Source organism: Amphiura filiformis, chromosome 20 (assembly GCF_039555335.1).
Source record: "Amphiura filiformis chromosome 20, Afil_fr2py, whole genome shotgun sequence".
In the NCBI taxonomy this organism is placed as follows: domain Eukaryota; kingdom Metazoa; phylum Echinodermata; class Ophiuroidea; order Amphilepidida; family Amphiuridae; genus Amphiura; species Amphiura filiformis.
This window is the reverse complement of record NC_092647.1, coordinates 13,960,117-14,023,977: the sequence shown is the minus strand read 5'-3', so window position 1 is coordinate 14,023,977 and position 63,861 is coordinate 13,960,117. Positions and strand designations below refer to the sequence as shown.

The 63,861-nt window shown below is 37.1% G+C and overlaps 3 protein-coding genes across 3 annotated transcripts; all 3 read left to right on the top strand.

Annotated features, from left to right (window-relative positions):
• The first annotated feature begins 3,780 nt into the window (after positions 1-3,780).
• LOC140142132 (uncharacterized) lies at positions 3,781-5,251 on the top strand. The gene is made up of 2 exons (XM_072164098.1): positions 3,781-4,643; positions 5,209-5,251. The coding sequence occupies exons 1-2, from the start codon at positions 3,781-3,783 to the stop codon at positions 5,249-5,251; spliced, it is 906 nt and encodes a 301-aa protein (XP_072020199.1).
• A 7,521-nt stretch (positions 5,252-12,772) lies between these two features.
• On the top strand, positions 12,773-14,416 carry LOC140142131 (uncharacterized). The gene has a single exon (XM_072164096.1). It carries the CDS (start codon positions 12,773-12,775, stop codon positions 14,027-14,029), a length of 1,257 nt encoding a protein of 418 aa, XP_072020197.1. The 3' UTR covers positions 14,030-14,416.
• Positions 14,417-17,038: 2,622 nt separating this feature from the next.
• LOC140142130 (uncharacterized) lies at positions 17,039-60,737 on the top strand. Its single transcript, XM_072164095.1, has 10 exons — positions 17,039-17,165; positions 26,336-27,607; positions 31,859-31,994; positions 41,991-43,162; positions 44,805-45,613; positions 49,668-49,683; positions 49,954-50,538; positions 55,938-56,192; positions 56,577-57,185; positions 60,127-60,737. Exons 1-10 carry the CDS (start codon positions 17,039-17,041, stop codon positions 60,735-60,737), a joined length of 5,592 nt encoding a protein of 1,863 aa, XP_072020196.1.
• The last annotated feature ends 3,124 nt before the right edge of the window (positions 60,738-63,861 follow it).

The following is a 63,861-nucleotide window of genomic DNA, read 5'->3' as shown; positions in this document are numbered from 1 at the left end:
GCAACCACGCAACCGCAACCACGCAACCGCAACCAAGCAAGCCGACCACAACGATGAAATCTCAACCACATATCTGTGATGACGCAAACCGGAATGACACGAATAAAATCACAAAACAGCACTGAACAACAACCACAACGACAGACGCAAACGTGACACAACCATAACAACACAACCACAGCGACCTAACCATGACAATTACCTTGACATAGTCACACCAACACAACCACAGAGACCTAACCATGACAATTACCTTGAAATGGCCACAACAACGCAACCACAGCGATCTAACCATTAAAATTACCTTGACATAGCCACAACAGCACAACCACAGCGATCTAACCATGACAATTACCTTGACATAGCCACAACAACACAACCACAGGGACCTAACCATTACAATTACCTTGACATAGTCACAACAACACAACCACAGCGACCTAACCATGACAATTTCCTTGACATAGTCACAACAACACACCACAGCGACCTAACCATGACGAAGTCCATGGGCCGCGAGGGTTCAGGCGAAAATTAAATAAGGGCTGATAATGGAGAGCAGGGCCGGATTTTTATACCATTGGGCCAGATGGGCCCGGGTCCAGGGCAATTTTGGCCCAAAATTGCCCTATGCATCTTTCTTGTAACCCCAATAACAGCATGTCTTTTGGTCAAAATAGGGCAACATTGTAAATTTGTCCGCGCTTCGCGCGCATTCAAATACAAAAAATTTATGTTGATCTGGGGCCAAAATAGTCTGAAATTGAATTGAACAAAATATGTTAGTCCCCCATTAGTTAAACCAAAACTTGGCCACTGACTTGAGTGTATATACCTTCCTTGGCACGTGAGTTCGGGCCTCCAAATTTTGGCCTGGCCCAGGGGCCCAATAAGGTATAGGCTAAATCCCACCCTGGTTAAAAGGGCCCGTACTGCTCCTTGTCCATAGGCCCCTGATGCTCTTGCTACGCCCCTGGTGAAGATGAGTAGTAAATAGTGAAAGGAGAACGACGAAAACGACGACAACAACCATGACAACAAAGCAACGGGAACGTTAGCATAAGCTACAAGAACGACGTCTGTACCAACACCATCTACTACAAGCAAAACAACAGTAAACAACAACAACAACGACCACACAGCAGCAACAATAACGACAATTATCATTCTTAGTAAGTTCTATGATTCTTGACTCAACAAGACTTTCAGTTCCTCAATGAACAAGAACGTAATTCTGATTGCGTTTTTCAAGGATAATTTGGTGGCAACTGCAACCTTAGTTACTTTGAATGCTTACTACTCCTACAAAGTATTAAAAACAGGTATTGAGTCAAGCATATTTAATGAATCACCATTTCAATACCAGGCATATCAGTTACCATCACTTTCACGACGTATTTAACTTCCAAACTTGTTCAAATGGGAATTTCAAAAGTAGAGTTTCACTTCAGTTGATGCGTAAATTCGGCCACTCCAGCGTGAAGAGAGAGTAAGCAGTAAAGTTTTCAACCACATTTCACGTGGAATATTCCGTGCTACGGTTCACAGGCAATGTCGTTCACAACTATGCGACAAATTTTGTTTTTGTATGTATTGTGTTGTACGTAAACAACATATATTCATGGGAAAGGTAAAGTCGATGAATTACGGCAGATAATGTGTTAAATCATTAGTCGCAACTTAGTTACATGTATCTTAATCACGGTAGATTTGTCAGCAAATCAACCGCGGATAATAATGTTAAAGAGATGTAACAATTCTAAACAAAGGAGTAATATCTAAATATAAATAAGGCCTGCCTATACATGTAGTATCTAAAGATGTAAAACGAGTGATGATGTTACTAATTTAGGAGCGAATTGCTCTACTTGATCACATTTTTCATATAGGGGGGGGGGGTACTTGGTCCAAACGTGGTACATGTGTGCCGACAGCAGTGGCGTAGCCAGCATCTTTTCAGAGGGTGGGCAAAGGGGAGAGAAAATGGTCAAAATGTACAAAGGCCTTATATATCGGGGGCCACCATCCCACAGAGGGGGACAAGGGGGAAGACTTTTTACAGGGGGCAGCTGCCCTCTTTGCCCTCTGGCTACGCCACTTGCCGACAGTGGGTTAAAAATCGACCCAAATTTAACAAATTTAACCCATTCTTAACATCCAAAAATATGACCCATTCATCTAGCCTCTAAAAATGCCAATTTGGGCTCTTGCAAGGGGACACCCCGTCAGTCCGAAACACCGTGAAATAGAACCCCCGTCAGTCAGAAAACCCGTCAGGGTTAACCCTATCCCTTACCCTAACCTACACCCTAACTCTAACGGGTTTTCGGACTGGCATGCAATTCGCTGTCGTAGTCCGACGTCACTTCCTGCCGAGGTCACAACTACTTCCGTAGTGATGGATCAAGCGGTTGCATACAACGCTATCTACGCTGTATACGTCGATATTCTGCTGTTTGAAAATCAAGTTTTAGCCATTTCTTATGGGTTTCACTGTCTAGTAAGCTTTTGCTAGATGTTTTCCTTATGAAATCATGAGGTTTCAGGTCTTAAATATGACTGGCAGATTTAAACATTTGATAAATAAATTCCATACATTGATATTGCCATTGCGGTTCTCATGAAAGCGTGATCCGGTCGCTATGGTAACGCCCCAGGGTCACCAATATGACGTCATGTCTACGATAGCGAATAGTGCTAGTAATAATCTAAACAAGCAAAAAACAAACACAAAAACAAAACAAAAACGACCCATAGTATAGGTTAAAAAGATGAGCAAATGCGATCCAAAAATAAGCCCTTTGGAACAGAGATTGTCTTCTGTTTGTAAGAAGTGAGTCAAGGAACTTAGGGCTTTTTACTTTAAATTGTTGGTGCATTTATTTTGTGATTGTGATAAAATCAAATGCTTGTGGAACAGTCTGACCCAATTTATTGAAAGCAAAACTGGTGATAATATTACAATTTCTAACTACCAAAAAATGTTTGGGATTAATGTTTATGACTCGGAGCACAGAACTGTAATCAACTTTCTTGTATTATGTTTGAAGTTTTATATTCATAGATGTAAATTTCAAAAGACCTCTCCCCGTTTCCAAGCTTTTATGAACTTTGTGAGAATGAAACTTAATACTGAGTATAGGATCGCAGAAAGTAAATGTAAATTGGGCAAACATTTTAAGAAATTTTCGTTTGACCTCAATGAGGATTGAGGTTAATTTGCCTGCCAACCTATTTTTATTTGTTCACGTCCGTCCCGGTTGACAAGGCACTTCGGATTGTACGTTCCCGTCTAGAACAGGATAGTGCCCTCGGCGATAGAACTGAATAAGCCCAATCGCCACTGTGACTTCCGGTTTTTGAGAGCACATTTAGGACACTTTGACCTCTGACATTTCGGGAAAATTACTCTAATTATTTTTTTTTTTTTATTATTCTAATAATGTTACAATTAAAAATATTTAGATAATTAATTTATATAATATATATATTTTTTATATTTGTTTTTATTCAAGTAAAACTTTTTTTGATTATATTTTGTATGTACAAAAAACAATTTTCATGAAAGGTCAAAGGACAAAGTGTCCTAAAAATGCAAAAACTGTCCCACAATGCATTGCAAACTTCTAATGCCGATTTGGCTTATTGTCACCTGACCAGATAGTTAGACTCTGTGAAGCTTGTCTTAAACAGTATTTTGTCTACAATGGAGAGTATTACGAACAGTTACATGGTGCGGCCATGGGCCTTCCACTTTCTCCGATACTGTGTGACATTTACATGGAAGATCTTGAACAGAGAGCTATTGAGACAGCGCCCCACCCTCCTCTGTGGTGGTTTCGCTATGTAGATGACACCTATTGTAAACTTAAGAAGTGTCACTCTCAAGAATTCACTGACCATCTCAATTCGCTGGATAAGGACATTCAATTTACCACTGAAGGAGAAGAGAATAACTCGCTTGCCTTTCTAGATACGCTCACCGTTATTCAACCAGACAGATCCACCAAAGTAACCATCTATCGCAAGAGTACACACACGGATCAATATCTGAACTTCGCCTCGAATCACCCCATTGATCACAAACTTGGAGTCATCCGAACTTTGTACCATAGGGCTGATACTGTAGTCACTAACCACCAGGATCGCGAGGACGAGAAATCTCATGTCAACAATGCTCTAGCGAAATGTGGATATCCCAAATGGGCACTGGATAAAGCGAATCAACCAAAATCTCACAAAACGCGTGACGTGGGCGATAAACGCCCTAATAAAGGCCACGTAGTGCTACCCTACACCAAAGGCACCTCTGAAGCTATTAGAAGGACATTTAGCAATTACGGTGTCAGCGTGTTCTTCAAACCAACTCGCACACTAAGACAAATCCTAGTGTCACCAAAGGACAAGACAGAAAAGAAAGACATTACAGGTCCGGTATATTACATCCCATGCCAGGGCAAGACTGTAACCGGACAGTGCAAAGAATCTTATATTGGTGAAACTGAACGCTCCTTAAAAACACGGTTTCAGGAACATAGGAGGCCCAGCAGTACAGCATCAGAGGTCTCAAACCACATCCATATCGAGTCTCCTGGACATTTTGTGGACTTGGATAAAGTTCACATACTCGATAGGGACAGCAGGTGGTTCAAACGTGGAGTCAAGGAAGCAGTTTACATCAAAGCCAACCAACCATCTCTCAACAAAGACGGGGGCCGGTTCAAACTCTCAGGAGTCTACGAGTCTGTTATCAGGTCAAAGGTCAAAAAGATCACGACCTGATACAGTCACTCACTCGCTGATGAAAGATGGAGTACCATCTGAAAATTCCGAGGTAGGAATTAATTCCTTGTGTTTGGATCAAAAGTTTAAATCAAAATCACTATTTTTATTTGCATTTCCTCGCCTTTAAACCTCTTTTTTTTTTCACATTCTGTGCACGTCTAATGAAAATAACATGGGAAACTTGTCCTTTTGTCTGTTTCATTGTTGTCTATGTTCGTTTTGTTCTGTCTTTTCTGATGTTAAAAAAAATGTAGGCTATATCATAAAATCAGCCATAGTTTATATTTTGTAATATGTTAATAAATCATAGACAGTAACACTATGGCTGTCCAAAGATAAAAAAAAGAAGAAAGAAGTGAGTCAAGGAAGGGAAGACAGCTCCCTCAGTTGGTTGTTGCTGCTGCTCACCTCACCTCACCTCAGGTACCATCCTCATCATGGGGGTGGGTTGCAGCCAGTCTTGTGATGAGCCTCCATTTGCATCTGTCTTGTATGGCTTGGGTCGCAGTGTATGTGGTCATTCCCGTCCAGGATTTTTGATGATGTTTGATTCCCATAATGTACGTGGACGTCCTCTGCCTCGGTTACCTTGTGTTTTTCCTTGCAACGTGACCAAAGTACTGTAGCTTGTGTTTTCTCACTGTTGTCAGGAGTCTTACTTTTGGATCGATCTGGGCAAGTACCCATTCATTGGTGTGTTTGTCTTGCCAAGTGACACGCAAGATACGACGGTAGCACCACAGTTCAAAGGCTGAGATCTTTTTGGTGTCTGCCTTCTTCAGGGTCCAGGCTTCACATCCATAGGTTGCAATAGGGAATATGAGTGCCTGAAGCAGTCTGGTTTTGACTTTGATTGAGAGTGACCGGTCTTTGAGTAGGTTTTGGATTTGACTGAATTTGTTTCTTGCTATTGCAAGGCGTCTTCGGATCTCCTTTGAGGTGTCATTGTTGTTGGAGCAGGTAGCACCTAAATATGTGAAATCGTTAACTTGTTCCACTGGTTCACCATTTAGCTGCATGTCCATATTTATTTGCTGCTTGGAACACACCAGGAGTTTGGTTTTCTTGACATTCATTTGTAGGTGGTATGTTTGACTTTCCTTGCAGACGTCTTGCAGCAGCATCTGTAGGTCATCTTCATTTTCAGCAAGGAGAGCCACATCATCTGCATACCTCAAGTCTGTAATTTTCATTCCACCAATGCTGATGCCATTGTGTTGTTCAGTGATTGCCTTCCTCATGATGATCTCTGAGTACACATTAAACAGGGCCGGTGAGATGATACAACCTTGTCGTACTCCTCTTTTGATTTTAAACCATTCAGTGATTTCTCCATCAACTCGCACTGCAGCTCTCTGTGTGCTGTATAGTGACTGAATAAGTGCTACTATGTGTCTGGGAAATCCCATATCAAGCAAGGACTGCAGCATCATCTGATGGCTGACTGAGTCGAAGGCCTTTTTGTAGTCAATAAAGGCTATGTAGACTGGTATGTTTGTTTCCAATTTCTTCTGTAATATCATCTGTAGGTTGAAGATTTGGTCTCGCGTTCCCCTTCCTTTGCGGAACCCTGCTTGTTCCTCTGCAATTTCACAGTTCAGGATGTTCTGTATGCGGTTCAGCACGATGTTCAGCAAAATTTTGCTGGCATGTGAGATGAGGGCAATTGTTCTATAATTGTCACAGTTGGTTAAATCACCCTTTTTAGGGATTGTGATGAAAACGGATGAAACCCAGTCTTCTGGCCACACTCTGGCTATATCGCGTATTTTATTGTTAACCAAGATTACCTATGTGTGTTTGTGTCTTTCCTTTATTAACGTCGTTATTGTTTGCTTATAATGGAAAATGACAAAACAAGCAATAAACAAAATTTTAACAAAACAAAATAAAAAAAATATCCTAAGGCAATAGTCAGGGCATTATCTAGTATGAAACATCATTTACATGGTAGGTAGTCAGACTATACCATTTGTCATGCAGTAACGCGCACGATAGATTGAATTGTTAATTTTTGATTTTTACAATATGCGATTGGTCACATCGCGCTTGACACGCAAAACAACAAGGAATTTAGATATAGGAGTCGAATTTGGCGTCAGATGTTGCACCTTACAAATTAATTTTACGCACAGATGACTCTTTATTAGTTAGACGTTTCACTCTGATTCACTCCGTAAAAATAACTAAATTTACTTTTTTTGCCCCAAACTTGAAATGTCATTTTAAGAGCCACTGTGCCAATGTTAGCTATGTTATTATTTGTTATACTAATTTAATATTGCTAATGCAATGGAAATCTTTCTGAAAAACTGAAGGTATAATTTTGGACTTGATACTTCCACCTTGTCGATAAAACATTTTGATACTTTCACTAGGATCCACAACATGCTCATCTATAAGGGGCACAATTCTTTAACCCCAATACATTTGTACATTCATTGAATGACCTTTGGGTACAAAAACTCGTACTCTGCAACTTGAGGTCAAATTTTGCACTATGATTATTTAATTGAGGTTATTGGAGTATGCCATTGGGATGAGGTTATTGAGGTGGTAATTGGTAAAATGTACCACTGTAAAGTGGTACTGCAACGTACTTATTCATGTAGCTATACCAGGAATAAAAGTCACTCGGGACTGGGGGAAAAAATCCGAATTTCTTGGATACGTTAAAGCTGAAAAGAAGTTTTTAACAGTTTAGTGACATTTGTAGAACAAGGTGACAAATGTGTGAATATTAAAATCCAACACGTGTTCGTTTGGGACTTTTGCAAGAGTTTTCATTTTGTCGGTTTCGTTTGACAAATTACTTAATTAAAAATACGCACATTATCAATAACAGCTAAACCAGTTATCTCTGTTTTTTATTTTGTTTCAAAAGTTCCATTCATAATTTATTTTTTTATCCTTTATGATATCTAAGAAAATAACTGGTACGAACATAAAATTGATTTCTTTTAATTTTATTTCTAAAAGTCACAATTATTAATGCTAAATATCACTTCAGGAATACAATTAACTAACTTGAAAACTTGATCGAACGGATATCTAAAGGAAAACAATGGAATGGCTACTTTGAGTCGGTTGTTTTGTCAAGATGTTTACACAAAACGTTTTGGACATCATTCGCAAAAGGTTATAAAAGATTGTCTGAAAACATTTAAATGTCGGGTTATAAAAAGGGTATTATATAAAACGTTTTCATTACATTAAAAAGCATTTTTGATAACATATATTGCAAATATTTTAACATAATATTTGCAAACACGTTTTCATGACCTTTATAAACCCGACATTTAATATTATTAAAACGTTTTTACCAATATAAAGCAAAACCCAAAATATAACTTAGGCCCCCGGGGGGGGGGGCACTCAACTGAAATTTTGGTAGGGGTGTTTGGCGCGGAGCGCCGAACTTTGGGAACTAAGAACTGATTTGGGGGAAAATAGGGGCTTGATGAACTGAAATTTCAACATTTTTGGTGGGTCTTGTTAACTAAAATTGGGCCAAATTATAGGCTTTGGAGCTACAAAATTCCAAAATTTTCCAAATTTTGGCTGAAGAGCTACAATTGGGCAATTGCCAGAATTTGAGGCTCAAAGAACTGGAGCATGATCCAAATGTGGGTCTTAAGGAACTGCCGGGGAGCCTGAAAAAGGGACCCTTGACCGCCGCACATACCCATACCCCATTTACATGTGAGTACCCCCTCCGGGCTTAGGCCCTATTTGTGTTTCTGAGGTCATCATTCTCATCTCATTAACTTACGTTGAGTCCCATATCGTAGCATTAACAAGTAAAACAAACAATTACGTAACTGATTCAATGGTAATTTTGTATGCGTGAATGGTTAATTTATTTGCGTAGCATTCGACCTTTGAACCCGACCTTTGGTCATAACCTGATATCGAAGAAGATTTAAGGAAGAAGATAAAGGAAGCAGTAGGAAGCAGCAATAACCACATAACAACAATCATTAGTACTACAGTATAGTATTATAGAGTATTATCGACTATTCACCGAACAGTACTGTCTTTTCAACCAAATACTGTTTAGCAGCAGTAGTAAGAGTGCACTGGTATAATTCTTTACTTCATTACCGTCTTACAGAACTGAGGTGGAATTTATCCCGTAACCTGAAACAAATAATTGTACGGTATAACAACGATTTGGGCATAGAATAAAGAAGCGTAGATTGCATTGTAAGCTGTAGCCAAGTGAGTAATATCTTCTTCTTTTAAGGGATGGGGTATGAGAGTTTAGACAGTATTTATTGTGGGACATAAGAACACATCAGACATATCGAATTGCATTCTGAATACGGAGAATGTCCTTCTGATATCAAATAATTTAGATTTTTTGAAATTTGCAATGTAATACAAGTTTTATGGCAAATGATTAAAAATTGATATTTTTGATATTTAACAGTAGACTAACAGTACTCGAAGTAAACTTTATAAATCGGATGATTTATACTTAAGGTGTATACATAGGTGGGATGAAAAGCCGACAATCAATTGAAAATGTTGACCTTTTATATTGAAGATATGGATTTTTTCTTTTGGGGGAAAATCCATATCTTCAATATTAATGGTCATAATTTTCAATTGATCGTCGGCTTTCCCCCCAGCTACATACACTTTAAGAATATATCATTAGATTTATAAAATTTACTTCGAAGACTGTTATCAAAAATGTGAAAAATATCAATGTATTATATCGTGAATTTCAAAAATTTAAATTAAAAACATTATTTGATATCAAAAGACATTCTTCGTATTCAGAATGCAATTCGATATGTCTGATGTGCTCTCATGTCCCACAAAAATACTGTCGAAACGCTCAAAACGCTCATTCCAGATCCCTTAACTCACTAGTTTCAAACATAATAAAATTATTAATTATGTTACTTAACTACAGCAGGGACAGAAATATGATATGACAGAAATTTATGAAGTTCGTTCCTTGACATTCAAACTTTCCGATTCATGAGATCGTAGACTTCTCCGTAGTCCACAAGCCCTTTTTGCATACTCTGGCTATTACATTTTAGCATAAAACGCTGATTTGTATTAATTTGTGTGCAATTGATAGATTTTCACATCTGATATTTTTAGTCACCGTCGTACTCCTTCTGTTTGTTAGCTTCCTGGATTTTTTTTACTCAGGCTTTCGCGATCAATGAACTGGTAGATTCCAAAATCAGAATTGTTCAGTGTAGTGAGCCATTGCAAGATATATGATGCATTCAATATAACTTTTATTGTCATTAATCATCTAATTATATAAACTCTTTATGACCATTTTACTATTGAACACTATAATTTTAATAAACATCAGTATAATTTTGAGTTCAAGGAATGCTTTTCTTCTTCTTCTTCCTTATAAGTGCCTCCCTCATATGTATGAGTCGGGGTATGAGTATTATCGCACTGCGTACAGACAAGCTGTACTTATTTTTTACTCTGGAACCTAGAGTAGATGAGTGTATTTTGAAGTACAGTCAACATGACCGGGATGATCCCCTGCTCTTTTCGAATAGCCTGTGACGTTCTTTAACGTGCACACTACATTAACGTGAGAAAATATGCATGTACACGGGACCGACAGCTTAAAGTGCCCTCCGAAGCACTATAAAGCAAGTAGAGTGACGTGTCTTGCTCAAGGACACAAAGAGCCGGACCTGGGATTCGAACCCATGACCCTTGGGTTCACAGTCCTATACCTTATCAAAATTCGACTATGGCATAGTCTAATGAGATCGATCTCTCATCTCATGTTATTACAACGGAATAAATCATATTTTGAATATAAATTGAATAAAAACGTATATAGGCCTACACTCTTATTTGATATGTGTTAAATATTCTGTGTCATTTATATTTCACAAATAGTTGTGTCATAGGGATCATTTTCTTGGTCATTTCATGTCCGGAATGAGCCTGAAATATGTGACTATACTTTTAAGCACGGATATTTGACACAGAATTGAATCATTATGACCCAAAACAACGACCCCTTTAATTGTCATATCAATTTGACTATTATTCGAATCATTTTTAACATAGAAATTGATAAGTTTAACACAGAATTTTTGTTATTTTTTAAAACAATTTTCCATGTTATTCCATTTGACACATTTAACTGTGTCATTTTGACCAATAACTTGTGGTTTCCCCGCGGGTTTATTGTCTGTGTTAAATTTGACCAATTCCGTGTTAAATTTGACCAATCTGAAATAGGAGTGTATGTGTAAGGAAACACACTGTCCAAATCAGTGGCGTAGCCAGCTTTCTTGGTCGGGGTGGGGGGCAAACGAAAATATATCCCGGTTGCATCATTTTGACGGTTGCATCATTATTATCGGAAAATACCGGAATTTTTAGAGAAAATGTACTTGTATTTGTAAAGTCTTTGAGCTTCCAAAAAAGGCCTTATTGGGATTTAATATTTTACACTTTGGTCCATGATCTAGGTGAAAAGGGCCTTATTTGGACTGACAATGTATGTGGGTCACGACATGCTTATTGGGACAGTCCGGTGTTAACACCCTACTTTTTTGAATCTGTCTGTGAGACACATTTCCTATTGGGTCTCTGTCCACTGAAATGGCAACATATTCCATTGGGTCAGGACATACGGATCTGAAGACAAATCAGACTTTTTTTTAAGGCCGGGAAATGAACTCGAGACCTGGTGCACTAAACATGCCAAAGGCGAATACCCTAACCATTTGGCCGCGCCTCCTGAGAGCGTGGTGTAATGGACAGGAATTGAACCATCAACCTGGTGTATCAAACATGCCAACGGCGAGTATACGCTAACCATTTGACCGCACTCTCCCTGAGAGCCTAATGGCTTAAAGGACTTCCGAAATAAAGGGACCGATCGTTATTTGCGGCAGGGGGGTGGGCGTTTTGGAAAAATATCGACAAAAATTCTCGTTCCCCCTCGCGTCCGCTCTAAATTTTCGGAATCCCCTTAGTTTCCCAAATTTCTCAATTCAAAACTTAACAATCCCCCCTCCTGGTTCAACAAAATATTTCGCGTTCCCCCCCTCAAGATCCCCCATAAAATTTCCGGTTCCCCTCAAAATGACCATTCCCCCTGTTGTAAATAACGATCGCTCCCTAACTTTGTAGTAAAAAAAAACCCCAACAATAACAACAACAATAAAAAAAAAGACAACAACAACAACAACTATTTCTATTAATTGTATTTGTCCATAGGAAGAGACACTTTGGATTGCGGAAAGTATAGTGAAATATATGAAAAGGTCTATTAAGGGGTACTACACCCTGGCCAATTGTGTGCCTATTTTGCATTTTCTCAAAATTATAGCACATTGGTGACAAGTAAGATATGTATATAGCAAGGACTACAACTACTGTACTGAAAATTCAGCAACTCAAAGCAAGTAGTTATTGATTTATTGACCAAATATTAGTGTTCCCTCATTTTTGAATGTAACTCCACAACTGTTGTCTGTGCTGAAATAAAATTTCCAGTGCAGTAGTTGTATCCTTGCCCTATAATATACATACATGTATCTTACTTGTCGCCAATGCGCTATAATTTTTGAGAAAAATGCAAAAATAGGCACAAAAATTGGCCAAGGGTGTAGTACCCCCTTAAGTTGAATTAATCAAAGTAACCCAATAAAGATTAGCCAATGTTTGTCTCAATTATAGATGGATTGATGTTTATTATTCGTTTCAGGAATGTTTCCGAGAAGGCCACGAGTATGGGGGTATCTGATACCGCATGAGTGTAAATATTGCAGAAGGTTTTTTAATAATACACATCGATATCTGCGTCATCTACGTCATCATGAGCTGCGGATTCGTGTATACTGGTATGACTATAAGAAGAAGATGATACCGATATCAAGAAGAAAAAAACACCTCCAATAATAGCCAAGATAGTAGAAGACATGGTTTTCTGACGTCACCATCTCTTGACCAATGGACATCAAGCAAGCAAATGAATGAGAACGATTCGCAATTGACATCTTACCAAGGTCAGCATTATGAGACAACGTTTTCAGTCAGGAGTCAGGTACAAGAACGGAATAATACCAAAGAGAAGCCTTACATATGCCAATACTGCAACAAAGGCTTCACATCGTCTGGTAACTTGAAAACACATGAACGAATCCATACCAAAGAGAAGACTTACATATGTCAATACTGCGACAAAGGCTTCACACAGTCTGGTCACTTGAAAACACATGAACGAACTCATACCAAAGAGAAGCCTTTCATATGCCAATACTGCAACAGAGGCTTCGCACAGTCAAGTCACCAGAAAAGACACGAACTACTCCATACCAAAGTGACGCCTTACATATGCCAATACTGCAATAAAGGCTTCACACAGTCTTGTGAATTGAAAATACATGAACGAATTCATACGAAAGAGAAAACTTACATATGTCAATACTGTAATCAAGGATTCACACATTCTAGTCACTTGAAAACACATGAACGAACCCATACCAAAGAGAAGCCTTACAAATGTCAGTATTGTAATAAAGGATTCACCACGTCTGGCAGCTTGAAAAGACATGAAGCAATCCATACCAATGAGAAGCCTTTCACATGTCAGTACTGTAATAAAGGCTTCAGAACGTCTAGTCACTTGAAAACACACGAACTAATACATACCAAAGAGAAGCCTTACATTTGTCAATACTGTGATAAAGGCTTTAGAACGTCTGGTAACTTGAAAACGCATGAAGCAACCCATACCAACATGACAAAAGAGCATGAAGAGAAGCCTTACATATGCCAATACTGCAGCAAAGGCTTCACAATGTCATGTAACTTGAAAAAACATGAACGAATTCATACGAAAGAGAAGCCTTACATATGTCAATACTGTAACAAAGGCTTCATACAGTTCAATAACATGAAAAGACATGAACGAATCCATATCAAAAAGACGCCTTACAAATGTCAGTATTGCAACAAAGTTTACAAACACTTAGGTCGCTTGAAAGCGCATGAACTAATCCATACCAAAGAGAAGTCTTACATATGCCAATACTGTAATAAAGGCTTCGCACAGTCAAGTAACTTGAAAAGACATGAACGAAACAAAAGAGACGCTTTACATATGTATGGCTTTGCACAGTCAGGTAGTTATAAAAATCTTCACAGTGTCAGTTCAGTTCAGTTCAGTTCAGTTCATTATTATCATGTAATTCAAGGCCACAGGCCCACAATACAATATATTTAGTACATAATACAAACAAAACATCAATAACATAATCTAATTAAATCGAATCTCTAATTTTCATTGCATAAAAAACATATTTAGATAAACATTGTAAATCATGAGCATTTTCGGTGCTCAGTGTCAGGTAACTTGAAAGCACGTGAACGAATTCATACCAAAGAGAAGCCTTAAAAATGTTAGTATTGTAATAAAGGCTTCACACTGTCATTGTTAGGAGTCGTTAATAATACCTCAAGGCCAAAAACACCCTTTTCCCAAATTCGCTTCCGAATGCAAAATAAAACACACTGATTAATTAAGTAAACAATATCTGAGTCTTTTAATCAAAAGAAAAGTATGTTTTAACAATAATTGTGTGAGTCAACATAAACACATAAAATAAATCATACATATACTAGTACACTCTTTAGCCAAGTTACTTATCCAGCAGTCTTCTTGTTGTTGTTGATTGTAAAAGTCTTGTAAAGTTCTCAATGTTCTTGATGTATATCCTGATTCACCATGTTCACTTGTCCTGCGAAGATCAACGTTCAGCGAAGTCCACCGAAGATTTTTATACCCTCTGCATAAAGTCCTCTCACAGTTGACCATCTCCAAAAATGGTGCTATTTTCACCTTTCACACAATTTCTAATGGAAAACAGGCCTGCATTACAGTTGTCCCCCTGTTTCCACTTACATTGACAGAATATGTTGTTTTATAAATCAGACTTCAGTAAGTAGACAGAAGCATATATATATATAGTCCTTTCCTGGAAGAGGTACGCACTTTGACGTATTCTAGATCTTCTCCGATATAACTGAATAGTAGTATATTGACTACAATATTCATGATATAAGGCATATGAACTGTTAGCACATTAGCTGGCCCACAACAACACAATAACACTGTGAAGAGTTATGTATACATTATTTTGTTTATTGACCAAACATAAAGGAATATATATATGGGAATTCCCAAGAATAATTATAAACATTAAGCTTTCAAAGTACACCATTTCCTTTGGGGAATTCCAATATGATGTCATATCCACTTTGCAATCTCAGGGGAATCCCCAATCCGTAACAAATCCTGACTTTGTTTCCCGCCCTATGTTTACAGTGACTTGGGGAAATCCCAAAATGTCTTTACAAGCTCTTCTCAGGGGGATTTCCCATCTCTCAAAATATATGACCTTTGAATTTTATACCTTTTCCGAATCCTTATGACCTGAGGAGTAGTTTGACGTCGGTTGTCCTTACTCCAAAATGTTGGTAAGCATACCAACATGATCACTACATCTGTGCCAAATCATGTGCTTTTCTGGTCAAGTGCACAATAGTGTCACCATTCTGCTGCACTATTACCTAAAATTAGGGCCTATAAGAAATACAGTGAATGCAGACCTGTTTCAAAATAATTTCAGTTGTATTGTATGCCTATTTTGTCATCCAGACTTGTGGCAAGACTATGATTATTAATGCAAGAAAATAAACTTGTTTCCTCCTTTTTCAAAGAGTTGCCCCATATTGAAATTAAAGGTGCTGGATTGCCTATTTTTTCTCCAAATAGTAGCTAAATATTTAAATTCAACTGTTGTTTATACATTAAGACTTTCGTAAATTTTTGGAAGAAAACATAAAGAAGGAACAACAAGTCAAATTAAACAGAGACGGGGGACGAGATCTTCCAAAAATTTACGAAGATCTTCTAGAAATACCAAAACCATGCAGGTGTGAAGAAGACAAGCAGCCAGTCACTACTGCCTGAGGATGGTAACAGATCGTGAACTCTCTTCACGCGGGTGTCGACTGCAGACGACATGTTTCATTTCATGTAAATTTTTATGACCATATTTGGAATCAGCATGAAAAATGCATTAAAATGAGTACAAACAAGCCTAGTATTGGTTCAGTAGTTCTTAAGATAGCTCTTGATATTTTGAGAAAATATTTCAAAACTTCCACTTTTTCCGATAAAGCGCATGGCTAGCACGCAGAGCGTTAACAGATAAAATATTTGCATGGTGAATGAAAATTTTTCCTCCATTAGTTTCTGTTGAAAGTTTCAAAACTACTTTTGTTTTAAGTATTTTTTTACTTGTGAAACTAAAATATTTTGAAAATTACCAAAATTAAAGCTAATCACTTCTTTGATACGATATTTGTATTTTTAATTATTGTTATTTTTTTCAAACTCGCACTTGAAGATCAAGTCAGGAATAGGCAAACCCTGCCCAGGCATCAAAAAACGAGTTTACTGTTCTGCGTGCTGGCCATAGCTTCAATATAATAAAAATTCCTTTAAAAAAGGAATGGGGCGCCCAATGTGAGCTTGGACGTGATGGTAAATTCCATGGTGTGTAGATTTGGTATTTTAATGATTTTTCTAGGGAAGAGTAGAAGATGATCAAATGCAAGAGAAATGTGTTTGATTGGGGAAGGTGTATGACAGGACCGTTTTGGATGAAATAAATGGGAATGAAGCTTTCGTGTCAATTTGCGATTATGTGGGGTGGGGGATTTCTGTTTTTGGGACATATTGTAGTGAGGATATTGCAGTCCAAGTTTTAAGATATCAAGAGCTATCTCAAAAACCACTGAACCAATGCACGTCTCATGCTGATTCCAAATAATGGTCATTGAAATGCACAATTCTGACATTTTTATGGAAAATTTAGAACTTGTTGTCTGTCAACGACAGCCATGTGGAGAGAGTTTTTAATGATCTTATTACAAAACCTTTCTTTCATTCAATATTTATCATAATTTTATCCTAGCGAATGTGATCACTCATCCATAACTTATTCATAATTACAATTCATCGCTACCGTCATTAAAACAACAATTATGATTAAAAAATAATTAACATACATCAAACGATGGATAAATTGATTTTGTTACATGCAGTGCTTATATTAAAATAATTTGAACTTTGCATGATACAGTTTTATATTTACGATATACAAAAGAGAACGACAAAGCTTTTATCACTTTGATGCTTGTAAAATAGTAATTCGTGGTTTTAATGATGGCGCTGTCACCAAAGAAGGCATTGAACAAATGGGTAATCGTTAGAGCCTTGGTGTACAACTATAATACACTACGAGATTCCTATTATGACCGCCTGCACAAGTACACACTGAGTACCTGTACAGGTACAATTTCTACTGTAGATAGCATAATTTAATGATTCCACTTTGCTATTGGCTGTAGAAAGTATTGATGAATTCAATTTGCTATCTAGGGCCTACTGTAAATAGCATTGATGAGTTCAATTTGCTATCTACTGTAGATAACATTTATGAGTTTAATTTGATATCTACTGTAGATAACAATCATAACATTGATGATTTTAATTTGATATCTACTGAAGATAGCATTGATGAGTTTCATTTGATATCTACTGTAGATAGCATTGATGAGTTTCATTTGATATCTACTGTAGATAGCATTGATGAGTTTCATTTGATATCTACTGTAGATAGCATTGATGAGTTTCATTTGATATATACTGTAGATAGCATTGATGAGTTTCATTTGATATCTACTGTAGATAGCATTGATGAGTTTCATTTGATATCTACTGTAGATAGCATTGATTATTCCAATTTGCTATCCTCTGTAGGGTATAGAGGCCATGAAGCAAAAAGCGCTCTATTTAATGGTTTCATAGGACAGATGTTTCAACATAAAATGGACAAATCATATATCAAATTGTTCAGAAGAGTCTGCAGAATCTTTTCTGACATGATGGCAAATTTATAACCGCGCGTTCTATTCCTTTCCATGGCAACGGTTACGAAAGCATTAAGAATTTTTGTAATTTTTTACCCCAAAATTTCACTTTTTAACTGGTTATATCTTTAAAACTAAGGGGCCGTCCATAATTTTCGCTATTTTTACTTACGTACAAAGCGTACGTAAGAGGGAGGGAGGGGGTAAAAATCCTGGGCATGTGTACGTAAGAAAAATGGCGATTTGTTTGAGCAATAAAAAAATGAATGTGAAAATTATTATGGTATTTTCCAATATTTTACATAACCAATTGACCTAAAATTTTTCAATTCGTTTTAACAATTTCTTTAACATGCATGCAAAAAATGATTTTCGCTTTAATGTTGAGTCTGTGCAGAAGCAATGGTCCTATTTTACATTATGCTCAATTTATTTCATACCAAAATACTTTAAAAAAAGTATTTTCTATCTTGGAACCCATAGTTTAATTGCAAGAACATACACCAAACATGTCAAAGGGATGTCCCCTTGGTTCCACCTATGATTTGATCCCGGGAGTTCTAAGTGGAAAAGAGAGTATAGGATGTTCAGCAGATTTTAAAGTGCATTAGTCATTTAGTTTAGATTCAGGCTGCATTTTAAGCTATGTTTTAATTTATTGATGGCTTTCGTTTTCATGAATATATGGTTTAAAAAGGAAGTTTTTTTAAGCATTTCTCAACTTATCTGTAAAAATATTAATCATGTTAATCCAGAACTAACTGTCCTCCTGGAACACCGTAATATAACCCTAACCTAAACTCTAACCACAACCCCAAGCCAACCTCTCAATTTTGCTATTAGTAGTCATGGAAATCCTTCGCCATTTTATTTGTACGTAACTCGAGGGAGGGAGGGGGTAAAAAGTTACGTACGCTTTGTACGTAAGTGAAAATGGCGAAAATTATGGACGGCCCCTAAATGGAGTGTGTAGAACACATGCCACATAGATATTATTTTAATATCGTTGAACAAATTCATCACTTAATTCAATGTATTTGACGGGGTGTAAATGCCATTTCGTGGTGACTTTGTGCAGTTTTGACCAAAAAACAACTCACAGGGGAATTTGTTTGAAAAATGACTTATGCTTTATTCATTAAAAGTGTATTAATCTATTAAGGTGGATGTTTGGATCAAAAAGGGTCAATCACAATATTTTTCTGTGAGCCATGGTTTTTGACTTATGACCTCCTGAAATCCATAAGTAGGCAAAAAATGCACGTTTTTAGTGATTTTGGCCAAAAATTGATACTTTTTCACCATTTTAAGCAATTTCTTAGATTTCAAAAGTTTGAATTACACTTAGGTCTTCTTTAATTTCAACGGCCAATTCAATTTTTAATAAAATTGAATTGAATTGAATTGAATTGAATTAATGTTATTTTTGTTATCTATTTCGTTTTATTTTACCAGCAAGATTTTATTTTTATATGTTGAAAACATACACCATGCTTATATCAGAAAATAATTTTTCAAATGTATTATTATAATGCCTAACTTAAAAAATTGATCGAAACGACATTTTATTTTCGCGAGATTTACTTTCACATTTTCAAGTTTAGTAAACATTGGAATAGACAATTAAAAGGGCATTTGTGATCCACAGCATCATCCCCCACTTTTCTCAAAAAAGTTTAGATTTTTATATCACTGGAAACCTCTGGCTACATAATGTTTATGTGCAAAAAAAATTCTTGCAGATTAATTCGTTTAGCAAAGATATCGTGAAATTTGAATTTCGTTCTGGTATACGTGCTGGTATACCAGAACGAAATATCTACATTGTCTATGGAGCAGTGTAATACACAAAATCATGCTTAAGGCATGGGTTCATTAAAGTAGCGTTCTCCGAAAAGTTTTTCGATAAATTCATTAATTTCTCAAAAAGTAAAAATCTCAGTTTAATAAATAACGGTTAAAATGAAAGCCATTATTGGGGCCTAATTATCGTATCATTATAATAGGTCTGGCACCAATGCAAGCATTTGTTTCGGTGTCCCAAATTCATAGTAAAATATGCTGACGCTATTTTTTACAAATCGCCTGGAATTGCATATTTAGGTTTCAGCGATTGCTGAAAAAAGTGGGGTATGCTTATGAAAAGCGTTTCCGCTTGGAATGTAGATAGTTATTGTTGCTATTACTGTTCGCGATTTTAATTTATGCACTCTTTAGCCGACAATTTTCAATGCATTTTACACACTCAAAATGTCGCTCGCGTAAATACTGATATTTTAAACAGTATCCGTTTTTTAAACAAAACAACTGTCCACATTAGTTCCCAAGACTTTGATGATAACATATATACCAAATCAGACTGCATGTGACGAACAGATTTTAAACTAGAATTGACAGAACCAGCGTAGGCCCTATGAAAATGCTGTTTCGTAATAAATCGCGTTGTGATTAAAAGAGGGAATTTTGGACATCCTTTTGGCTGTTTTTTATACCAAGGAAATGCGTGACCTACACCAAACTTCTCATGTAGCCTTGACTTAATGTCCGTGGCTGTTTGATATTATTGAATTTAGACGATTTTAACTATTTACTTACATTTAACCCGATGTTTGGCCAGAGAATGTTGTATTATATTCCAAAAATGGCGACAGCTACAGACTCACTTTAAACCAGTAAAAAGAACACGTTTCTGCTCAGATGTTTCAGAGTTTGAGACCCTATATTCACGGTTTTCCTACTAGCATTCAAACCTATGACAAATTTGGCTGGTTTGCGATATGCGATTTTTCATCCTGATGTGGTAGTGATGTCAGTACAGTGAGCATTTAATTGGGCACAGCCAAATAATTACTAGCGTTCGGTCAAAGCACTGCAGCGCGCTGGTGTACACATGCACACGCTTACGACGCCACATAGATGCGCGAGCGAAACAGCTGCTTCAACGCGCTGACGTTGACTGCCATAAGGGTGAAAAATTGTAGGCCTACATGTATGACTATAAAACCTCAAATTCGCCCCTCGATAAAGGTTGGCAAATGAAGGAGGCGGCAGTTTAGTGAATATGCGAGTGCAAGCGCCGCCCTAACCGTGGAAGGTTTCCGCATACCGAATATAGGTTTATATCATGGCCTCTAGGCCTCATGGTTTATTTTTCGATTCGAAAAGAAAGCATAATCAATTGAGAAGGGAATGGATATTGCCATAATAATATCAAAGTTAATACTTGTCGTCCATAACAAGAAGGAATGCATCACGATTGTATAATATCCAGCTTTGGTATTTCATTTTCACTAAACATGAAGCTTTATCTTTACTAGATTTATGAAATGAACGTTTGCAGACCAGGCCTTCTACATGTAGTGAGCATCACATTAGATTGTGTTTAAAAGAAATATTTATAAAATAAATAAATAACATTAATCCATATAAGATTTATATAGCGCACCAGAGGATACAAAGCGCTGTAATTTTGCTGCTACTAGTGAATTATCAGAATCAGATATCATCAACTATGCCGATTGTAGCCGATTAGATTGTAACATCCACTTATTATCTCAGCAGTTCTCCAAAGTCCATTGGATGAAGAAAGATGTGAGCGTTATGAATTAATAAGTGTCGCCTCCTAGAAATATCCTAGATAACCAGCTTGGATGAATAAAATATTATCTAGAACCACACATCTGTTTTTCAAGGTCTCCCTTTCATCTTTCTGACGTCAAAGAAAGGATTAAAATTATTGAATAGAGTCCATGACCTGATGCAACGCATTATTAATGAGTAGCTATTAGGGACAGTCATGCTGTTATGGTTGAGCGAGCAACGTATGTCTACTACACAGGTCAATGGCCTGATTGCGATCTGGCGGGTTTTTAAAAGCACGGTCCCTGAACTACGGTGTACCATGAGGGACATGCAAACTTAAAATAATTTTCACAAACTCAAATATTTTTTACAAACTGAAATGATTTTCTACAACTCAAATAGTTTTTTTACAAACTCTACTAATTTTTTTACAATCTCAAATAACTTTCTACAAACTCAAATAATTTTTTACAAACTTGAAATATTTTTTGCAAACTTTCGACTTTCACGAGAGAGCAATATGATTTAAAAAAAAGAAAAAAAGAAGAAGGGTCTTAGACCGCTCGGCCACACGACTTGTTGGTATCCATCTTGAATTTTTTGTACATATAATCGCAACCTCAACATAGGCTTACCACGTGGCAAGCAAAGACAGAAAACGTACCATATTTTGGAATTTTATTTGCTTAAAAACATTAATGTGTATTAATAGCGCTCAATTGTTGTTAAGAGGCGCACCATTTGATTTCCAGGGGCATGGGAGTTTTTGAAAAAGAACTTCGCCCACTAGTGAGACGAAAAAACAACTTCGCCTACTAGTGAGATGGAAAATAAATCCTCCCTTTGGAGGCGATAAAAAATACAAAATTCGCCGCCAAAAAAAAAAAAAATTCTGCCTGACCCAAACTCCCATGCACCCCTGAGAATCTAATGGTGCGTCCCCTGCGTGATCTAAATACAGAAATCCGACAATAAATAGTTTGTAATAATTATTTGAGTTTGTAAAAAATCATTTGAGTTTGTAAAAAAATATCAAAGTTTGCAAAAATTATTTTAAGTTAGCATGTTCCTCATGGTACACCGTACTGAACATAACATATCCGTGGGCATATGACCGAAATTGCCTGGCAATTGACGTCTCATGTCAACACAGTCTATAGTGTGATTAGAACATTATTGTCTGGTGATCATTATAGTATGATCAGTACGAAAAATCCAGATTTTCAAAAATTAAACCACTTTTTAGCGGGAATTTTCGTAAGTTACACAGCTGAAGTTATGAAAGGGTTGAAAGACTACAATATTATGGCATAAACAAGAATATGTTCGATTGGTCTTTATTCCTATAGTCTGTACCCTTAACTCGCAAACGCAAAATCGGAATCAGCTGAAATTTTGGAAATAAGCTTTTTCATGGATATCTATTGAAAAAAATCATAAAAAGAAGATGCTATGAACACGAAATACCCCTTTAATTGAGTCGTTATTGTTGTCAAGATAATAACAATCTTAAATTCCAATTCCTGACATCATATTCTCATCTCATTAACTCACGTTGGTTCCCATAATTATCGTAACACTAACAATAATAAAACAATCATTACTTAAATCAATAATTACGTAACTGATAATCGTGTATGCGTAAACAGTTATTTCTTTGCAAAGCATTCGACCTTTGATCCCGACCTTTGGTCATATTTGGATATCGAAGATTAAGAGTTGAGCATAGACAGTAGCGTTACAGCATTCATTAGGCTTATTGAGAGATTCTACTTCGGCTATTCACCGAACAGTACTTACTGCATTTTCAACCTAACTACTGTTAAGTTGCAGCAGCAAGAAGGCATTGGTAAAATTGTTTACTTCATTAACGTCAACATCAGGTTAATTAACACCGTAACCTGGAACCAATATAGAACTAACGACTTGGGCATCAGAATAAAGAAGCGTGGATTGCATACAGTTGTAACCAAGAAGAGTTCTTTTATTTCCAAGTAAGTAATATTATCTTCTTCATTAAACTGCTAGCTCCAAACATAATGATATTTGGAGTTTAAACTGTTGCTGAACCACAGCAGGTACAGCAATATCAGAGGAAGTTTATGAAATTTTCACTTTGAAACTTTCCGGTCGATGAGATTGATCTTGATTACACAATAATAGTGCAAAAAATAGTCCACCAAATGGCTTCAATGAGGTCTTCATTTTCAAACTTTTCTCACTATAGGACACCCCTTCTGTTATGGGTACATAATTATAATTCAGACACTAAAAGTCAAAACTTGTCCACAAATGGCTTCAATTGCGCTGTCTTTTCGCAAATTTTACACAATAATAGTGACAACCCAGCAAACACAAAAACGTTTTTAAAACGTTTTAAATAAGTTATATTTTGGGTTTTGGTTTAGGTAAAAACGTTTTAATAACATTAAAATGTCGGGTTATATAAACGTTTTGTATGAAAACACACTACAACAATATTTTTAAAATGTTTTCGAAATGTCATTGTAAACTATTTTTGCAAACATTTTTGGCCATATATTTTGTCAACACTTAAATATTAAAATATTTGCACCCAGCAAACACAGAAACGTTCTTAAAATGTTTTTTACAAAACGTTTTAATAACATTTAAATGTCGGGTTGTATAAAGGTCGTGAAAACATTCTAAAAACGTTATTGTAAATATTTTGGGCAAACATTTTTTTTGCAAAATATATTTTCAACCCCAAAATAACATTCTGTTTAGAATGATTTGTACCAAGTTTTCAAAAATGTTTTTGGAATGTTATTTTAATAACGTTTTAAAAAACGTTATTATACCCTTTATATAACCCGACATTTAAATGTTATCTGTAAAACATTTGTGTTTGCTGTGCAGTAAATTACATAAGCAGATATGCACATACAATGACACACCACTGACATTAATACTCCCCTACATAAGCAGGTGTGCTGTGCGCTCTGTTGTGCTCTGTGATGATAGAAGAACATAAAGTTCGTTGCCTTTGACACTTTATCGCTAATTAATGGTCTGTCACGTGACTATTTCAAGAAGTTCCTGCGTGTCTACTATCAAATACTCGAGTGGAAGGGCTTGGCAAACAATTAACTTCCAGAAGATTGGGGTTGGCACCTTGTTGATTGCAAAAATATAAGAAAGATTGCGCAAACAAAAACTGAACATGCTAAAAGTATGGCCTCCCTTGTTCAGCAGTCTGCACTGAGTGCCGTGACACTTTGTGCACTAACTCGCCACCACCAGACATTGAAATTGATGCTACTGAAGATGACTTTGCCACATAAGTGCTTATTACAAGATTGTAATATTGAGGATTGCAACCAAACTGTACCCCAATCTGGATGAAAGCTGAGGGTTCTGTGTGATATTTTGTATTATACTTTTTTTATAATCAATATGAAAAGTCCGTAACTGGCCACTCTTTGTAATTAGGCACACAGATTATGGCATATGAAACATTTGGGGTACATATTTTAAGATTACCCGTCCTGAAACATGCATTTTAGACACACACAAAAAAAAGATATGAAAAATATGAAAATTATGATAAAAATCAGTTCAAAAATTATGGATTTATGCAAATTAGGGCGTACATATAAAAACATGTTGCACACTTGTGAAACATACATAGACATTACCCATCCCAATGTGCATTTTAGGTATTTAAATTACCACAAACATTGTAGTGTGACCAAATCAATATAAAATGTCCCAAAATTGTAGGCCATTTTGGATTTATGCAAATTAGGGCACATATATCAAGGCACGTTGCACACTTGCGAAACATACATAGATATTACCGATCCTAAAATGTGCATTTTAGACATTTAAATTACCACAAACGTTGTGTAGACTGGGAATGATGACCAAATCAATATAAAATATCCCAAAATTGGCGGCCATTTTGGATTTATGCAAATTAAGGCACCCATATTGAGACATTTGGCAAACCTGTGAAACATGAATTGATTATCCATTCTGGAATAAGAATTTTAGGTATCTAAGTACCTTAAAAGTTGTAAAAGATGAGTGGTACATTCAAAATAAAGTGAAAAATCTGTGAATTGGCGGCCATTTTGGATTTATGCAAATTAGGCATATTTCCACCACTTTCCAAAAGTTTCTAACTTTTTTTCAGACATCCCCTGCGTAGCGCAAACGCTCCAGCATATTTCATGTTTCCCCCAAATTGGCCCCACCCCCTCTGACTCCTCTGGATCCAGATTGGGACAGTCCGATGTTAACACCCTACTCTTTTTGAATCTGACTGCGAGACACATGTATTGCTATGGATCTCTGTACGCGAGACTGAAATGGCGGCATATTCCATTGGGTCAAGTCATACGGATTGGGACAGTCCGATGTTAACACCCTACTCTTTTTGAATCTGACTGCGAGACACTTGTATTGGTATGGGTCTCTGTATACGATACTGAAATGGCGGCATATACCATTGGGTCACGACATACGGATTGGGACAGTCCGATGTTAGCACCCTACTCTTTTTGAATCTGACTGCGAGACACATGTATTGGTATGGGTTTCTGTACGCGAGACCGTCGACTTAATATTTCATCTGAAGAACGGAGAACTCTCATGGCACAATGTCTAATTCTAAATAAAACATGGGGAGAGCGGAAATATGTTGCCAATTCAATTAACAGATCAGACTTTTTTGCCACCGCTGGGAATTGAACCCGGGACCTGGTGCACCAAACATGCCAAAGGCGAGTACGCTAAACATTTGGTCACGCTTTCCCTGAAATACCCGAAATGACTTAGAAGGAAACGAAAACAAACTTTTACTATTTCTGTTGATTGTATTTTGTCCGTACGAGAAGACATATGGAAAATTGAGAAATTTTATGAAATTGATGGAAAAGTCAATTGAAGTAGAATTAGTGAGTAGGCCGATAAAGACACCGGTCGCTAAGATTCGGCAATGTTTGCCTCAATTACATGAACTGATGTTTATTATTCGTTTCAGGAATGCTTCCAAGAAGGCCACGAGTATGGGGGTATCTAATGCCTCACGTGTGTAAATATTGCAGAAGGTTCTTTAATAATAATCCTGGATATCTGCGTCATCTGCGTCATCATGAGCTGTGGATTCGTACATACTGGTATGACTATAAGAAGAAGATGATACCGATACCAAGAAGAAAGAAAACCACCTCCAATAATAGCCAAGATAACAGAAGACATGGTTCTCTGATATCACCATCTCTTGATGAATGGACATGTGAAAATGACACATCAAGCAAACAAACGAATGAGAACGATTCACAATTGGCATTTTACCGAGGTCAACATTATGAGAAAATGTTTCCAATCAGGAGTGAGGTAAATGTACAAGAACAAAATACCAAAGAGAAGCCCTGCATATGTCAATACTGTAATAAAGGCTTCACACGGTCTAGTAACGTGAAAGCACATGAACGGATCCATACCAAAGAGAAGCCTTATAAATGTCAGTATTGCAATAAAGGCTTCACACAGTCTAGTAACTTGAAAGCACATGAACGAATTCATACCAAAGAGAAGCCTTACATATGCCAATACTGTAATAAAGGCTTCAAACAGTCTTGTGAATTGAAAACACATGAACGAATGCGTACCAAAGAGAAGCCTTACATATGTCAATACTGTAATAAAGGCTTCACACAGTCAGGTGACTTGAAAAGACATGAACGAACCCATACCAATGAGAAGCCTTACATATGCCAATACTGCAATAAAGGCTTCAAAGTGTCAAGTAACTTGAAAGGACATGAACGAACCCATACCAAAGAGAAGCCTTACATATGTCAGTACTGTAATAAAGGCTTCGCAGTATCATCTAACTTAAAAACACATGAACGAATTCATATCCAAGAGAAGCCCTTCATATGCCAATACTGCAATAAAGGCTTCACACATTCTCGTTACTTGAAACTTCATGAACGAATTCATACGAAAGAGAAGCCTTACAAATGCCAGTATTGCATCAAAGGCTTCGCACAGTCAGGTCACTTGAAAATACATGAACGAACTCATACCAAAGAAAAGCCTTACATATGCCAATACTGCAACAAAGGCTTCACACAGTCTAGTAAGTTGAAAATACATGAACGAACCCATACCAAAGAGAAACCTTACAACTGTCAATACTGTAATAAAGGCTTCACAGAATCAGGTCATTTGAAAGAACATGAACGAATTCACACCAAAAAGACACCTTACATATGCCAATATTGCAACAAAGGCTTTACAAAGTCAGGTAACTTGAGAAAAAACATGAACGAATTCATCATACGAAAGAGAAACCTATACATATGCCAATACTGCAACAAATGCTTCGCACAGTCTGGTGACTTGAAATACATGAACGAATTCATACGAAAGAGAAGCCTTACATATGCCAATACTGTAATAAAGGCTTCACACAGTTTTGGAGCTTAAAAACACATACACGAACCCATACTAAAGAGAATCTTTACAGATGTTAGCATTGCAATAAAGGCTTCACGCAGTAAGGTACCTTGAAAAAGCATGAACGAACCTATACCACTAGAGGAACCTTACATGTGTCAATACTGCAATAAAGGCTTAATGGTGTTATGTAGTTTGAAATAAACCGAGCCCATATCATAGAGAAACCTTCAAAGTGTCAGTTAATTTAAATCACATCAATAAAATACAGTAATAATCCAATATTAATTATCTTCAATGACATGAACAAATTCATTAGAGATATCTTTTAAATGCTAATGTACGCAGCAAATCGTCACTATTAGGAGGCTTGTTGAAGACCGAATTAAAAAGACTACGTAGTTTGCGTGTTTGGCGTCCTGTCAACCAAAATGCTGTACTGTGCAGGTCAACAGCCAATCACGTCGCGCCTTTGCCCTGACGTCAGACGCAAACTAGTCTTTGTAATTGGGTCTTCAATTATAAAGATAGATGAACAAACCCATACAATATTAGACAAGTCAATTTAAGGAAAATAATGGGTAATCGTTTACAAATTTGGAATATCAATGGTTTTGGTTGCTAGTAACCTTCCTCAACAACATATCAAAAAAGGAGAAAAATGGAAGTAGGGAAAAATGCTAATTTCTATAAAACAAAAATGGTCGCTAATGCAGGGATCATTTCAAAATTGGGCGAATATGGAAAAAACAAACCATCTAATTGTATTTCTCACATTATTAGGATTCAGAAAACGTATAGTTTAACCTATCTCCGATGTGATGTGCAGTTCTTGAGTTACAGGCATAAATCAAATTTTGGACTCCACCATTGTCCATAGGGTAAAAAAGAATAGTTTGCAACATTGGCTTAGGGAGATAAGATTTTCAACTTGGGGGGGGGCTGAAAATTGAAGATTTTTGCAAAATATAGGTCAAAAACACCAATTTTCCGTCTATTTTATGATACTTTTTTTTTAACGTCACTTAGGATTATTGGGGGGCTGAAAGGTATTCCAGCCCCTGCACCAAAATTATTGAGGGGGCTGAGATGTGCAATATATCAGGTGTTTCGTTACCCGGGTAACAGAACAAAAGAGCCAAACGCTCACTGCCTTTAACATGTTTAAGTTTATAAACCTGTTTAAAGTAAAGTCATGTAATCTGGGTCCCAGACAATTAGATCCCGCCACACTTCGGCAAAAATCATAAATATCGCTGAAAAAATATTTTATTTCTGTTAACCAGACTTGAAAATCACTTAATAATCAACTACGTAACTGATTCAATGGTAATTTTGTATGCGTAAATGGATTGATTTCTTTGCATAATATTCGACCTTTGATCCCGACCTTTGGTCATAGTTGGATATCGAAGAAGGTGAATATACGAGTAGAAATCCGCATTACAATAATCAGTAGTATAATTATAACATTGAGAGATTCTACTTCGAATATTCATTGAACACTGTATTTTCAACCAAACTTCATCGTCAGAAGGTGAATTAACCCGGCCCCGTAACCTGGAACCAATATATAACTAACGATTTGAGCATCAGATTAAAGAAGCGTGGATTGCATACAGTTGTAGCCAAGAAGAGTTCTTTTATTTTAAAGTAAGTAACACCTTCTTCATTTAAACTGCTAGCTCCAAACATAATAATATTTCTCGAAAATTATTAAATTGCGGAACCACAGCAGGTACAGAAATATGATATGACAGGAAGTCTATGAAGTTCGTTTCTCGACATTTAAACTTTCCGTTTAACATTTTAAAATCTGTTATTTTTCCAAATGTTAAATAGGGTATGGTAAAATGTGACGCGTCCTGCGCAGATTAAATTGTTGAACAAGTTACATGGTTTGGAATTTATTTATGCTTGTCGTTATCATTTTGAATGATTAACAATAGTGCTTCCGGTAGGATGATACTTAAAGTTATGATCCGAAAAATTTACATAATATCCGTAATTAAATTAGTGGAATTACTTCCTTTAACGGTTATTCATAAAAGGCGAGATCGATGCGACCAGGTAAAATTGACAAGTTGAGTCTCAAGAATATGGTAGCATACTCTTCTATCACCAGTATTATAACAAAAGATTTTTGTTTATTAGGATTACCTGACAATAATCCTGTATAACACACAGTGACATCGCCCCGATATCTTCATGGTAGAAATCGCCATGGTAGGTTGAATCCACAGCCACCCATGGCCATTTTATTCGGACCTTATGAGATGCATAATTAGCGAAGTGACCTGACTAAGGCTACTGACAATAGCCGGGGTAATTGATTTCTCGCTGTGTGAGTAAGTTTGTATACGACATTGCGGTCAATGGTTATACTGCCTCCACTGAGTAGTGAGTGCAGCTATAGCCAGCTGCTCGCTGTAGTCCATACAGGACCAACGCAATATAACATTAGAGTTTTGGTCAGATTTTGAGTTCAAAGCGCACGGCCAATTTTCAAAGCGCACGCTAACGACTATCATATCTGTTCAACACGTATTTTCAAGTGTATGAGACCACATCTGGTTTCTTGAGAAAAAAATCATTTGCGGGAGATATTCATCATTTTCTAACCCTGTATCCGAAGATTTTCGTCTGATATCAAAATCGTGCATAGCAATTCACGTGTATCGATCCCGTAATATTTCTATTTAAAATTATCTATAGAAAATCTGAAAATGCCATAATTTTCTAAAATTTCCCGGTCCATTTTCCCATTTCGTGCGTCAAGGCGGCGATACTATGGAAAGCCCGTCTCCCTTAGAAACTTGGCGAATTCAACTTGTTTTGGTCAAATTTTGGACATTTTCCAGGCGTGCTTTCAACACTTAAAGTTAATGGAAGCAAATTTTGGGAATTAATAATATTGGCATGCCGGGTTTTGTAACTTACTGTGACTCATGGGTTTATTTTACCTTCATAATTCCTTAATGTTTTACCTTCATTTACCTTAGCATGATTTACCGTCATAATTGACGTTTATGTCTATGCTTACTTGTTTTGCATAAAATGTATAGGGCCTATTCAATGCATGCAGGTCACATGGGTTATTATGCATTACTGATTGTTTGGATTAATGGTTAATTGTGGCACCATGCCGTATTTATAAGGTAACCTAGTGCAATTTCATCTAAAAGTGGTCGGTAGTGTAGGGCTAATGTCAGTCAGAATGCATCGATTAATTGGCACGGGCCAATATAGTCCCTGGACTAGAATTGTTATTTGAAAAAAAAACTGAAAAAAAAAGAAGAAAAAAACAAACAAAACATTGGACCCATGCAATGCTCTTTGGATTGGTCGTCTAAATGGCGAACTAATTTTAGTCACTTTTCGTGACAAAATACATCATCGGAAAAAAACAACTAACCGCACATGGAATTTTAGAGGGATTTTGATAGCAGTTCCATTAAAAAAAGCTGCTATCGCCATGAGACTAAGATCTAGAAACACCCCTAAATGCCGTTTTGGGGAATTTTGCTAGCAGAATCTTTTTGATGAAAGTCAATTTTTGACAAGATGTAACTTTGTTACGGAAAGTGCTATGACAAAAATGTTTTCAGTTTTGGCTTTCTTTACTCAAGGGCTTTAATTTGATATGTAAAATGATGCAGTTTGATGGCAAATTTGAATTCACCTAGCATACCTAAATATAGTCCCTGGATTAGAATTGTTATTTGAAAAAAAAACCCAGAAACAAACAGAAAAAAACAAACAAAACATTGGACCCATGCAATGCTCTTTGGATTGGTCATCTAAATGGCGAACTAATTTTAGTCACTTTTCGTGACAAAATACATCATCGGGAAAAAAAACTTGGACTCATGCAATGCTATTTTGATCGTTCATCAAAATGGCGATCTAATTTTAGTTACTTTTCGTGACAAAATACATCGGGAAAAAAATAAATAAATTGACTGAATTTGAATCAATTGAAATTGATGGAAAATTCAATTGAAATAGAAATAGTGAAGAGGCCAATAATGACAGCGGTTGCTAAGATTCGCCAATGTTTGCCTTAATTCGATGAATCGATGTTTAATATTCATTTCAGGAATGCTTCCAAGAAGGCCACGAGTATGGGGGTATCTGATGCCTCACGTGTGTAAATATTGCAGAAGGTTCTTTAATAACAATCATCGATATCTGCGTCATCTACGTCATCATGAGCAGTGGATTCGTACATACTGGTATGACTATAAGAAGAAGATGATACCGATACCAAGAAGAAAGAAAAACACCTCCAATAATAGCCAAGATAGCAGAATAGATGGTTTTCAGACGTCACCTTCTCTTGATCAATGGACAGGTGAAAATGACCCATTAAGCAAACAAACGAATGAGAACGATTCGCAATTGGCATTTTACCAAGGTGAACATTATGAGAAAACGTTTCCAATCAGGAGTAAGGTAAATGTACAAGAACAGAATACCAAAGAGAAGCCTTACATATGCCAATACTGTAATAAAGGCTTCACACAGTCTAGTAACTTGAAAGCACATGAACGAACTCATACCAAAGAGAAGCCTTACATATGCCAATACTGTAACAAAGGCTTCACACAGTTAGGTCACTTGAAAACACATGAACGAATTCATACCAAAGAGAAGTCTTACGTATGCCAATACTGTAATAAAGGCTTCACACAGTTTAATAACTTGAAAAGACATGAACGAACCCATACCAAAGAGACGCCTTACAAATGTCAATACTGTAATAAAGGCTTCACAGAGTCAGGTGCCTTGAAAACACATGAACGAATTCATACCAAAGGGAAGCCATACATATGCCAATACTGTAATAAAGGCTTCACACAGTCTAGTAACCTGAATAGACATGAACGAATCCATACCAAAGAGAAGCCTTACATATGCCAATACTGCAACAAAGGCTTCACACAGTCTAGTGAGTTGAAAACACATGAACGAACCCATACCAATGAGAAGCCGTACATATGTCAATACTGTAATAAAGGCTTCACACGGTCTAGTAATTTGAATGAACATGAACGAATTCACACCAAAAAGATACCTTACAAATGTTCATATTGCAACAAAGGCTTTGCACAGTGTAGTAACTTGAAAACACATGAACGAATTCATACAAAAGTGAAGCCTTACACTTGCCAATACTGCAACAAAGGCTTCACACAGTCAGGGAACTTGAAAAAACATGAACGAATACATACGAAAGAGAAGCCTTACATATCAATTGTAAGCAAAGGTACAGTTCATTGAATTTACAACCGTATGACAAAACAGGCAAAAATAGTAACATTTTGCCCAAGATTTGCAATTAAAAGAGAATTGGGACATTGCTCATTAAAAAGAGGCTAGTATATGGACAATATAAGTGTACCCTTTCATTAAATGACATAAAATTTGAAAAATATTGTAAGGAGCACTTGAGGTTTGAAACCTACATTTTGGTGAAACATTGTGCTGGGATAGGTCGTTTTCAACAGATTTACCACACCACATTCGCCTTGCTATAAACATTCAATTGCGTTATCTGTTGACCTAATGAAAAAAGTGTTTTAGGGGGAAGTGTTAGCTTTCGTTCGATATAAACAAATTCTGATTGGATGAATGGAACACTTGAGGTTTTGACAAAAAACAATCACAGCTTTCTATTTTCCACTAGACATCACACAGCTCTTATGATGCTATGCACTCAACCGTGTAGTAAAACACAGTCTGCGTAGAGTCTAGACTCGCTGTGCTTGGAAATCGCTGTGTGCTCGGGTGTATCGAGGTGGAAACTGTGCGTAGATGCATTTATAAGAGAATCGTAGTCAAACCTTTTCATATGCATATTTCAATCCTACAACAAATGCTTCGCAGAGTCAGTTGACTTGAAAAGACATAAACGAATTCATACCAAAGAGAAGCCTTACATATGCCAATACTGTAACAAATGCTTCGCAGATTCAGGTCGCTTGAAAAGACATAAACGAAGAGAAACCGTACATATGCCAATAGTGTAATAAAGGCTTCACACAGTCTTGGCACTTAAAAACACACACACGAACCCATACCAAAGAGAAGCCTTACAGATGTCAGCATTGTAATAAAGGCTTTACACGGCCCGGTACCTTGAAAAAGCATGAACGAACCTACACCACTAGAGAAACCTTACATATGTCTTCTTTCTTTTTTCTTTTTTTTTTTAAATTTCGGTCGAAGCCAGGCTAATCCCAATAGTGCTCAGAAGCTACTAAATTTAAGGGACGCCATCCGGATATGATGGGACAGGGATATGGGAAGAGGTCCGATTTTAGATGCAGGAGGAAAACCGGAGCACCCGGAGAAAAACCTGCGAGGACGAGCATGGATTGGCAACCAAACTGACATGTGGCGCCGCGGGGAATTGAACCCCGGCCACAGTGGTGAGAAGCGAGTGACACCGATGTCGATATTATAATAAAGGCTTCATGGTGTTATGTAGTTTGAAAAGATCATGAACGAATCCATACCAAAGAGAAACCTTATGTTACAAATATATAAAGGCTTCAAAGTGTCTGGTAACATCAAATCACATAATATTTTATACAGTAATAAACCAATATTAATAAAGACTATATCTTAATTCACATGAACAAATTCATACGAAATATGTGTCTTATAAATGCTAATGTACGGCAACAATGCTTCACTTTAGGAGGTGTAAAGACAGATGAACAACCCCATACAATATTAGACTAGTCAATTTAATATTAGACTAGTCAAGGAAAATAATAGGTAAACCTGGAGAAAAAATTAGAACAATGATTTTGCTTGCTAGTGACTCTAACCACCCTCCTCAACAACATATCAAAACAGGAGAAACAAGGAGTAGGGAAAATGCTAATTTGCATATGGCAAAAATGGTAGCAGGAATTAAATTTCACAATAGAGGAAGTCATTGTGACGTCAACGCCGCCATCTTGTGGGTACGGAGTGATTTGTTGCTAAGATCACCGCATTGACGCTTGACTGAAAAGGTGCGTCACGCGCTGCGACTTCCGCGTTATCGGGGGCGTAATGTATAACGCATGACATGCAGAACGGCAGTACCCACAAGATGGCGGAACCCGCGGAAAAGGCTGACGGCCTCTATTGGGCGAAGATGGGTTGAAAAAAACCATCTAATTGTATTTATCTCATTATTAGGATTCAGAAAAAAAGTTATAGGCATAAATCAAATGTTGGTCTCCCCCATTGTCCACAGGGGTAAAGATTGCCAGGTACCAGGTGTTTTGCGATCTGGGTAACAGAACAAAAGAGCCTTTAATCATGTTAAAGTTTATAAACCTGTTCAAAGTAAAGTTATGTTGTCTGGGTCCCAGACAATTAGATCCTGCAACACTAGAGGTCTTTTGCTTTTATATCTATTTGTGTAATTTAACATAATAACCTCAATTTCAATTAACACAATCCTGGCTGCAATTTGGAAATTCAATATGGCCGCCGTCTCCTGGCGCCGTCTGCAGCATCTCCAACATTGACAACAGTCTATGGTTGCATTGTATCTACAATCCTGGAAACATGTTAGCACACTTTGCATGTTAGCACACTTTGCCTGTTGTAACCCGTACGAAACTCGGGGAGCTGATCCTGGTTGCGAAGGTTAATTGTGGAATGTCTAGGGTGTGCGCTCTTGTAGCAGCAAAGTCCCTGAAAAGTTGTTAATGAATGATGGAATTATGGAATGATGTGGGACCGTAGTGGTCAGCGACAACCTGTAAAGTGTGCTGAGGCTTGTGGATCAACGTCTAGGCGTTGTGCCTGTGCGTAGCGCACTATAAATCACTGCGCTTTTTTTTTTTTTTTTTGTCTTTTGACATATCTGTGGCAATGCACATTTCTGACATTTTTGAGTTTTTATGCTGGTTTCATACTACCCTGCCGCTTGCCGCTGAGCGGCGTGGCGCACGCGCATTGCAGACAAACGGACACAATAAAGGCTTGTCATTGGTTGAAACGCCCTGCCGCTTGCCGCAGCGTCAAGCGGCAGGAAAGTATGCTGGAGGCTTTAAAGAAAATTTGGAACTTGTCGTCTGCCGACTGTGGAGAGGGTTTTTAATGATCATTTTCATTTATTATTGCAAAACCTTCCTTATATGATCACTCATTCGTAACTTATTCATAAATACAATTTATCTCTACCGTCATTAAAACAATAATTATGATTAAAAGATAATTAACATACATGAAACGATGGTTTGTTTGCATGATACAGGTCTATTTACAGTGGTAAAGCTTTATCACTTTGATGCTTGTAAAATAGTAATAGTGATGGCGCTGTCACCGAAGAAGGCATTGAAGAAATGGGTAATCGTAAAGATCTCACACCACCAAATCAGAGTCCCATAGAGATATGTGCTAAATTTGCCCTAAGAAAACGTCATTTTTAAGCGACAGCTATGATGGTTGAAATCAGCCCTTGCCTGATCCCTCTGGCTGGGAACAAATATAGGTTGACCGTCATTATTTTTTTACGACTGGCCATCGAAGTCTACGATGTCCGGGAATTGCCTATTTAACATGCAAAATCATATCAGTGTTTCTGTAAAGAAAAGGCTACTTAAAATAAATTATTCAATCTCTCCCATTTGTGGCACACTTGCAGTATTTAACATTTCTAATCATGACCAATCCAAATTTTGCCAAAATTATGCAAATTTCTGCACATTTTAATGCTTACTTTAGATGTCTATGGGTTTTTTTGAGAATTGAAATTAAGGGCGCACAACCATATAATTCTATTTGGTGGTGTGAAATCTGAAGAGCCTTGCGGTAAAACCGCACCAAAGTACAAGTAAGCAACAACCAGAACGACAACTACATTACAAGATTCCTATCATGGCCGCTTGCACGGGTACACATTGAGTACCTGCACAGTACCAATACTGCGGCTACTGCACAGGTCCACAGGACCCACCAGCAGTGGTCACTGGTACTACACTGGAACTCCCATGGTACCATCTAAGTTCCTTGAGGACGGCGTACCTGTGTACAGGCAGCCGCAATTGGAATATTGTAGTGTACGCAGCCGCAACCACCAGGCCCGTAACCAGGATGTATTATTTTTTAGGGGGGGCGGGCTGATTTTGAAAAAGTGGACTTTTTTTTTCAAAATTTTGACCTTTTTGGACTAGGAAGGAGGGGAGGATTTTAAAAAAGTGGACTTTTTTTCTCCAAAATTTGGACCTTTTTGGACCAAAAGGCATAACCCCTCTTTTTTTTCGTTCGCTACGCTCGCAAATGGGACTTTTTGGGTATTTGGGGATGGGGGGGGGGCCGCCCCAGCCCCTTGGTTACGGGCCTGCAACCACGCAACCGCAACTAATCATTATCACAAACATAGTAAGCCGACCACAACGACGAAATCTCAACCACATATCAATATAATGATCACGCAAACCTGAATGACACGAGCACAATAATTGCGGTTTGCATGCTTAGGATCTCGTTATGGTTTAAATCCTCCGGGCACCTGCCATTACCATTAATAACTACATGGTACACAACTATACCACCCTTTGTGTTGGCGGGAACATTAAACTCTCTGTAGGTGCATGAGCGCGTCTTGTACTTGCTTGCGGTTTAATTGGATTGATAAAAAGTATGATTGACAGTGTGTGTGTTAGGGACTTTGCCCGTTCAAAGTCCCGTTTAAAAAAAAGGCTGCTTAAAATCATTAAAAATTATTTAATCTCTCCCATTTGTGGTACACTTGCAGTATTTAACATTTCTAATCATGACCAATCCAGATATAATTCTATTTGGTGGTGTGAAATCTGAAGAGCCTTGCGGTAAAACCGCACCAAAGTACAAACAAGCAACAACCAGAACGACAACTACACTACAAGATTCCTATCATGGCGATGTCTTTGTTAATTGTTATATCTATATAATGATGACGCAAACCTGAATGACACGAGTACAATAATACAAAACAACACTGAACAACCACAACAACAGACACAAGCGTGACACAACAACACAACCACAGCGACCTAACCATGACAATTACCTTGACATAGCCACAACAACACAGCCACGACAATATAAAGCATATAACCAAAACACAGGTATATAACCGAGTCCAATATTTGCATTGATGATACAAAATAAATATTTAATGTACATAGCATGATTCCAATTTGGTTATCTACTGTAGATAGCACTGAGATACCATTTGCTATCTACTGTAGATAGCATTAATGATTCATTCCACTTTGCTATCTACTGTAGAAAGCATTGATGAGTTCAATTTGCTAACTACTGTATGTAGATAGCATGAGTCCAATTTGCTATCTACTGTAGATAGCATTGATGATTACAATTTGCTATCTACTGTAGATAGCTTTGACATGTTTGATATTACAATTTGCTATCTACTGTAGATAGCATAATTTAATGATTCCACTTTGCTATCGACTGTAGACTCGAAAGCATTGATGAGGTCAATTTGCTATCTACGGTAGATAACGTTGATGAGTTTAATTTGCTATCTACTGTAGATAACATTGATGAGTTCAATTTGCTATCTACTGTAGATAACATCGATGATTCCAATTTGCTATCTTCTGTAGGGTATAGAGGTCATGGGGCAAAAAGTGCTCTATTTAATGGTTTCATAGGACAGATGTTTCAAATGGACAAATCATAATATCAAATTGTTCAGAAGAGTCTGCAGAATCTTTTCTGACATGATGGCAAATGTGTAGCAGCGTGTTCTTTTCTTTTCCATGGCAACGGTTACGCTAGTTAAGAATTTTTGCATTTTTGCCCAAAAATGTCACATTTTAACTGGCCATATCTTTAAAACTAAATAGAGTGTGCAGAACACATGCCACATGGATATTTAATATAATGAAAAAAATCGTCACTTAAAGCCATATTATAACATTTGCTGAGGAGAACGCCCTCAAAAAAATTTAAATTCTGGTTTTTACACGATTGTAATGTACTTTAGTCAATAAAGATACTCTGCAAAAATAAAGACTTTAGGTGCTGTAGTTTTGTCAAAATCCGAGATTTTGGAACCGGCGTTTTATTATTACGATGGAAATATTAGTCGAACACGTATGCACAGTACGTACACGGCGTGCGGGATATTTACTACTAGCGCCCATCGTACCGTATTACAACCGCGGGAGTAACATGCATGGGCGCTAGTAGTAAATTCCAATTTTCTATGCTTTACCTCACTTGTTCAGCTGAACAGTAAAAGGGGACAGATCTGACCGTAAAAGCTAACATATTATGGAAAAGAAATACTAATCTACTTTTACAGAAATGTTATAATATGGCTTTAATTCAATGTATTTGATTCATAGGAGAAAATGCCATTTCATGGTGACTTTGTGCAGTTTTTACCAAAAACATCTCACATGAAAAATGGCTTATGCTTCATTCATTGAAAGTGTATTATTAAGGGGGATGTTTGGATCAAAAAAGATCAATCGTAACAGTTTTATGTGACCCATGATTTTTAAACTCAAAATTCCAAAAAATTGGATACTTTTTCACCATTTTAAGCAATTTCTCGAAAGGACATGTTATTTTCGTGATATTCATTTAGCATTAATGAAAAGCGTGTTCCGACGGATCTGCACTCGACCGGCCTCCTATTAATAATAAAACAATCATTACTTTAATCTATTACGCAACTGATAATCTTATGGTTATGGTTATTTCTTTGCATAGCATTCGACCTTTGATCCTGACCTTTGGTCATATTTGGATATCGGAGAAGAGAATATACGAGTAAAAAGTAGCGTAACGACAACTATAGTGCTAGTATAGGCTTATTGTGAGATTCTGCTTATTCGTCTATTCACCGAACAGTACTGTCATTTCAACCAAACTACTATTTAGTGGCAGCAGTAAGAGGTAGATTTTTTTACTTCATTACCGGCATACAGAAGGTGAATTAGACTTACATCTGGGAGCATTAAATGCTACTACTTCAGCATCAGATTAAAGTGTGGACTGCATTTATCAGTTGTAATATCAGTAAGTAATATCTTCTTTGTTTAAACTGTTAGCTCCAGACATAACAATATTTGGAGTTTAAACTGGCTCGAAAATTATTATATTGCTAAACAACAGCAGGTACAGAAATATCAGAGGACAGGAAGTTTATGAAATTTTCACTTTTAAGAGTAGACGCGGTATTGTTGGTCGAAGCAGCCAAAATATCGATTTTCAATATCTAAATCAATATATTATTGTAAAATAACACTTTGATGTTTTGCAAAAGTTCATCATACACTTTGAAAACTTGATGGATTTATTGTAGTTAAGGGATCTAAAATGAGCGTTTATTGCGTTTCGACAGTATTTTTTGTGGAACATGAGAGCACCTCAGACCTATCAAATTGCATTCTGAATACGAAGCATGTCTTTCTGATATCAAATAATTTTCATTTTTTGAAAATCACAATATAATACAAATTTTATGACAAATTATAAAAATTTGATATTTGTCAAATTTTTGATATATAGCAGTCCTCGAAGTAAATCATATAAATCTAATGATATATTCTTAAAGTGTATGTAGCAGGGGAGGAAAAGCCGACGGTCAATTGAAAATTTTGACCTTTCATATTGAAGATATGGATTTTCCCCAAAAGACCTTTTTTTTTTTGGTGTTTTGGGAAAAAATCCATATCTTCAATACGAAAGGTCAAAATTTTCAATTGATCGTCGGCTTTTCATCCCACCTACATACACTTTAAGTATCAATCATCAGATTTATAAATTTTACTTCAAGTACTGTTAAATATCAAAAATATCAATTTTTAATGATTTCCCATAAAATGTGTATTAAATTGCGAATTTCAAAAAATCAAAATTATTTGATATCAGAATGACATTCTTCGTATTCAGAATGCAATTCGATATGTCTGATGTGCTCTAATGTCCCAAAATAAATACTGTCCAAACGTTCATACCCCAGCCCTTAATGAGTTATGTACGTTTTATAAAAGTGTTGTTGTTCCAGCTCTCTTTACAACATAACTCACGAACCACAGGACCTACAAAAGTATATCTGTGATATTTGAATTCTTCTACACACTCGCTATGAAAATTTAATGATCAATGCAATTTTTGCCAAAGGTGCGTGACACATGTATTAGTATGTGTCTCTGAACACGAGATTGAAATGGCGGCGTATTCCACTGGCTCACGACATACGGCTGGAACAGTCCGATGTTAAAACCATATTCTTTTTGAATCTGACTACAAGACATATGTAATTGGTATGGGTCTCTGTACACGAGACTGAAATGGCGGCATATTCCATTGAGTCACGACATACGGATTGGGACAGTCCGATGTTAATACCATTATTCTTTTTGAATCTGACTACAACACACATGTAATTGGTATGGGTCTCTCTATACGAGACTGAAATGGTGGCATGTTCCATTGGGTCAAGACATACGGGTTGGGACAGTCTGATGTTTACATCCTACTCTTTATGCATCTGACTGCGAGACACATGTCTGGTTGTTTGAACATGAGACGGACGACTTGACGTCTCATCCGAAGAATGGAGTAATCTCATGACACATTTACCTAATTTTAAATAAACCATGGGAAGAGCGGAAGTATGTTGTCAATCGATCAGACTTTTTTTATTGACTACCTGGTGCACCAAACATGCCAAAGGCGGGTAATCCCCGGGTATCCTAATCATATGGCCGCGCTCTCCCTAAGATGGTAGCCTAATGGTCTAGAAATGACTTTACGTAAACAAAAACTCTTACCATTTCTGTCAAATGTATATTGTCCATTGGATGAGACAGATGAAATTTGGGAAAGTGTAGTGAAATAGACGAAATAGTCAATAGAGGTTATCCACTTTACTCATGCGTGACTTCTAACAAAAGGCGCTGGTTCCCGTAGTATTCCTCATTCAAACTAATTCAATGCACGACCTCGGAGTTACCTGCATGACTTTGGCGGGCTATTTTGAAATAGTCATGGTTGCACATGCAGGTACTTCTTTTGAAAGTCCTAAACAAGGTAAAGGAGTCGCTGGTAGGATATGCAGCTTATAGAACACGGATAACCTCTATTGAAGTAAAAAATAAAATAAAGCAACCCAATAATGAAACGGATCTCTCAGATTCCCCAATGTTTGTCTCAATTTAATGTATTGATATTTATCATTCCATTTGTTTCAGGATCACCTCCAAGAAGACCACGAGAATGGGAGTATACCTGATGTCTCATGTCATGCATGTGTGTAAATATTGCAGACGAAGGTTCTTTAATAATAATCATCGATATCTGCGTCATCTGCGTCATCATGAACTGTGGATTCGTGCATACTGGTATGACTATAAGAAGAAGTTGATACCCATTCCAAGCAGAAAGAAAAACGACGTCGATGACAGCAGAAAAGATGGGTTTCTAACATTATCATTTCATGACCAATGCAAGGGTGGAAATGAGTCAACAAACATGACAAGCGAACAGGAGAATGAGAACGATTCGAAACGGGCATTATACCAAGGTCAACATTATGAGAAAACGTCTCCAATCAGGAAGGAGGTAAAGGTATATGAAAGGATCCATACCAAAGAGAAGCCTTATATATGTCAATACTGTAATAAAGGCTTCACACAGTCATGTAACTTGAAAACACATGAACGAATCCATACGAAAGAGAAACCTTATAAATGTCAATACTGTAACAAAGGCTTCACACAGTTAGGTAACTTGAAAAGACATGAACTAACTCATACCAAAAAGAAGCCACATAAATGTCAATTTTGTAATAAAGGCTTCACACTGTCACATGACTTAAAAAGACATGAACGAATCCATACCAAAGAGACGCCTTACAAATGTCAATACTGTAATAAAGGCTTCACAACATCTGGTCACTTGAAATCACATGAACGAATCCATACCAAAGAGAAGCCAAATAAATGCCAATACTGTAATAAAGGCTTCACAACGTCTGGTCACTTGACATTACATGAGCGAACTCACACGAAAGAGAAGCCATATAAATGTCAATACTGTAATAAAGGCTTCACACAGTCTGGTGATTTGAAAAGACATGAACGAATTCATACAAAAGAGACGCCTTACATATGTCAGTATTGCAACAAAGGGTTTACACAGTCAAATAGTATGAAGAATCACGAACTAAATCATACCAAAGAGAAGCCTTACCTATGCAAATACTGCAACAAAGGCTTCACACAGTCAGGTAACTTGAAAACACATGAACGAATTCATACGAAAGAGAAGCCTTACATATGCCAATACTGTAATAAAGGCTTCACCCAGTCTGGTAACTTGAAACAACATGAACGAACCCATACACAAGAGAAGCCTTATAAACGTTAATATTGCAATGTTGCAAGTAACTTGAAAACACATATATAGGGGCCTAATAAGGGAAGGTGTGCACCAAAAACACCTTTTTCTTATTAAACCTGGTAGACACTTCATATATAGTGTCAAGGACACTTAGGTTGAATAGAAGCGAAAAATAGAACCTAATTTGCATATTTTATTGGCGGCCATCTTGGATATTTGGGTATCGGATTTCAAAAGAGTCCAGGTACACAGCGAAACATGTTAAAAACCTGATTCTTTTTGTAAATGAAAGATAATAAGCAAGCTTAAAAAATGTAAGAATTAGATTTTTAATAAAATGTCTCATTTTCTAATGAAAGGAAAAACAAATCTAAAATAAAGAAAAACATGGATATTTTGCTGTCAATAGCGCCCTCTATCATTTGATTTTATCAACCGCAACCGCAACAGCAACTAATCATAATCACAACCATAGCAGCCGACCACAATGATGAAATGTCAACAATATCTGTGACGACACAAATCGGAATGACACGAGTACAATTACAAAACAATACTGAACAATAACCACAACAACAGACATAAACGTGACACCACCACAACATCACAACCACAGCGACCTAACCATGACAACTACCTTGGCATAGCCACAACGACACAACCACAACGACCTAACCATGACAATTACCTTGACCAAGCCACAACAACACAACCACAACGACCTAACCATGACAATACCCTGACCATGCCACAACAACACAACCACAGCGACCTAACCATGACAATACCCTGACCATGCCACAACAACACAACCACAGCGACCTAACCATGACAATACCCTGACCATGCCACAACAACACAACCACAGCGACCTAACCATGACAATTACCTTGACCAAGCCACAACAACACAACCACAGCGACCTAACCATGACAATACCCTGACCATGCCACAACAACACAACCACAGCGACCTAACCATGAAAATACCCTGACCATGCCACAACAACACAACCACAGCGACCTAACCATGACAATTACCTTGACCAAGCCACAACAACACAACCACAACGACCTAACCATGACAATACCCTGACCATGCCACAACAACACAACCACAGCGACCTAACCATGACAATACCCTGACCATGCCACAACAACACAAACACAGCGACCTAACCATGACAATACCCTGACCATGCCACAACAACACAACCACAGCGACCTAACCATGTCAATTACCTTGACATAGTCACAACCACAGAACCACAGCGACCTAACCATGACAATTACCTTGACATAGCCACAACAACACAACCACAGCGACCTAACCTTGACAATTACCTTGCCATGGCAACAACAACACAACCACAGCGACCTAACCATGACAATTACCTTGACATAGCCACAACAACACAACCACAACGACCTAACCATGACAATTACCTTGACATAGCCACAACAACGCAACCACAGCGACCTAACCATGACAATTACCTTGACATGGCAACAACAACACAACTACAGCGACCTAACCATGACAATTACCTTGACATAGCCACAACAACGCAACCACAGCGACCTAACCATGCCAATTACCTTGATATAGCCGCGCCACAACAACACAACCACAGCATCCTAACCATGACAATTACCTTGACATAGCCACAACAACGCAACCACAGCGCCCTAACCACGACAATTACCTTAACATGGCAACAACAACAACACAACCACAGCGACCTAACCATGACAATTACCTTGACATAGCCACAACAACGCAACCACAGCGACCTAACCATGACAATTACCTTGACATGGCAACAACAACACAACCACAGCGACCTAACCATGACAATTACCTTGACATAGCCACAACAACGCAACCACAGCGACCTAACCATGACAATTACCTTGACATGGCAACAACAACACAACCACAGCGACCTATCCATGACAATTACCTTGACATAGCCACAACAACGCAACCACAGCGACCTAACCATGACAATTACCTTGACATGGCAACAACAACACAACCACAGCGACCTAACCATGACAATTACCTTGACATAGCCACAACAACGCAACCACAACGACCTAACCATGACAATTACCTTGATATGGCAACAACAACACAACCACAGCGACCTAACCATGACAATAACCTTGACATAGTCACAACAACACAACCACAACGACCTAACCATGACAATTACCTTGACATAGCCACAACAACACAACCACAGCGACCTTACCATGACAATTACCTTGACATAGCCACAACAACGCAACCACAGCGACCTAACCATGACAATTACCTTGACATAGCCACAACAACGCAACCACAGCGACCTAACCATGACAATTACCTTGATATAGCCGCGCCACAACAACACAACCACAGCGACCTAACCATTACAATTACTTTGACCAAGCCACAACGACGCAACCACGACACAATGAGGCACGAGGTATATATTTGCAAACAATATACTGTAAATAGATAATTCAAAATTGATATTTAATGTTGATAGCATTGGTGATTCCATCTTGGTTATCTACTGTAGATAGCATTGATGATTCCAATTTGCTATCCACTGTAGATAGCGTAGATGATTCCAATTCGTTATCTACTGTAGATAGCATTGTGATACCAATTTGCTATCTACTGTAGATATCATTAATAGTTCTACTTAGCTATCTACTGAGTTCAAATTGCTCTCTACTGTAGATAGCATGATTCCAATTTGCTTTCTAATGTAGATAGCATTGATAAGTTCAATTTGCTATCTACTGTAGATAAATTTGATGATTCCAATTTGCTACCTACTGTAGATAGCAGAGATGGTTCCAATTCGCCATTAACTGTATGTAGTATTAAGATACCAATTTGCTATCTTCTGTAAATAGCATTGACGAGTTCCAATTTATTATCTACTGTAGATAAATTTGATGATTCTACTTTGATATCGTAGAAAATATTGATGAGTTCCATTTGCTATCTACTTTAGATAGCCTTGATGATTCCAATTCGATATCTACTGTAGATAGCATTGAGATACTAATTTGCTATCTACTGTAGATAGCATTAATAATTCTACTTAGCTATCTACTAAGTTCCATTTGCATGAGTCCAATTTGCTATCTATTGTAGATAGTATTGATGAGTTCAATTTGTATTGTAGATAAATTTGATGATTCTAATTTGCTATCTACTGTAGATAGCAGAGATGGTCCATTCGCCATTAACTGTATGTAGCATTATACCAATTGGCTATCTTCTGTAGATAGCATCGATGAGTTCCAATTTATTATCTACTGTAGCTGTAGATAGAATTGATGAGTTCAATATGATATCTACTGTAGATAGCATTAATGATTCCACTTTGCTATGTACTGTTGAAAGTATTGATGAGTCCAATTTGCTATCTACACAAGAGTCCAATTTGCCATCTGCACAAGAAACATAAATGTCCAAGGAAATAACGGATACGAACATGAAGTTTAATATTTAGAGGTCTTTCTAAAGGTCACAATTATTTCTGTTGGTGTGATTTTTTGCTTGTTAAAATTACTAAATATATTCCTCAATTTCAATTATCAAGTAAAAAAAGCGCAATCCTGGCGGCCATTTTGAAATTCAATATGGCTGCCCTCTGCAGCATGTCAAACAATGACACTGTACAACATGGGTTGTCCTGAGTCTAGGTAGTATTATGTAGAAGATATTTTCTAAAGAGGTGATTTATTTCAGGGCTTAGACCATCAAATAACTTCTCCATTGAAAAGCACGTAAAAATCAACTGTTTTAAGCGCCGTTTTCTACGTGGTATGACAAAATTTTTCACTTTTTTCACGTCATCCCTGTATTAATTAAGGACTGAAATTTCATTTTAAGCTTCAATTTTGTAGATTCAGTTTTTTATCAAAAATGTTGAAAAGCGACGCCAAAACTATATAGCATTAAAACTTGTTCCGTTAGCAGTAATTCGGACAGGGCCTACTTTTCTTGTGAAATCGATTTGTATAATTTCATATCTATTTTAGTCATTAATAGGTTAGCATCTTTCATTTAAATCAGAACATGCCAACCTCACGAAGAACACGGTCCCTAAGGACACCACATTGTCTCCAGTAGTCATATACTTTAAACCGGAACTCCATTGCACCTTTCGCGCAGTGATTTGGTGTAATGCGCCCTTCAAAGGTAATGTTCCCCTCCACTATATCAGTGACTATGTTCGATATAAGGAAGGTATGTTGTCTTCGTTGTTATAGTAGATAGGCTTTATTGTTTTAATTTTACCATACTGCAGTTACTGTCCGTTTTCCTATACACAATACACAGTGCTCTCACCATTGACGCGTGACCCTACAAATGATGTATGTTGGGAGAATGGACACTTGCCTAGTTAACATCACTGTGTGAAAAATAACCAGCCAATATTGTATTTATTCTCCAAAACTTCTAGCAAATATATTTCTCTAACATGACCTAAAATTACAGCTAGGTTAGATGTTCAGAAATGGTCGCACTTTTGTAAAATATGAGTGAGGGCAAGGCATAGCTAGCCAAATCCCCGTGTTATTTGAATGGAGATTTGACCGAAAATATTGGTATCGGACCGCTCACTTCTGAAGGATGCCACAAAAAAACCGGTAAAAGCTACATTTAAATTATTCTAAATAGGTTCTAGAAAATAAAGTTTTGTAACATGTCCTAAATTTTTAGCTAATTTAGGTGTTTGGAGAGGGTCGTACTTTTGTGTTTTAAGAAGGACATGTAAACGACAGATAACACCAAAAATATGAAGAAATTATTTCTAAACCGTGTTAAGTCAAAAATCATTATGTTGCTCATTTTCAAGAATGCTGGTTTACAAAAAGCACGACATTGTCTGATTTCGTGAACAAAGCCACACATAACATTGTTTCCTTTCGTTTCCTTTATAATCGGTTACCCAACTGAAGCTATGAATACCAGCTTTATTGCGATATCGCACATGAAAACAGTCACTTGTGCACAACCAGAGAAGATCCGATTTAATCAGTTGAGCTGTTTCAATGAGTGTTATCTTGGTTTAATAGCTTTTAATGGGGTTAAGTCCTGCAAAGGTCGAGATGAATTCTACTGTAGACATGACTGCATCATGCCAGCAAGAGTTTTATGTTGACCAATCAGAATTGAACTCATGGACAATTCATATTAAATACTTTAACCCTAGAACTACGAAGGGAGGGGTGGTTTGTACCACCCCATATTTTTATCCGTCATAAAAAATGCGTGTCTTAATGCCCAAACGACTTAAAGGGACCATTCAAAGAAAATATTATTTGGTATCAAAATAAAGCCCATAAATATAGAATCAATATCTGAAACAACTGAAGAACTAACTATTTTAGAAATAAAATTACAACGAAAACAACGTACTCGGTTTACCCCCTTCCGACGACATCGCGCGTGGTTTATCAAAAATAGAAAATTTGGCGCTTTTCCGATGACGTCATTGTGGTTACGCATTTTGTGTTGTGCCGACATTTTTGCCGGGACAAAAATGACAACAGCGATCGAGATCTAAATATCAGTACGTAATAGGTGAATGATTACCGTATTATCATGAATATCGTTGTTTGACCTTGGTAGATAGGTTTCACGCTTTAACTACACGCGCCCTTAATTTTTAGTGATGATACTGGGCTTTTACAGGGAGGGCGCTCTCTCATTTCTATAAAATCCATACATAGCGCCATTAGGCGAACGTTTACGGTAATTTATGACCAGTACATGTATTATAACAAAGGGTTTTGTTTATTTGGATTGTTTGACAATAACCTTGTATAACATAAAGTCTCCAAATGGCGGCATATTCCATTGGGTCAAGTCATACAAACTTAATGGGACAGTCTGATGTTAACTCCCTACTCTTTTTTAATCTGGCTGCGAGACACATGTATTGGTATGGGTCTCTGTACGCGAGACTGAAATGGCGGCATATTCCATTGGGTCAAGTCATACGGATTGGGACAGTCCGATGTTAACACCTACTCTTTTTGAATTTGACTGCGACACTTATATTGGTATGGGTTTCTGTAGGCGAGACCGATGACTTAATGTTTTATCTGAGGAACGGAGTACTCTCATGGCACAATGTCCAATTCTAAATAAAGCATGGGGAGAGCGGAAATATGTTGCCAATTAAATTCAGATTAGACGTTTTATGCCACCGCTGGGAACTGAACCCGAGACCTGGTGCACCAAACATGCCAAAGGCGAGTACGCTAAACATTTGGTCATGCTATTTCTGAACACCAGAAATGACTTGGAAATAAACAAAAACAAACTTTTATTATTTCTATTGATTGTATTTTGTCCGTACGAGGAGCCATTTGGAAATTGAGAAATTTTATGAAATTGATGGAAAAGTCAAATGAAGTAGAATTAGTGATTAGGTTAATAATGACACAGGTCGCTAATGTTCGCCTCTGTTTGCCTCAATTACATGATATATTTATTATTTGTTTCAGGATTGCTTCCAAGAAGGTCACGTGTAGGGGGGTACCTGATGCCTCACGTGTGTAAATATTGCAGTAGGTTCTTTAATAATAATCATCGATATCTGCGTCATCTACGTCATCATGAGCAGTGGATTCGTACATACTGGTATGACTATAAGAAGAAGATGATACCGATACCAAGAAGAAAAAAACCCTTCAATAATAGCCAAGAGAGTAGAAGAGATGTTTTTCTGACATCACATCTCTTGATCAATGGACAGGTGAAAATGACACATCAAGCAAACAAACGAATGAGAACGATTCGCAATTGGCATTTTACGAACCCATACCAATGAGAAGCCTTACATATGTCAGTACTGTAATAAAGGCTTCGCAGTATCATCTAACTTAAAAATACATGAACGAATTCATATCCAAGAGAAGCCCTTCATATGCCAATACTGCAATAAAGGCTTCACACAGTCTCGTTACTTGAAACTTCTTGAACGAATTCATACGAAAGAGAAACCTTACAAATGCCAGTATTGCATCAAAGGCTTCGCACAGTCAGGTCACTTGAAAATACATGAACGAACTCATACCAAAGAGAAGCCTTACATATGCCAATACTGCAACAAAGGCTTCACACAGTCTAGTAAGTTGAAAATACATGAACGAACCCACACCAAAGAGAAACCTTACAAATGTCAATACTGCAATAAAGGCTTCACAGAATCAGGTCATTTGAAGGAACATGAACGAATTCACACCAAAAAGACACCTTACATATGCCAATATTGCAACAAAGGCTTTACAAAGTCAGGTAACTTGAAAAAACATGAACGAATTCATCATACGAAAGAGAAACCTATACATATGCCAATCCTGCAACAAATGCTTCGCACAGTCTGGTGACTTGAAATACATGAACGAATTCATACGAAAGAGAAGCCTTACATATGCCAATACTGTAATAAAGGCTTCACACAGTCTTGGAGCTTAAAAACACATACACGAACCCATACCAAAGAGAATCTTTACAGATGTCAGCATTGCAGTAAAGGCTTCACACAGTAAGGTACCTTGAAAAAGCATGAACGAACCTATACCACTAGAGGAACCTTACATGTGTCAATACTACAATAAAGGCTTAATAGTGTTATGTAGTTTGAAATAAACCGAGCCCATATCATAGAGAAACCTTATATAAAGGCTTCAAAGTGTCAGTTAATTTAAATCACATCAATAAAATACAGTAATAAACCAATATTAATTATCTTCAATGACATGAACAAATTCATAAGAGATATCTTTTAAATGCTAATGTACGCAGCAAATCGTCACTATTAGGAGGCTTGTTGAAGACCGAATTAAAAAGACTACGTAGTTTGCGTGTTTGGCGTCCTGTCAACCAAAATGCTGTACTGTGCAGGTCAACAGCCAATCACGTCGCGCCTTTGCCCTGACGTCAGACGCAAACTAGTCTTTGTAATTGGGTCTTCAATTATAAAGATAGATGAACAAACCCATACAATATTAGACAAGTCAATTTAAGGAAAATAATGGGTAATCGTTTACAAATTTGGAATATCAATGGTTTTGGTTGCTAGTAACTCTAAGCACCTTCCTCAACAACATATCAAAAAAGGAGAAAAATGGAAGTAGGGAAAAATGCTAATTTCTATCAAAAAAAAATGGTCGCTAATGCAGGGATCATTTCAAAATTGGGCGAATATGGAAAAAACAAACCATCTAATTGTATTTCTCACATTATTAGGATTCAGAAAACGTATAGTTTAACCTATCTCCGATGTGATGTGCAGTTCTTGAGTTATAGGCATAAATCAAATTTTGGACTCCACCATTGTCCATAGGGTACAAAAGAATAGTTTGCAACATTGGCTTAGGAAGATTTTTAACATGGGGGGGCTGAAAATTGAAAAATCTTTGCAAAATATAGGTCAAAAACACCATTTTCCGTGTATTTTATCATACTTTTTTAAACTTCACTTAGGATTATTGGGGGCGGGGACTGAAAGGTATTCCAGCCCCCGCACCAAAATTATTGAGGGGGCTGAGCCCCACCAAGCCTCCCGGTTCCTAAGCCTATGTGCAATATATCAGCAGGTGTTTCGTTACCCGGGTAACAGAACAAAAGAGCCAAACGCTTACTGCCTTTAATTGATATTTAAGTATAAAAACCTGTTTAAAGTAAAGTCATGTAATCTGGGTCCCAGACAATTAGATCCCGCCACACTTCGGCAAATCTTAAATCATAAATATCGCTGACAAAATATTTTATTTCTGTTAACCAGACTTGAAAATCACTTAATAATAAACTACGTAACTGTTTCAATGGTAATTTTGTATGCGTAAATGAATTGATTTCTTTGCATAATATTCGACCTTTGATCCCGACCTTTGGTCATAGTTGGATATCGAAGGTGAATATACGAGTAGAAATCCGCATTACAATAATCAGTAGTATAATTATAACATTAAGAGATTCTACTTCGAATATTCACTGAACACTGTATTTTCAACCAAACTTCATCGTCAGAAGGTGAATTAACCCCGTAACCTGGAACCAATATAATTATATAACTAACGATTTGAGCATCAGCTTAAAGAAGCGTGGATTGCATATATCAGTTGTAGCCAAGAAGAGTTCTTTCATTTCAAAGTAAGTAATACCTTCTTCATTTAAACTGCTAGCTCCAAACATAATAATATTTCTAGAAAATTATTAAATTGCGGAACCACAGCAGGTACAGAAATATGATATGACAGGAAGTCTATGAAGTTCGTTCCTCGACGTGTAAACTTTCTGTTTAAAATCTGTCATTTTTGCAAATGTTAAATAGGGTATGGTAAAATGTGACGCGTCCTGTGCAGAGTAAAATTAATGTTGAACAAGTTACATGGTTTGGGATTTATTTATGCTTGTCGTTATCATTTTGAATGATTAACAATAGTGCTTCCGGTAGGATGATACTTAAAGTTATAATCCGAAAAATTTACATAATATCCGTAATTAAGTTAGTGGAATTACTTCCTTTAACGGTTATTCATAAAAGGCGAGATCGATGCGACCAGGTAAAATTGACAAGTTGAGTCTCAAGAATATGGTAGCATACTCTTCTATCACCAGTATTATAACAAAAGATTTTTGTTTATTAGGATTACCTGACAATAACCCTGTATAACAGATAACACAAGGGCGCCTTCAAATGGCGGCATATTCCATTGGATCACGAAATACAAATTGTGACAGCCGATGTTAACACCCTATTCTTTTTGTGGCGCCCTCTATTGTGGCGCCCTCTACGGAGGGGCCACATATAGGCATGTACTTTGTGAAAGGCTTCTAATTTCAGTCTTGCTAGATTTACTCCTTAATTGTTTTGCTAAAATTATGCCCAGCTCAGAAATAAAACCACAATATGCTAGGATTTTATTTTATTATTGTTTTCTGATATGCACGGGATAAAATGATGTGTGTATATTCTTTGTTTAAAATACAAAATTAATGGACTTATAAAAACACCAAATAACCCGTGACCTTTGTATGGTTTAAACCAGTTTACCGCCTCTTAGAACCCGATAGACGGTGACATTTGACCATTCTAATTATGTATGTTTTGAACATGTTTGCACATGAACTAGTTGTTTACAGTGTGAAGAATCTACAACATGCTCATCTATCAGGGCACAGTTCTTTAACCCCAATACATTTGTGCATTCATTGAATGACCTTTGAAAATGTGAGTACAAAAACTCATACTTTGCAAATTAAGGTCAAATTTTGCACTATGATTGTTTAATTGAGGTTATTGATAATATAGTGATTGCACACAGTGCACCTAATCCTTAAACCAACACCAATTAATTATAGTTGACCAACACAACCACTGACCAAACATGAAATCACTAATGGTTTATGTGCTTGAATACAGCTCAGTATCTTTGTGGTGACTATCTCTGATAAAAAACAAAACATTAATTAACGAAAATCAATCCTGGTCAGCAGAGAAAGGAATAAATTTGGAAGACATGACTGTGTTGAAGGTCAGAAGTTTATTTGCAAAAATAATATTTATTGTAATATGCCTAACTGCTGGGAAGGGTTCCTAGCAAGGTAAAGTGAAAGAAACCCCAATGGCTATTTTGTCTGTTTAAAATAGAGTTCTATGGTCGACTTAAAGTCATAATTATGACGTAATTTTGTTATTTATTAATTAATTTTTAGCAGAATTAATAACATAAAAATGGGCTGTGCCCGTTTCATGAAGAATAACGATCGATCTTACCCTTGATTTAACAGGCCTGTCAATTTCTTGGTATTGTTTGATATGAAAGGAGGGTATGATTGTTTTGTATTAGTTTAAGTATTTCCTAGCCTCTCTTAGCCACATGGTTGGCTACAAAAGACACAGAGTAGCCTATACCTTATAAACTGGCATGAGTGCGCCGACCCCAAGTTTTCAACATTTCAGGATTGTTTCTGGACGGAGGTCGGGTGAAAAACGAAATTACGTTTACATGACTTTGTCGAAATTCGTCGTGTGACAAGAATGAGTGTATAGCTGACTAGGGGGAAGCTTACTTATTTGTGTCTTCTAGTTATCCATCATATACCCTAGGCCCTGATAACGAAATTCAACAATATTCAATATCCAAAGCAATATCCTCACTACAACGGCCCCCAAAACAGAACTCCCACCCCACATAATCGCAAATTGACACGAAAGCTTCATTCCATGAAGCATTTCTCTCGTATTTGATCATCTTCTACTCTTCCCTAAAAAAATCATTATAATACCAAATCTAATCACCATGGAATTCACCATATCCCGTCCAGCTCACATTGGGCGCCACATTCCTTTTTTAAAGGAATTTTTATTGAATCTGTCTGCGAGACACAATGTATTAGTATGGGTCTCTGTACGCAAGACCGACGGCTTAATGTTTCATCCGAAGAACGGAGTGGCACATTGTCTAATTCTAAATAAAACATGGAGAGAGCGGAAGTATGTTGCCAATTAAATTCAGATCATACTTCTTTTGCCACCGCTAGGAACTGAACCGGGGACCTGGTGCACCAAACATGCCAAAGGCGAGTACGCTAACCATTTGTTCACGCTTTCCCTGAAATACCCAAAATGACTTGGGAGTAAACAAAAACAACTTTTACTATTTCTGTTGATTGTTTTTTGTCCGTACGATGAGACATATGGAAAATTGATTATAATATATAACGCCACTGATTGGCAAAATATTTCGAAAAGGCAAGTAATTTTGGCAAATTTAAAATTATCTATAGAAAATCTGAAAATGCCATAATTTTCTAAAATTTCCAGGTCCATTTTCCCATTTCGTGCGTCAAGGCGGCGATACTATGGACAGCCCGTCTCCCTTAGAAACTTGGCGAATTCAACTTGTTTTGGTCAAATTTTGGACATTTTCCAGGCGTGCTTTCAACATTTAAACTTAAAGCAAATTTAGGGAATTAATAATATTGGCATGCCGGGTTTTGTGACTTACTGTGACTCATGGGTTTATTTTACCTTCATAATTCCTTAATGTCTAAAGCTAAGCTTACTTACTCTGCATAAAATGTGTATTTAATTAATGCATGTCTGGTTTTGTGATTTACCTTCATTTACCTTACCATGATTTACCGTCATAATTGACGTTTATGTCTATGCTTACTTGTTTTGCATAAAATGTATAGGGCCTATTCAATGCATACAGGTCACATGGGTTATTATGCATTACTGCTTGTTTGGATTAATGGTTAATTGTGGCATAATGCCGTATTTACAAGGTAACCTAGTGCAATTTCATCTAAAAGTGGTCGGTAGTGTAGGGCTAATGTCAGTCAGAATGCATCGATTAATTGGCACGGGCCAATATAGTCCCTGGACTAGAATTGTTATTTGAAAAAACCAAGAAAAAACAAGAAAAAAAAACCATTGGACCCATGCAATGCTCTTTGGATTGGTCGTCTAAGTGGCGAACTAATTTTAGTCACTTTTCGTGACAAAATACATCATCGGAAAAACAAACACTTGGACTCATGCAATGCTATTTGGATCGTTCATCAAAATGGCGATCTAATTTTAGTTACTTTTCGTGACAAAATACATCGGGGAAAAAATTGACTGAATTTGAATCAATTGAAATTGATGGAAAATTCAATTGAAATAGAAATAGTGAAGAGCCAATAATGACAGCGGTTGCTAAGATTCGCCAATGTTTGCTTCAATTAGATGAATCGATGTTTAATATTCATTTCAGGAATGCTTCCAAGAAGGCCACGAGTAGGGGGGTATCTGATGCCTCACGTGTGTAAATATTGCAGAAGGTTCTTTAATAATAATCCTGGATATCTGCGTCATCTACAACATCATGAGCTGTGGATTCGTGCTTACTGGTATGACTATAAGAAGAAGATGATACCGATATCAAGAAAAAAGAAAAACACCTCCAATAATAGCCCAGATAGCAGAATAGATGGTTTTCAGACGTCACCTTCTCTTGATCAATGGACAGGTGAGAATGACCCATTAAGCACACAAACGAATGAGAACGATTCGCAATCAGTGACATTTTACCAAGGTCATCATTATGAGAAAATGTTTCCAATCAGGAGTGAGGTAAATGTACAAGAACAGAATACCAAAGAGAGGCCTTACATATGTCAATACTGTAACAAAGGCTTCACACAGTCTGGTCACTTGAAAACACATGAACGAACTCATACCAAAGAGAAGCCTTGCATATGCCAATACTGTAACAAATGCTTCACAAAGTCTAGTAACTTGAAAGCACATGAAAGAACTCATACCAAAGAGAAGCCTTACATATGCCAATACTGTAGCAAAGGCTTCACACAGTTAGGTCACTTGAAAACACATGAACGAATTCATACCAAAGGGATGCCTTACATATGCCAATACTGTAATAAAGGCTTCACACAGTTTAATAACTTAAAAAGACATGAACGAACCCATACCAAAGAGACGCCTTACAAATGTCAATACTGTAATAAAAGCTTCACAGAGTCAGGTTACTTGAAAACACATGAACTAATTCATACCAACGGGAAGCCTTATAAATGTCAGTATTGCAATAAAGGCTTCACACAGTCTAGTAACTTGAATAGACATGAACGAATCCATACCAAAGAGAAGCCTTACATATGTCAATATTGTAATAAAGGCTTCACACAGTCTAGTGAGTTGAAAACACATGAACGAATCCATACCAAAGAGAAGCCTTACATATGTCAATACTGTAATAAAGGCTTCACACGGTCTAGTCACTTGAATGAACATGAACGAATTCACACCAAAAAGACACCTTACAAATGTTCATATTGCAACAAAGGCTTTGCACAGTGTAGTAACTTGAAAACACATGAACGAATTCATACAAAAGTGAAGCCTTACACTTGCCAATACTGCAACAAAGGCTTCACACAGTCAGGGAACTTGAAAAAACATGAACGAATACATAATAAAGAGAAGTCTTACATATCAATTTGTAAGCGTTCTTGAGCAAAGTCACAGTTCATTGAATTTACAACCGTATGACAAAACAGGTGAAAATAGTAACTTTTTGCACAATATTTGCAATTAAATTGGGCCATTGATCATTAAAATGAGGCTAGTATATGGACAAATTGTCCATGAAATAAAAGGGCACACTTATATTATATAAGTGTGCCCTTTTATTTCATGACATAAAATTTGAAAATTATTGCAAAGAGCACTTGAGGTTTTGGACTTTAAAACCTACATTTTGGTGAAACATTGTGCTGGGATAGGTCGTTTTCAACAGATTTACCACACCACATTCGAACACTATATGTTCACGAGCAGTACATAGCACACGAGCACACCTTGGAGAGCTCTTTTGATGTTCATTAATGTATAAATGCGCGACCTTCATCACGAGAAATTGGGAATGGACAACAAAAGGTTAACTCCCGGGCCATTGAAAATGTTTATTTGCATAATAAATACAATATTAATATGTCACGCACAAATTCACAAAATATTTCTCATCAAGTTGATATACATATGAATTGTAATATCACAATTGACTAATATATAATAAAGAAGCGGCCTGATTTTATCCATATGTGTAAAACCATTAAATTAGTAATACTTGGTTCAGAGTTTCCTTTTTCTGATAACAAAAACAGTATACGTTCTGTGCATTGAGAATGTTGACACTCCATTCTCTCAAAGCTGGCACACTTCATTTCATGACATCACAGTAGTTTCTAGGTCAAATCTGTCTCGTTTGAAAGAACTCACCGCTTACAGGTTTTGTGGAATATCAATTTTAAACGACTTACTTTCTCAAAAAAAGAAGTCATTTTTATTGTCCTTATAATATGAATGATAATTATGATGTTGTCCGAGTAATATTATGGTCATTTTCACAGAAAGGGTGTAACTTTTGATTTGTAGGGTCAAAATTTCAAAGCACTTAAATATGTTTCTGTTTACTGAAATCATGCATAGAAGCAACTTATATTCCAGTATAATAATGTTTCAAGGCTTAAACCTTTTGATTGATAATAAAAAATTTGACATTTCTATAACATTTTGATTAAAATCTAAGACAAAATGTATTTTACATAAGCTCAGAAAATTATGACATGAAAGCTGGAATACATGTGAAATTCCATTCCAAAGTAAGTCAACAGATATATAAGTTACATTTTATACCATGTTTTGCTATGTTTGTAATTGCAGTTTTGAAAATGTTTAACCTCAAGTGTCATTTACAATGGAAATTTCCCAACCTTACACATATTTTTTAAGTTTTAATTTGGTTCCTAAAGTAATTTGAATGTCTAATTTCATGTACACATACTACTTGATAAAAGGACCTCGCAGCCAAGTTTCACAGAAATTGGAGTTATTTTTTAGAATTGGCAATTCAAGCGATTTGTGCTTCGGAGGCTTCAGTTAACAACACAAGTTATCATAAAAGTAAAATATTTGGCTAACTACTACAAGCTGACATGAAAAAATAGGTAAAAAAATCACAATTACCAATTTTCATGCTTTGCTTTTAAGTATTAAATTTCACAGAAAGTCATTGTTTTGTTTCGGAGGCTTCAATATTATTGCAGAAGTAACACTGTTGGGATCATTTAAGCTGTCATTTCTTGTGTGTAATGAATCAGTAATTCTATGTGGCAGATATTGTAGATTTATCACACATTAATTTGTTCACCCATTGGCTAAGTATAGTGTTAACTTGCATGTGGAGCCTCCGAAACAGGCTTTCTTGGGTATCAGTATATTTGTCAAACATTTACCATAATATCAACACTTTTTTAAATTTATGACATTCTGCACATATCAAGTAACAATTACAATGCAGATATCAGTATGAAACACACCAATTTAGATGTGCATAGATGATCATTAACCTTATTGTTGTTTCGGACACTTCATTTGTTTCGGAGGCTTCAATTGTTAACGAAAAGTTTGTATTGGGTTCCATTTTCAAACAGTGATATGTATCTCCACTGTTTAAAAACAAGTGACTTGAGGTTCTACTTTATTATTATTATTATTAAACCATATCAGTGTTTCTGTAAAAATCATTAAAATTATACATCTCTCCCATCTGTAGTACACTTGCAGTATTTAACATGTCTAATTATGACTAATCCAAATTTTGCCAAAATTATGCAAATTTCTGCTCATTTTAATGCTTACTTTAGATGTCTATGGGTTTTTTTGAGAATTGAAATTAAGGGCGCACAACCATATAATTCTATTTGGTGGTGTGAAATCTGAAGAACCTTGCGGTAAAACAGCACCAAAGTACAAGCAAGCAACAACCAGAACGACAGCTACATTACAAGATTCCTATCATGGCCATTGCACGGGTACACATTGAGTACCTGCACAGTACCAATACTGCGGCTACTGCACAGGTCCACATGACCCTCCAGTAGTGGTCACTGGTACTACACTGGAACTCCCATGGTACCAGCCAAGTTCCTTGAGGACGACGTAATTGGAATATTGTAGTGTACGCAACCACAACCACCAGGCCCGTAACCAGTATTATTATTTTTAGTGGAGGGGGGGCTAATTAGGGAAAAAAATGGAATTTTGACCTTTTTGGGCTAGGAGGGGCGGATTGTAAAGAATTGGACTTTTATTCTCCAAAATCTGGAACTTTTTGACCAAAAGGCATAACCCCCTATTTTTTTTTCGTTCGCTACACTCGCAAATGGGGCTTTTTGGGTCAACAAAGGGGACTTTTTGGGTATTTGGGGATGGGCCTGGCAACCACGCAACCGCAACTATCTAATTTATGATGACGCAAACTTGAATGATACGAGTACAATAATACAAAACAACACTGAACAACACCCACAACAACAGACACAAGCGTGACACAACAACACAACCACAGCGACCTAACCATGACAATTACCTTGACATAGCCACAACAACACAACCACAGCGACCTAACCATGACAATTACCTTGACATAGTCACAACAACACAACCACAGCGACCTAACCATAACAAGTACCTTGACATGGCCACAACGACGCAACCACAGCGACCTAACCATAACAAGTACCTTGACATGGCCACAACGACGCAACCACAGCGACCTAACCATGACAATTACCTTGACATATCCACAACGACGCAACCACAGCGACCTAACCATGACAATTACCTTGACATAGCCACAACAACACAACCACAGCGACCTAACCATGACAATTACCTTGACATATCCACAACAACACAACCACAGCGACCTAACCATGACAATTACCTTGACATAGCCACAACAACGCAACCACAACGACCTAACCATGACAATTACCTTGACATATCCACAACGACGCAGCCACAGCGACCTAACCATGACAATTACCTTGACATAGCCACAACAACACAACCACAGCGACCTAACCATGACAATTACCTTGACATAGCCACAACAACGCAACCACAGCGACCTAACCATGACAATTACCTTGACATATCCACACCAACACAACCAGAGCGACCTAACCATGGCATTACCTTGACATAGCCAAAACAACGCAACTACAACGACCTAACCATGACAATTTCCTTGACATAGCCACAACAACGCAACCACAACGACCTAACCGTGACAATTACCTTGACATAGCCACAACAACACAACCACAGCGACCTAACCATCACAATTACCTTGACATAGCCACAACAACGCAACCACAGCGACCTAACCATGACAATTACCTTGACATATCCACAACAACACAACCACAGCGACCTAACCATGACAATTACCTTGACATAGCCACAACAACACAACCACAGCGACCTAACCATGACAATTACCTTGACATAGCCACAACAACGCAACCACAGTGACCTAACCATGACAATTACCTTGACATAGCCACAACAACGCAACCACAGCGACCTTACCATGACAATTACCTTGACATAGCCACAAGAACACAACTACAACGACCTAACCATGACAATTACCTTGACATAGCTACAACAACGCAACCATAGCGACCTAACCATGACAATAACCTTGACATAGCCACAACAACACAACCACAGCGACCTAACCATTACAATTACCTTGAAATAGCCACAACAACACGACCACAGCGACCTAACCATGACAATAACCTTGACATAGCCACAACAACACAACCACAGCGACCTAACCATTACAATTACCTTGACATAGCCACAGCAACACAACCACAGCGACCTAAGCATGACAATTACCTTGACATAGCCACAACAACACAACCACAGCGACCTAACCATTACAATTACCTTGACATAGCCACAACAACACGACCACAGCGACCTAACCATCACAATTACCTTGACATAGCCACAACAACGCAACCACAGCGACCTAACCATGACAATAACCTTGACAGAGCCACAACAACACAACCACAGGGACCTAACCATTACAATTACCTTGACATAGCCACAACAACACGACCACAGCGACCTAACCATGACAATTACCTTGACATAGCCACAACAACACAACCACAGCGACCTAACCATGACAATTACCTTGACATAGCCACGACACGCAACCACAACGACCTAACCATGACAATTACCTTGACATATCCACAACGACGCAACCACAGCGACCTAACCATCACAATTACCTTGACATAGCCACAACAACGCAACCACAGCGACCTAACCATGACAATAACCTTGACAGAGCCACAACAACACAACCACAGGGACCTAACCATTACAATTACCTTGACATAGCCACAACAACACGACCACAGCGACCTAACCATGACAATTACCTTGACATAGCCACAACAACACGACCACAGCGACCTAACCATGACAATTACCTTGACATAGCCACGACAACATAAAGCATATATATAACCAAAACACAGGTATATATAACTGAGTCCAGTATTTGCATTGATGATACAAAACAAATATTTAATGTACATAGCATTGATGATTCCAATAATATTTGGTTATCTACTGTAAATAGCATCGAGATGCCAATTTGCTATCTACCATGTCTACTGTAGATAGCATTAATGATTCATTCCACTTTGCTATTTTCTGTAGAAAGATGAGTTCAATTTGCTAACTACTGTATGTAGATAGCATGAGTCCAATTTGTTATCGACTGTAGATAGCATTGATGATTCCGATTTGCTATCTACTGTAAATAGCTTTGACATGTTTGATATTACAATTTGCTATCTACTGTAGATAGCATACTTTAATGATTCCACCTTGTTATCGACTGTAGACTCAAAAGCATTGATGAGTTCAATTTCCTATCTACTGTAGATAACATTGATGATTCCAATTTGCTATCTTCTGTACAGAGGCCATGCAGCAAAAAGCGTTCTATTTAATGGTTTCATAGGACAGATGTTTCAACATCAAATGGACAAATCATATATCAAATTGTTCTTGTCTGCAGAATCTTTTCTGACATGATGGCAAATTTGTAACCGCGCGTTCTATTCCTTTCCATTGCAACGTTTACCCTATTTAAGAATTTTTGTAATTTTTTACCCAAAAATGTCACATTTTAACTGGCTATAATCTTAAAACTAAATGGAGTGCACAGAACACATGCCACGTGGATATTTAATATCTATGAACGAAATCATCACTGAATTCAATGTATTTGATTCATGGGTGAAAATTCCATTTCTTGGCGACTTTGTGCAGTTTTGACCAAAACCAACTCACAGGGAAATTTGTTTGAAAAATGACTTATGCTTTATTCATTAAAAGTGTATTAATCTATTAAGGTGGATGTTTGGATCAAAAAGGGTCAATCATAATATTTTTCTGTGAGCCATGGTTTTTGACCTCCTGAAATCCATAAGTAGGCATAAAATGCACGATTTTAGTGATTGGTCCAAAATGAATACTTTTTCATGATTTAAAGCAATTATTTCTTAGATTACAAAAGCTTGAATCACACTTTATGTTATTGATATTCAGGTCTTCTTTAATTTTAACAGCCAATTGAAGTTTTAATAAAATTGAATTGTTGTTATTTTTAATCTTTTTTATTTTATTTCACCAGCAAGAGTTTATTTTTGTATGTTGACCACTAGACTGCGCTGCATTCCTTTATTTGATAAACAATTCATACGTTTCCATGCATGAAACCATTTAAAATCTATGACGAAACACATCACATCTCCAGTGACTGCCCTGCCCAGAGAAAAAAAGTTTCTCATGGATAGCTGAGCTGTTGAATCAGAACAGGAATGATGGGTTTCCATGGTCAGGTCAGAGAGATTAGGGAATGATAAATTAAACTGGTCTACTACAGTAGACTAGTTGACCACATACACCATGCTTATATCAGAAAATAATTTTTCAAATGTATTATTATAATGCCTAACTTGAAAAATTGATCGAAACGACATTTTATTTTCGCAAGATTTACTTTCACATGTTCAAGTAAACATTGAATAGCCAATTAATTGAGTCGTTATTGTTGTGAAGATAATAACAATTTTAATTTCATATTTCTGACGTCATCATTCCCATCTCATTAACTCACGTTGGGTCACATATCGCAACACTTACAATAATTAAACAATCATAACTTTAATCAATAATTACGTAACTGATAATCTTGTATGCGTAAACAATTTATTTCTTTGCAAAGC

What these genes read in the sequence shown, in the direction of transcription:
- LOC140142132 (XM_072164098.1), top strand. Translation starts at nt 3,781, where the DNA reads ATGGAAGATCTTGAACAGAGAGCTATTGAGACAGCGCCCCACCCTCCT. An exon ending in ATACTCGATAGGGACAGCAG is followed by an intron (nt 4,644 to 5,208) that starts GTGGTTCAAACG and finishes ACCTCACCTCAG; the next exon opens with GTACCATCCTCATCATGGGG.
- LOC140142131 (XM_072164096.1), top strand. Translation starts at nt 12,773, where the DNA reads ATGAATGAGAACGATTCGCAATTGACATCTTACCAAGGTCAGCATTAT.
- LOC140142130 (XM_072164095.1), top strand. Translation starts at nt 17,039, where the DNA reads ATGGCGCTGTCACCAAAGAAGGCATTGAACAAATGGGTAATCGTTAGA. An exon ending in CACACTGAGTACCTGTACAG is followed by an intron (nt 17,166 to 26,335) that starts GTACAATTTCTA and finishes TATTCGTTTCAG; the next exon opens with GAATGCTTCCAAGAAGGCCA. An exon ending in GAAGTCTTACATATCAATTT is followed by an intron (nt 57,186 to 60,126) that starts GTAAGCGTTCTT and finishes ACCTTGACATAG; the next exon opens with CCACAACAACACAACCACAG.